The sequence below is a fragment of the Panthera onca genome, chromosome A1 (assembly GCF_046562875.1).
Source record: "Panthera onca isolate mPanOnc1 chromosome A1, mPanOnc1 haplotype 2, whole genome shotgun sequence".
In the NCBI taxonomy this organism is placed as follows: Eukaryota; Metazoa; Chordata; class Mammalia; order Carnivora; family Felidae; genus Panthera; species Panthera onca.
In genome coordinates, this window is record NC_138339.1 from 128,438,714 (window position 1) to 128,509,675 (window position 70,962).

A 70,962-nucleotide genomic window follows, 5' to 3' on the forward strand; every position below is an offset into this window, starting at 1 on the left:
ACAACCCGTGCGGGCTTTGCCGAGGTGGGGGTTCCGGGGATCAACTAGTCGAACCGGGCTAGGTCCTGGTCCGGCACCGCACGCCACATCATCTCTTGGGGGTGGGCCGTTGTCTCCCAGCCCCGAGAACCGGTTGGGGGCCCAGGATCCCGTGCGTCTTCCATTAGCGCAGGAGGCCCCGGGCCACGGCTAAGAGAACCGGAAGCCCCCACCCCCCCCCAACGCGGGCTTCAACCTGGCGCGTTTCCAGCCAAAACTGGCTCCCGTGGGCGGCTGGCACGCGTGTCCCCGCGCACGCACACATCTTGTACACGTCAGCCCCACGCCTCCCCGGTCCCGTGTCCGGGCGCACGCAGCACCCACGCGTGCCCGCACACGCCCGCGGGCACACGCGTCCGCGGTGGGCACTGAGGGCGCAGGAAGGTAAGGGTTCTGGCCAGGAGCTGGTTGGGGACCCGGGCCCAGGCCTGGGCGGTGTCCGGGGCGGGCCCAGGGGCGGAGCTCGCCAGGCCCGGCGCGCAGGGTCGGGGCGGGTCCGCGCCGCCGCCGTCCGCGCTGTCCCGCCCTCGGCCCCGCCGCTGCTCTCCGTTCCTCGCGCTGCAGCCCCCGCGGTAGCAGCCGCCGAGCCCGCCGCCACCGCCCCCGAGGTAGGCGCTGCGGACATGGGCCCGCGATCTGCCGGCCTCTGGGGTCGCGGGCCCTGCCCTGGGGAGCTGAGCAGGAGGTGGGGGGGGAGGAGCGGGCGTGGGCGAGGGGCTGAGGACCAGGCCCCAGGGGCCGAGCGGGAGCTCCCGGCGCAGAGCAGGCCGCACAGGCGGGCGGCAAGCGGGCCGGGGCGCGGGAGCGGGAGGCCGGACATCCGGGGGCGCCTGCGGCTGGGACTCGATCCTTCGGGGACCTGCGGGCGGAAGGGCACGGGCCGCCGCGTGAAGGCCAGGCCGGCTGCAGGTCTAGGTGACCTTTCCCGGCGGCGCCCTCTGGCCCTCGATCCCGCCAGCGCGGGTCAGGCGGGGAACCGCCTGCCCCCACACTCACCGGGCTGGGCGCACGGATCTGTGCGGGCCACGCTGTCGCCGCCGGCATGAGTTCCTGTGACGACCGCGGCCCCTAGCTCCCAGCCCCACACGCCCTGTCCGGCCTGTCTGGTCCACGCCCGGAGAAGCTGGCGCCCGGCGCTGTTCCGCGCGTGCCAGCTCCCTACCGGGCGGAACGAGAGGCTGAGAGTCGACTTAGGCCGCAGGAGCCTGTGCAGTAGGCTCGGCCTTGGGAAAGGACGCCCTGCGGGGAGCGGATGTGGCCTCCTTGGCCTTAGGAGAGATCCTGGTTCGGTTGCTCATTCATTCACCGAGTGCGTCTGTGCCTTCACGAAACTGGTTGGAGCCCTTGGATTTCAGGGCTGCAATCCTAGTGACTTGCCCAAGGTCACACAGCCGGGGCGATACGAAGCCTAAGTTTTCTCATCTGTACAATAGGAGCAATTGTAGCTCTCCTTGTAGCGGCCATTCATCTTTGGGAAGAATGATATGAGTTGATTAACGGCAAACCTTCAGTAGAAACCTTGACACTTGAGGCTTTTGGGGAGGATTTAGCCCATCCTCTGTAGACCATTCTACTCCACTTGGTGTTCTGGAAAACGTTTAATAAATATAGCCCCTGTTATTTTAAACGTTATTGCTAAACACTTGTGTGCCAGGCATTAACTTCCATGATCATTAATGAAAAATTCTTTTAAGTTTATGGACAAGGTCAGGTTGAAGCAGGAAGTGCGTGCAGACCTGAGGGAAGGTTTCACCTGAGGTCTCCATCACCCTGACCAGCCTTACCTCCGCAGAGGAGGTAGAGAATGGGCCCCTACTTTGCCTAATGTGCTGTTGGCAAGGCCAGGGCAGGCTGCCCAGGGCTTGCCTTGTTTCTCCACCCCAGCTCTGGAATGAGTTCTCCAGGGTTAGGCTTAAGCCCTTTGCAGCTTTGTTTTCATTGCCTGGGGTGGTGCCATTTGGCACACAGTAGGTACTTGAGAAGGGTCTGTGGGGGTAAATGTGCTCTTCCTTTTTATCCAAGAGTCACCTTACCCTTACTGATAGGAGGATAGTTGTGGTTTTTGTTTTTTTGTTTTTTGTTTTTTGTTTTTTTACCATTGCAGCATATGTCTTGTAGTAGTTGTTCATTAAGTATTTGTGAAGTTATTGAATGGGCATATGTAGTGGCTGCAGCCCCGGACCATATTCTCTTGATCTTGGACATCCTTTCTGAGGGACACACACATCTATCTCACTCACTTCCAGAAAATAGTCTTGCTTAGCCGAGGGTCACGCCTGTTTAAAGAGCTCCTGCGGAAAGTACAGCCCTAGAGCACTGAGACGCAAAACTGTTTCCCAATTTGACATAACTGCTTTAAACGTGCTATCTTCATTCTGTGACTTACCAGGTCCTGTGGGAAAGTTGTAGAACTGGTGTTTCTGGGCCTGCAGGGGAGGGCGACCAGGGTGAATGGGATTCTCCTAAGTGCTTTTCCCTTCTCTGATGGTGGGTGGTGGGTGGGTCGATAACTTCTGCTGGAGTTGTTTTGAATAAAATGCTTGACCTTGGGGAGGGGGGTACTGCTCTCAGTTGATTGCTTAGTTTTATTTCTGTATTTTTATTCTATTGGGTAGAGGCAAGGGCTGTCTGTAGACACAAACACAGGGGCTCCGGGAGACCATATAGTGAGGAGTTGCCTGTGGGCTGCCGATCCTGCTGGACCCTGGGCAGATGTGGACAGTAACCTTCAAGCTGGTGGTAATGAGGGACATTGACCCCCCCCCCCCCATCTTTACTGATGGGATGCTCCCAAGGCACTGAAGTTCACTTTGCCCTTGATGGAATTTTAATGGCCTGACATCGTTGGTGGTGGTGACTGGGGAAGATGTGTGTGTGTGTGTGTGTGTGTGTGTGTGTGTGTGTGTGTGTGAGAGAGAGAGAGAGAGCCAGCCCAAACCTGCAGGCAGCCCCCTCAGGGAACTCAGAGAGTCTGTGGCCTTGGGCTCCCCACAGACTCTTCTGGTATCCACTGAGGAAAAGTGAGCAATGGGGTCCTCTGCTGGGCCTGGGCACAATCCTCCATTTTACTGCTTGCTCTCAGGGAGGTGAGGGTGAGTGGGCTTCTAAGCCCTTTTTCCAGAACTGTCCTAGAAAGAGTCCTGGGGAGCAGATTGAGCTCACAACACAGCTCTGACAAGAGCCACAGGATTGAGTACAGGTCAACTCACTGTCTTGTTCCTCAGTGTCTCCTTTATAAAAGTGTGACCATCATCATCATCGTCACAGTCATTCTTTATTGAGGGCCTGCTCAGCACCCTTCTGCGGGGGCTTAACATATGTGTGACGTTGAATGTACCATCCTGCAAACCCTGGGAGAGAGGCACTCTTTTTCATGGGTCAGGAGGCTTGAGCCCAGAGTTGGGATTTGGGACCTGGTCTGGCTAGTTCTAGTGCTGGTAATTCCACACTGAAGTTGCCACGGCAAGGGGCCATTGCCACCAGCTAATAGATGTGGATGCATCTGAAAGGTCGAATTTGCTGTTCAGAGGGGAACTGTTCTCCTTTCACGCTGAGCAGAGTGAACGTGTGTATGGCTGTGTGTAGGCTGCCTGGCAGTGGATTGTAATCAGTGGAGTCACTCCTCTTTGTTGCAAGGACAGTGACACTGGGTGTCTATCAGGAGAAAGGTCAGTTTTTACTGGGATGAGGTAGGAGACATTCTTCCAGGACTTACCTGGACAATATTCAGCTCAAGAGTACCTCATGTGGTCAGGGAGGACTCTGGACCTTGTGGTTGAGGGTGGCCTTTTGATAACCTGCACAGCAGCGGTAATTATACTAAGAAATCTATAAAATGTAAACCTGTAATAAAATCCTCTCTCTGGTCGTTGTGTACTTACCACGTACCAGTCACTGTATTAAGTATTTCATATTAGCAGTCCTCACGGTGATGCTGAGACAGATACTCTTTCCCCATATTCGAGCTGAAGAAACGTGAAATGCATATACATTGTGACTTGCCCTGGGTCCCATATCTGGAGAGTCGTGGAGTGGTATTGGAACTCAGGGCTGCTTGACTCTCAAATCTACTTGCCCAAGCACTGTCTATTTAAACCCCACTGGGTCAAGCCAGGCAGCGAGGTTCCAGGAAATGTGAGGTGTCTGAGGTCAGACAGGAGCCCTGGGTGCACCTGGGACCCAGACCTTGCCATGCTGCCTGCCAGCCCAGGCTTTTCTTCCCTTGATGGGTGGGTGGGCCTGCAGGCTGCCCCCAAGTCAGTTACATTCCCTTGCGGCTTCTTATGGAAGGCTGTGCTGGTGGTGGCCTATCTCCCAGAGTGTTTTAAAATAGAAGCAATGCCTAGGAAGCCGGGCTCCCCGGTGTGAGCCTCTCGTGGAGTAGGAGGGGAGGGCAGCTGTACTGGGAGCACAGACTTGCTTCAGAGCACAGGTCACCGGCTTTGCCAGCATCCGGTAGACATAACCAGGGGCTGCCTTTTCCGTGAGATAGGGATAGGGGTGTGAGGAGGCTTCTGATGGTGTTGGCTTGATATATTGGCTTTCAGAGCTGGGCTAACCTCCTGCTGGGGAAGTTGCTTTTCCTGGTCCCTAGAGTTAGGGGGAGGTGCTTTTGTTCTAATCCCTGGCTGGTCTGGTGCTTCTCCTATGTGCTGGCCCAGTTCTGCTCAGACAAACCACCTTAAATGATGTTAGAGAAACAGCAGAACCAAAGGCTTTCCTACAATTTTCCCTTTCTAAGGGAAATCCAGGATGGTCATGGTGATGGTGGTGGAGGTGACTACCCTCTTGGTCAGGGGCCTTGCACGAATCAGTTGCACACTTACATGGGGTGATAAAAGAAAGCATAATGAAGGGGCCATTTGCAAAGGTGTGAGTAGAGTGTGGAGCTCCTTGGCAGGAGCTGTGGCCTTGGAAAGTAGTCACTGCCCACCTGAGGCCCAGCAGGGAGGGAGCTTGGGAAATGAGTACTCCAGCCTCTCTCTCCCATCTCCTGCTGGTGCCTCCTGTTGGCCAAAACCAACGATACATAGCCTTTGATAGCAATCCATAGTGATCAGCTCTTGGGTCACAGAGCAGGATGGAGGAGAAAAATGGATCTGAAGGGACAGAGAATATCCAGAATAATGGACTGTGATTAGTACTGCCATTTATGGAGCCCTCACCGTGTGCCAGATACTCCTACGTGCTCTGCCTACCTAACTTACTTAATCTTTGCAGTAGCTCTGGTAGAAAGGCACTAGTGTTAGCCCCATTTTATAGGTGAGCAAAATGAGACCCTGGGAGTGTAAGTTATCAGTGGCTTGTCCAAAGTTACACAGCTAGTAAAGGCTGGTGCTGGTAAATCCTCTGCCAGGCTCATAGCTCCTTCTCATAGTCACTGTGCCTTGCTGCCTGGGCACCCAGTTGTGCTGTGACAATCCGTGGCAGGGTGGCTCCTGGTGTTTGGGTCCTAGTGCTGTTGTACCCTTGCTCTTGAAGATGGTGTCTCTTAATCCATTAGGTGTTACCTTGCTCACAAGACTGAGTCTTGGGAACTTAAGGCCACTCTGCTCCCTGTGTCCCCCACCGCAGTGGTTGTTAGCTCTTTGAGGGTACCACGGCTCCTGTGCCAGGATTCTACCTCTGTCGACAGAAGTGCTGTCCTGCCTGTTTCTTAGGCTGCGAAAGGCTAAGAGGGAGGGAAGGAGGCTTTTGAACAAGTGCTTCAGGCCGTTCTCATGCACATTAAAGTTAGGGAGCCCTGCCCTACTCCTGCCTCCTGGGCAGGGTGGCCAGAGCCACAGGTGGTCATCTGGGGGTAGAATGTTCCCCCTGCAGGCCTTGCCTGTTAACCCTGCCATCTCAGTGTAGTTGGAATCTGTTCTTGGAACCCAGATAGATACTTCCCACGTGGCCTTTTCCTTCTGGCACCTCTACTGCAGCAGTCTTTTAGAATGTGGCTTATTGTGGCATCGTGAAGGCAGCGTAGCTCAGTTTCAGACACGTTGGTTGGGTTTTTAAATTTTATGTCCTTAAAAAAGTTATCAGTATGTACAAACAACTTTAATAAAGTGGAATAAGAAATGAAAATCCTATTTTAACTCTCCTCCTTTCCTAAACCCCCTTCATTTCCAGAAGCCGCTCCCAGTCAGCCACAATGTACAGATGGGCTTGTAGCCTTCCTACATGCTTTCCCATCATTCACAAATGTGTAAGCGCATAAACGTGTGTGTGAAAGGGTTTTCCTCTAATAATGCAGAATTATACATTTTCTGTGACTTGCTTTGTGCAATGAACTACAGTTGGCCCTTGAACACTGTGGGGGTTAGGGGTGTATACTCCTCATGCAGTTGAAAATCCTTCTCTAATTTTTGACTCCCTCCCAATTTAACTACTACTGTTCACCTCAAGTTTTATTGATATTATACAGTCAATTAACACATATTTTGTATGTTATGTATGCATATATATTATATATTGTATTACAATAGAGTAAGCTGGATAAAAATATTACTACTTTTGAAAAGAACTCTTAAAAAATTTTTTTTTAATGTTTATTTATTTTTGAGAGACAGAGAGAGAGCATGAGCAGGGGAGGGGCAGAAAGGAGAGAGACACAGAATCCGAAGCAGGCTCCAGGCTGCGAGCTGTCAGCACAGAGCTTGATGCGGGACTTGAACTCACAAACTGCGAGATATGACCTGAGCTGAACTTGGACGCTTAACTGACTGAGTCACCCAGGCGCCCCTAGAGAAAAAATACTATTAACGAAATCATAAGGAAGAGAAAATACATTTACAGTATTGTATTTATTGAAAAAGATCCAACATATAAGTAGACTTGCGAAGTTCAAATCTGTGTTTTTCAAGGGTCAGCCATGTGTCAAAGATAGCTTTCTATGGCACCTTGCATAAATCCACCTCGTACTTTTTGATTACCACATGGTGCTCTTTAGTTTTTGTAAGTACCTTAATTTTCATTCATTTCCCCATTGGTGGACATTTAGATTTCTTCTGGCTTGTGTTACAGAACTAATGCTGCAGTGAGCATCCTCGTGTGCACCTCTCTGGGGACCTTGGCTGGGTTCCTAGCAGTCGAATTGTCTCTAGGTTAATGCATGCCCACTTACGCATTGGCCAGTAGTTGTCTCCAAAGGGGCTGTCCTATACTGGCGTGAACAGGGGTGACCATTTTCCACACCAATAGTGGATGTTTTCATTTGCATTTTTGCTGATTTGTTTGTTGAGTGAGCCTTTCAAACACAGGTGTGTCACTCACTCTACAGTGGCTCCCTGAGGCCCTTAGAGTAAAGTCCACACCTTGTTCTGAGGTAGTAAGTGGCCCTGCTCCCTTCTGAAGCCTGGTGGTCTCATCAGCCTGAGGTGAGTTCTCCTTAGGCCAAGGCGGGTGGAGAGGGTACTAGTTGTGGCTGTCTCCACCCCCCATTCCTGGCGGTGCTACAGCCTCCCTGTAGAGGGCGCTCCTGCTGCTTGGTGACATCACCGTTTACTTAGACTCTTGTCAGATACTAAGTTTCTATTTTTTTCCTTCTACTATAAAAGTACTTTCATGCTCCTTGCACATTTTCTCATTAAACAGACCTTTGTATTGAATACCTGCTACTTGCCAGGGCTTGTCATCTTTGACACATAGCTTTTTACATATTTTGGATAAATTTATGCATGACAGGCTCTGGGCTGCTTTGAGTTCAAGGGTGTGAGTTGGGGGTAGGTGTGCACGTGTGGGTGTGGTGGGGGCGCTGGAAGCAGAGCAGCTGTCACTGACAGGCAACTGATGAGTCAAGGAAGATATGTCCCCCCAAGGTGGAGGTTATGTAAGTGTTATGCAGACTGTGCTGGGCAATATACTATCTCTCCCCTCTGAGTTTCCAGTATGGGCTGGATTTTCATTCCTCGGCTGGAGTGGAGCTTGCATAATCTGTTCAAGGTCAGCCAGCGAATGGTTGGGTAGGTAGGCGAACAGGCAGTGGAGGGAAACAAGGGACTCCTGTCTCCCACTGTGACTTACTGGTCCTTCTCAAAGTCATCAGTGACTGTGGGAAGGTCTGCTCAGTCCAGTCCTGTCTGTCCCTCATGTTCCACTTATCCTTGGGAACCATGCTCGCAGGCTCTGCATTGAAGCCTTCACCCAGGCCGGCTTCTGATTCCCATCTGTCCAGGGCTGGCTGCTTTCCTGTGTCAAAGTGCCCCGCCTCACGCTCGGACTCTAGAGGCTGGGCTTCTGAAGGCACATGGGGTGGATGCCACCAAGACAGATGGTGAGCGATTTGGAGCGATTTGGAGCTGATCTAGGCGGAGGTAGGGGCCAGGGGGTCAGGGTTCAACCTTAGAATCAGCACAGGCAGCGTGTTAAATGAGAAAGCAGGGTGCTGAGGTCTCTTTCACACCCCCCAGTCCCGGCCTGAGAAAACATGAATGGAAATCATTTCTACAAGATGATTTTTGCAGCGGGTGCTGAGAACTGTGTAAAAATGGGCATTTTCTAGGCGCTGTTGGCAGTTGTAAGAAAGCGGAGCTTTTCAGAGGCACACTGCCTCAGGCCTTGCCTCAGTCCTGTCAGATAAATGCAGGAGGTGACTGGGTGGGGAAAGTTGAAGACTGCAGCAAAAGCCTAGGGGAAGCTACAGTTGCACAGCAGGTGTGGGCCTGTGGTGAAGGGGAGCGTCTTGGCTTCTGGGTGGGTCTTTCCTCAGGTCCAGGAGTGGGTTTGGCTCCACTCAGCTGGGGGTTCCTGTGCATCTTCCCTGCCAGGTGCCGAGCTGGAGCCGCAAGGAGAACCTGGCCTCATCCAAGCTCCCTCTGACCTCCCAGCTCCCTTGTGTTTGGATGGTAATCTCCTTAGTGGCCATGTACTTTAGGGTGATGTTTGTCGGTGGTGGAGTGTTTTTTGACAGGTGGTTTTGCTGGTTCTTTTTTTGGGGGATTAGTGATGAGTGAGAGCATTTGGGGAACATTAAATGATGAGTGATCTGCTTTTCTCTGATGCGAAAGCTGTTCGTGCCTGGTGAGGTGGGTCCTAGAGCCACAGCAGAGGGTACTTTTTGGAACGCCCTGGCCCCTGAGGTACAGGGAGGTCTTGGCTGAGCCAGAGAGGTTGCCACTGTACTGCTCTTTCCTCACCCTGGGGCTGAGTTTGCAGTCCAGCTGGGGAAGGGCAGCGCTGAAGAGGGGTGCTCAGTCCACTGATACCTGTTGGCACTGGTGGCCGTAGAGAATGTTCTGGATCTTTTGCTGAGATGTTCTGCAAGTTTCCTTGGGGCTCCATCACCTCAGCCTTTGATGCAGGTTTGTTTCCTTGCTTCTGGGAGGGGCCAGGGCCATCTGTGGCTGAGACATATCCACGCCTTAGGCTGGGGGTATTCTGCATGACCTGGTGGATGGTTTCTTTGGCTGTCCCTGGGGTGGATGTGCCTGTGAGTGCTTGGGGTGGAAGGGGGACAGGTCGAGAGGGGGGGTCCCCAGACTTGAAACAGCCAATGGGGACAGCCTGAAATGGATCTTCCCCCATGCTCTTTGTGCCCTGATCCTAATGTGGACTGAGCTGTCCATGGTTCCAGCCTGATCACGTGCAAGAGATAACAAGAGCAACAAAGAGGATCGTAAACAGCTCACTGGGCTGCTCCACTCTGCTCTGACAAAAAAGTGAATGGAGGCGGAATTAGCAGAACCTCTGAAAAAAGTACCATAGGACCTGGACCACAATTTTATTACTTCAAGTGGTGTAAGTTTGTCGTTGTTTGTTTTATAGCATACTCATTGCTTCTGTGGGCTCCTTGCAGCATCTAGGATGTTAAAGCTTATGTCAGGAATGCAGCTTCCTGTGGTGATGCTGCTCCCCCTGGGACCGATTGAACTATTTTTCTTAACCGACGGAGCCATCCAGGCGTCCCGATTGAGACATTTTTCGTTGGGTTCCCACTTACCAGGAACATGCCGTGCAGGTGTTTGCTTGTGTGAGTGCATACGTCGGTGACTTCAGGTGGGATACATGCAGGCTCAGTTTGGAAATTTAGGTATACTATATTTTAAAAATTAATGGAACCATCCTTGGGTTAATTGGATTCCTGCTAATTAGGGCTGATGATTTGGGAAATGGAGAAGGTGCAGATCATGGTGCTTTCTCATGACTCCTTTCCTCCTGGATGGAGCACACTGTGTGTGTGTGTGTGTGTGTGTGTGTGTGCGTGTGCGTGTGTGCTCGCGCTGTCCTGGATTAGGATTTTAATTCTGTGTATGTAATGCGTCAGAATACAGCCTCTCAGGGACACAGTGTGGCCTTAGGGAAAGGACTCTGAATTACTTGCCTTCCTTGAACCCTGAGGTGTTTAATAAATGCTTGTTGACTTAGTGATATGCAACAATTTCAAGTAGTACTTTAAAAAATAAAGTCACATTGTAGCTCAATAGATGTTTGTTTGAATTGATTTTTTTTGGCGGGGCGAGGCGATGTGGTTATATCTCCTTCCATGTGAAGAGTTGCCTAATTGTTAGGTTTTACTGTATTCTCTGTGAGGAATCTGATACTCAAAAAAATGGGGTCCCCTGAAATACAAAGTTTTTTGAAAAGTTGCGTTTATTCTGGCACATAGTAGGTACTCTGTAAGTATTTTGTTGGAATGGATGAAATCAGAACCATATGGAAAATAGGATGGCCTGAAAAGCTCTGATTTCTATTCAGTACACTGAATGCCATAGCAGCCGACATTTTGTAAGAAGATATGTTTTATTGGCAAGAGTCCTGCGATTCAGTAAAGTAGCTGGCTCGTGGGAATTTGTCTTTGACAGTTAATTCATTCAGCAAATGTTTACCGACTGCTGCTATATTCTGCACTTGTGCTCAGTCTGGGGGTGCCAAGGAAGAAGAGGTCTAAAGGCAGGCTGGTCTGCTGTCGACAGAACTTACCTGGGTGTCTCCACCTCTCGACATGAGGAGGCACGAGAGAGCAAGGCTTCTCTGTGCACACCTGGGAGAATAAAGTGCCTGGGACTCTGTGCTGATGATTTTTATTGGTGGTTAATTATAGCTAATAATTTTTATTGATGGAAAACTAATTTCCCTAATTACTGATGTGTGTCTTCTGGTGATTCTTTTATTGTAGCAGAAGATGGCTGTACCTCCCACGTATGCTGATCTTGGCAAATGTGCCAGGGATGTCTTCACCAAGGGTTATGGTGAGTGTTTCAGAGCTAATGGGCTGGGTTGGCATGTTTGGGATTTTACCCCTCACAGTTCGGGAGGCCTGGGTGGGTCAACTCTCAGAACTTTGATGTCGGGGGAAAAAAAAGACAAGCTTACTATGCCTAATAAAGCAGTGTTGGTTTGTATACCTGGTAAGGGCAGGCTTACGAATCACTGCAGACAAGTGGACGCCCTGGTTTCCTCTCCCACAGGCGGGAGCAGCTCTGTGTGTGCCGTGGTCATGGAGTGCAATTTCTAAGTGTTGCCCATCCTTAGGCCTGTGCTCACACTGTCCCGTACCTTTCCCTGTCATTCTGCTGGGAGCGCACAGCCACTGTTCGGTAGCCAAAGTTCCACACGTAGGCAGGCAGCAGTGGAGACAGGCACCCTGCACACTCACGGCATCTTGAAACAGGAGAAGGGAGGCAGAGATGCTGCTCTTGAGCTGGTTATTTAGCCTATTAACAGTTCCCATGTTCTTTCTTTAGGATTTGGCTTAATCAAACTCGATTTGAAGACAAAATCTGAGAATGGACTGGTAAGTTGTCTGACCGACATGGAGCATGGGGGTTTATCGTAGATCAGTGGAGAGGATAACTACCATGTCCTGGGTGGCAGAGTCCAATGAAAGGACCTTTTTTTAAATTAAAAAAATTTTTTTTATTTTTTTGAGAGAGAGAGAGAGTGCGCACATAAGTCGGGAAGGGGCAGAGGGAGAGAGAAGGAGAGAATGTTAAACAGGCTCTGTGCTCAGCAAGGAGCCTGACATGGGGCTCAATGTCACAGCCGTGAGATCATGACCTGAGCTCAAATCAAGAGTTGGACGCTTAACTAACTGAGCCCCTCAGGTGCCCTGAAAGGACCTTTTTGATTGTGGCAGTTTGTGGTTGTCACATTCATCGCATCCTGTATGGGATGGGTGGTCCAGGGGCATGCTGCTGATAGGTCCCTAGTTTAGCAGCTGTTAATACTCACTGAGTTAATAAACTCTGTTTCATTTTTCCTTGTTTCTTTGTAAAATTGAGCTGTTTTCAATGCCACCTGATTATCAAAAAAAAAAAAAAAAAATTAGTAATCCCTTTTAGACTGTGTGTGTGAGGATTGTTGGAAGGAGGACGTTTAGGGGTTGATGTACTCCAGTGTCATCTTGAGCTCAGGGGTTTTGGTCTGTATTTGGCTGTAAGTATTGTGGAAGCGGGATTGTCTTCCTGTCGAGACTAATGTATTACCAGGGTGGAAGGAAGCTGTCTCCTGACAGAGAATTCCCCGTAAGAGTCTTTTAACTAACAGGGCTCTTTAATCCCATCTGTATTTAAATATTGAATTGAATTGTAGAAGTAGCCTTTGCCTCCACACATTCAGGTCTCACCTCTTGCATAAAGGAAAGTCCGTTCCATTTAGGATGCTTCAGTGGAGCCCTGGGGAACAGGCCGTGACTCTCTCTTTGCTTTACAGGAATTTACGAGCTCAGGTTCTGCCAACACTGAGACCACCAAAGTGACGGGCAGTCTGGAAACCAAGTACAGATGGACTGAATATGGTCTGACGTTTACGGAGAAATGGAACACTGACAACACATTAGGCACAGAGATTACTGTGGAGGATCAGGTAATGGTGGTCACTGCGAAGAGACACAGTTTTATTCTGCTGCCCTGCCTTTGACTAAACCTGGCATGTTTCTTTTCTGTTCAGCTTGCACGTGGACTGAAGCTGACCTTTGATTCATCCTTCTCACCAAACACAGGGTAAGAATCTCACGTGTTTTCTTAGCAAGGACGTTTAACAGTGTTTTATTTGTTTGTTTTTAAAAATTTTTTTTAATGTTTTATTTATTTTTGAGACAGGGAGAGACAGAGCATGAATGGGGCAGGGTCAGAGAGAGAGGGAGACACAGAATCTGAAACAGGCTCCAAGCTCTGAGCTGTCAGCACAGAGCCCGACGTGGGGCTCGAACCCACGGACCGAGAGATCATGACCTGAGCCGAAGTCGGATGCTCAACTGACTGAGCCACCCAGGCGCCCCTTAAATTTTTTTTTAATGTTTATTTTTGAGAGAGAGAGAGAGAGAGAGAGAGAGCGCACATGAGCATGGGAGGGGCAGAGAGAGAGAGGGAGACACAGAATCCAAATCAGGCTCCAGGCTCTGAGCAGCACAGAGCCTGACGTGGGGCTCAAACTCATGAACTGTGAGATCATGACCTGAGCCAAAGCTGGACGCTTAACCAACCGACTGAACCACCCAGGCACCCCTAACAGTGTTTTATAGTGAGATTCTGTGCTGCGTGTTGTGGCCATCCTGGCTTCATCTGTGGAGGGCTACAAGATTTGTGTGGTCTAGTAATGCTGTGTTTCATGTGAGTGAGGCTGCTGGGAATGATGTAAGCGGCCAAGGCTGTAGACAGCCGGCGATGTTGGGAAGCAGTGTCTGAGCGATCATTGTTGCCAGCCCCAGTTTTCAGGCTGGGAGGGCCCTTTCCCCAGTTTTCTACATAGGAGCACTGAGAGAAGATGGGTTTTAAGTGCAATGTGGCTCCTGAGGCTGCACTTTTTGCCCCATGTCCCCCAGCCACAAACCAATTATGCTTCACTGTTATTGGGCTCATCAGGAGGCAAGACCGTGTGTTGGTTGCCTCAGCCCCTGGTGCTTTTCAAAGTGACTAGATGGGACACATGTTGCACAAATAGCATGTCGGGTTCCCTTACATCGTACACCCAGCTTCTCCTAATGTTAACATCTTACATAACTATGATGTAATTATCAGAACCAGGAAATTTATATGGCTGTCATACAGTTAACTAATTTGTTGTCCTACTGATGTCTTAGTTCTGGTCCATGACCCATTTCAGGATACTAGATTGCATTTAGTCCTCAAATCTCTTTGGTCTCCTCTAATCTAGAACGTAGTCTTTCTTTGTCTTTCATGACCTGGACGCTGTTAAATAGGATTGATGAATTATTTTGTAGAATCCTTCAGTTTGGATTTGTCTGATGTTTCCTCATGGTCAAACTCAGGTTATGCATTTTTATTATATTATGTTATATTATTGTTATATTATTTATTTTATTATCTTATAACACTTCTGTTATACAGCCACAGAAGTGATGTTGGGTCTGTCTTGTGCGTGATATCAGGATGTGTATGTCAGTATTCTTTACTGGTGATACTAACTTTGATCACTTGATTAAAGTGGTGTTTGCCAGGTTTCTCTATGAAGTTACTTTTCTCTTTGTAAATGGGTATGTCGGGAGATACTGTGAGACTATGTAAATATTCTGTTTCTTACTTTTTGAAAAACAAAATTAGTATCCATAGTGATTCTTGCCTGCAAATAGTATGTTTGGTAAAGATTTTCTCTTCCCATCATGCCTTCTGCATTTATTAATTGGGATTCTACTCTAAGGAGGAGCTCTTCCTTCTCCATTTATTTATTGAATCATTTATTTATATTGATATGGATCCACAGACATTTATTCTGTGGGTTATAACCTATTACCACAATATATTTGATTCCTCATTTGTTTCAGATATGGCCATTGGGCGTGTCTCCAAGTGTGCTTTTGATAATCCCCTGTCACTTCTTTTGAGCTCTACTTCGGAAGATATAGCAGGCTCATCTTTTGCTCTAGTCCTGCCATCAGGCATTTCTGCAAGGAGCTTCAGTTCCTTTTATTGAAGAATGGCATATAGAAACCAAGATGGTGGGCACAGTGTATCCACATTGCTCCTGGGTATTTGAGGCAGGTTTTGATGGTTTATGGAGATTGGAAGTGAAAGCTGGCTTTCCAAACCTACTGAGGCGGATAGCCTGGGAAAGCATCGTGGCTTCTGAAGGAGCTGAGTGTAGACCACAAATGGATGAGGCTGCAAACTCCTCTAGGGACCAGCCCCCACATTGAGCACCTACCACAGAAAAACCAGATCGTTAACTGGATATCAGAGTCATGCCTCTCTCAGGTGCTTGTCAAGTTAGTGCTATTGTTTAAATAGCTTAAAAAAAAAAAAAAAAAAATCCCAGTAATACTTGAAAGAGGGAAAACTCCAAAGACGTGGAGTGTTGCATTAGAGCAGAAGCCTGGAGAGAAACCCGAGTCACTGCCCGAGCACTGCCTATTCTCTGAGGACTTTGTGCTCCTGGCCAGAATTCATTGAGACAGGGTAAGGAGGCACCATGTAAATGGTCTGGGATGGCTGGTCCACACCACTGGTCAGAGGCCCTGCCACAAGCAGCACACTTTGGTCAGCAGCAGCTTTTTACCCAGTGGTTATAAGATCCCTGATTTTTACAGTGCTGGTCTCCCTCCCTTCCTAAATGTCAGCCTCCAAGCAGCTGCCTTTCATCAATCACCCCACTAGCATGGTGCCAGTTGGATAAGCAAAAACCCAGGTTGCTTCCTCCAAAGGGTAGGCAGACCAGAAGAGGTTTATTTTATTTTGAGAGAAAGAGAGAGAGAGAGCACGCATGAGCAGAGGAGGGGCAGGGAGAGACAGGGAGAGAAAGAATCCCAAGCAGGCTCTGTACTGTCAGCTTGGAGCTCTACACAGGGCTTGATCTGACGAACCATGAGATCATGACACCAGGTGCCCCTATTTTGAGTTTTTCTTATTGACAGATAATTTGTTTGATTGTTATTCCTTTCCTTCAAAGCTTGTGAAAATGTACCAAAGCAACTTGAACAAAAGTTGTAAGCATCATTGTCACTTGTGAAGGGTGTTTGGCTTTATTTTCAACCATGACCTTGGAAATTCTCATCTCCTTGATGACTTGGAATGTTTAACCTTAAATTTTTTGTTATAGAAAATTTCAAACATACTAAAGACTGGTATATTAAACACTCATCAGGGGGGTGCCTGGGTGGCTCAGTTAAGCCTCCGACTTCAGTTCAGGTCATGATCTCGCGGTCCTTGGGTTCAAGCGCTGCCTTGAGCTCTGTGCTGACAGCTCAGAGCGCGGAGCCTGGTTTGAATTCTGTGTCTCCCTCTCTCTCTGCCTCTCCTCTGTTTGCTCTCTGTCTCTCTCTCAAAAATAAACATTAAAAAAAAAATAAACCTTCATCATGTTCCCATCACCCAGCTTTAATAATTATCAACCCATAGCTAATTATGTTTTATTTATGCACTCACAATCAGTCTCTTCCACCCTCAGATTATTTTGAATAACAGTTATTGCATAATTTCATCTGTAGATATTTTAATATGTATCTTTAAAAATTTTTTTTAAATGTTTATTTATTATTGAGAGACAGAGAGAGAGACAGAGCATGAGCATGGGAGGGGCAGAGACAGGAGAAGACACAGAATCCAAAGCAGGCTCCAGGCTCTGAGCTGTCAGCACAGAGCCCAACACGGGGCTCGAGCTCACAAACTGTGAGGTCATGACCTGAGCTGAAGTCGGACACTTAACTGACTGAGCCACCCAGGTGCCCCAATATGTATCTTTAAATGATGATTCTTTTTTTTTTTTTTTTTAGTTTATTCTGAGAGCACAAGTGGGGTAGGGGCAGAGAGAGAGGGAGAGAGAATTCTAAGCAGGCTCTGAGCCATCAGTGCAGAGCTTGACATGGGGCTTGAACCCATGAACTGTGAGATCATGCCCTGAGCCGAGATCAAGAGTCAGATGAACTGACTGAGCCACCCAGCTGCCACTTGTTTTTATTTTAATTCCAGTAGTTAACAGTCTTGTGTATTAGTTTCAGGTGTACAATATAGTGATTCAACAATTCCATACATTACCTGGTGCTGATCATGACAAGTGCACTCCTTAAGCCCATCACCTATTTCACCCAACCCCTGGCCCCCTCCCATCTGGTAACTGTCAGCTTGTTCTCTGTAGTTAAAGATTTGCAACGTTTCACGAATTTGTATGTCGCCCTTCTGCAGGGGCCATGTTAATCTTCCCTGTATCGTTTCAGTTTTAATACATGTGCTGCTGAGGCACACATTTTTTAAAAAAAGTTTAGTCACAAAATGATTACATTGTAAAAAATTAATCATCTTTCTTTAATATTGTTAAATCTCTAGTCCGATCAAATTTACATATTTTCATAAAAAAACTTTTTTTAATGTTTATTTATTTCTGAGAGAGAGAGAGAGAGAGAGAGCACAAGTGGAGGAGGGACAGGGAGAGAGGGAGACACAGAATCTGAAGTAGGCTCCAGGCTCCGAGCTATCAGCACAGAGCCTGATGTGGGGCTCAAACTCCTGAGCTGTGAGATCATGACCTGAGCCGAAGTCAGACACTTAACCGACAGAGTCACCCAGGTGCTCCTAAATGATTTCATTTTTAATTTATAGAATTAATATAGAAATTAATAGAAATTAATATAGAAAAAATTGTCTGTACAAAATTGTGAAAATTGGGTCGTTTGCCTCCTTAAATCTCTTTAATTTTTAGATTCTCCTCTGCCTTTTTCTCCCCCCCTTCTAACTTATTTGTTGAAAGTAGGTCATTTGTCTCATAAGATTACACATAGACTAAACTATGCTGTATGTATCTCTATGGTCATTAAAAAATTAAAAAAAAAAAATTTATATATATTTTTGAGACAGAGAGAGACAGAGCATCAGCAGGGAAGGGGCAGAAAGAGAGGGAGACACAGAATCCGAAGCAGGCTCCAGGCTCTGAGCTCTCAGCACAGAGCCCAGTGCGGGGCTCAAACTCACAGACTGTGAGATCATGACTTGAGCTGAAGTCAGACACTTAACCAACTGAGCCACCCAGGCGCCCCTCTCTATGGTCATTTAACTTGTTACCCTGTCCCTCATATTTACTGTGAATTGGTAAGTCTACAGGCTTCATTGCATTTAGATTCCATTGGGGAGGGGAGAGGGTAGAATAAAAGTGGTGACGTATGCTTCCATTGGATGTGCATAGAAGGCTGGGTTTTTTCTTTGTACGTTAGTGCTATTCACAGTTCACTCAGGGGTTACAGACTGGTGATAATTCCACTTTAATCATTTATTCTTCATTTATTAGGTAGACTATTTTGATAAAAAGAAACTTCTAAACTATTGGTTACTCTGAGATAGTGTATCAAAGGTAGTAAACGTTTGCTTCCTTTTTATTTACTGTTTCAAAGTAACACATTGGTTCTCTAGTCTCTAAAGATGCCCAATGTGTGTGTTTTAAGTGTCAGTATGAATGAGTTCATAGATTTAAACATATTTGATATGTTTCAATCCATTGCCAGTATTTTTTTTTCAAAATTTTAATGTTTATTCATTTTTGAGAGACAGAGACAGAATTCGAGCAGGGGCGGGGGCAGAGAGAGAGAGAGGGAGACGCAGAATCTGAAGCAGGCTCCAGGCTCTGAGGTTTCCCAGCCCCCATGACTACAGGGTCCCGGGTTCTACATCTGTACCCAGGTCTCAGAAATACATGCTCATTGGGATCTCATGAATACCGAGTTAAAAGCTATCTGTCATATTTACTTAGGAGGGATGTACCTAGTATTTGTTTCTTTATTTACTTACTAAGTGAACCACAAAGTAAGAAAGCAACCATCTCCTTAAAAGCTGCTGTTTAGGAGCGCTTGGGTGGCTCAGTTGGTTAAGCATCCGACTCTTGGTTTTGACTCAGGTCCTGATCTCAGGGTTTCGTGAGTTCAAGCCCCACATCGGGCTCCATGCTGACAGTGTGGAGCCTGCTTGGGATTTTCAGTCTCCCTCTCTCTCCGCCCCTCCCCCACTTATGCTCTCTCTGTATCTCTTGAAATAAAAGCTTGAAAAAAAAAGCTGTTTAGATAGATGCCTTCATGACAGATATAATGTGTCTTTTTCATAGACTTGGAGAATAGCAAAGATACATCTGTTTCATAATTACATGAGCGCTCTACCTAATAAATGCCTGTGTAGGCTCTTACATTAGGCATAGGGAGAGGTTAGTAAAGGAAAATTACTTAGTGCCCCCCTTGCCTATGTTCTCACTTGATTATTGTGGCATTTCTGCAGATGGGTTTGTGGTTGAAGAGAGGTTGTGTTCTTCCATTGGGGCACAGCAGCTGCTTAAGGGAGATCTGGGGTGTGCTGACTTTGCCCTCCATCCCTGTATATAACCTGAGCTTTAAAACTTTTTTTTTTTTTTTTTTTTTTTTTGCATTCTTTTGGTATCGTTGTCACAAGGTGAGTTAGCTTATGACTTTAATACAATTTCTTTTCCTTCAGGAAAAAAAATGCTAAAATCAAGACAGGGTATAAGCGGGAGCACATCAACCTGGGCTGTGATGTGGATTTCGACATCGCCGGCCCTTCGATCCGGGGCGCTCTGGTGCTGGGTTATGAGGGCTGGCTGGCTGGCTACCAGATGAATTTTGAGACTGCAAAGTCTCGAGTGACCCAGAGCAACTTTGCAGTTGGCTACAAGACTGACGAATTCCAGCTCCACACTAACGTGTAAGTACGTGAGTGTCATGTGTAAGTGTGTGCGGGAGGGGGATTGCTTTTCAAGCTCACATTTTAATCACTTTAAAGTGAGTGTTTTGACATCACATGAGCCACATGGCCTGCTGGTCTTTTTCTGTTTCCTACCTGTCCAATTCTGGAAGTGGTTTGGGCTCTTTGTGTTCTAGAGACGGTCGGAGCTGTCACTGGTACAGAATGACTGATCAGTTACAGCAAGGGCATGACGTCAGTCCAGTGGAGTGTCCCTTCCCTTTGTGGGCATTGGAACTCCTTTCATTGTTAGTAACAAAATAGTGGGGAAAGGTGTGGCTGCCCCTCTTTCTCTGTATGAAGCCTGAGGTCAGTTTGCCATGCTTAATGAAATATAGATCTGAGACACCAGGTTAGGGGATGATGATCTCAGTTCCATACAGTGTCTTCTCATGGCAGAGCATGCAAAAGTTGACTAACTACCAGATAGTACAGTGAAGGGAAGAGAAAAGTGCAGATTGACTTAGCCCCTTGTAGTTAAGCTTGGGAATTGGAGTGCAGTGGAGTGCTGATGTAGGTGAAGGGAAACGGATGTTTCATCTCTAAAATCCCGATGCCACAATTGGGGGACAACTTTTTCGGATTTCTTTCTTTCCACTAGAGGTCACTAAAGAAGTGACTTCTTAAAGTTAAGTGGTACATGTATAGTATTTAATAACATTTCCACTTACAAAGTTTTTTGAAAAATTTTTATACAGTAGTTCCCCCGTAACTGCCATTTCACTTTTTGCGATGTCACTTACCCATAGTCAACCACGGTCCAGAAGTGGATGATCCCCCTTCTGATGTATTTTTGGAAGGTCAGCGGTAGTCCGATGCTACGTCACAGGCCTGTGTCACTCACCTCACTTCATCCCATCATGTAGGCATTTTATCATCTCACATCATCATAACAAGGCCATACATAGTACAATAGGTATTTTGAGACAGAGAGCACATTCATGTAACTTATATTACAGTATGTTGTTATAATTGTTCTATTAAAATCATGAAAGTTATTGTTGCTGATCTCTTACTGCGTCTACTTTATAAATTTTGTCATAGGTATGGATGTATAGGAGAAAATGTAGCCTATATGTAGGGTTCGGTACTGTCTGTGGTTTCAGGCATCCCCTGGGGGTCTTGGAATGGATCCCCTACAGATAAGGAAGGGCTACTGTAATTAGTATAATTAACATAACAGAATTAATATAACAGATCTATTATTTTGAGTTTTGAGTTTATTTATATTTATTTATTTTAACATAACAGAATATAACAGATCTATTTTGAGTTTATTTATTTATGTTAACATAACAGAATTAATATGATATAACAGATCTATTATAATAAGTTTTGAGTTTATTTTTTCAATGTTTGTTTATTTTTGAGAGGGAGAGAAACAGCGTGAGTGGGGGAGGGGCAGAGAGAGAGGGAGACACAGAATCTGAAGCAGGCTCCAGGCTCTGAGCTGAGCCGTCAGCACAGAGCCCGATGCGGGGCTTGAACCCATGAACCGCAAGATCATGACCTGAGCCGAAGTCAGAAGCTTAACTGACTCAGCCGCCCAGGCACCCCTATTTATTTATTTATTTTTAAAGTTTATTTTTGAGAGGGGGGGAGGGGCAGAAAGATAGGGGGGGTGGGGACAGAGGATCCAAAGCAGGCTTAGCTGACAGCAGCGAGATCATGACCTGAGCCGAAGTTGAAAGCTGGACGCCCAACCAACTAAGCCACCCAGGCACCCCAGTTTTGAGTTTTTTGAAGCTAAAAAGTCACAGGAAAACCAGAGTGATGGACAGTCCAGTGGTTTCTGGAGTGGGAGTGGGGGAGAGTGTGACTGCCCAGGGGTGGTGTGAGGAGATTTGGGGGTGGTGGAGCTGTTCCTTATCCTGATTGTGGTGGTGGTCACACAAATCTTGTACACGTGTTAAAATTCATAGAAATGTACACCCCCCCCAAAAAAAAGTCAAAAAAGGTATATAAATTCAAAAAAGGCAACATGCAAAAATGTCACAGGAAAAAGGACACAAGCAATAGAAGTGTTTTTTAAGTTAGAGTTATGACTGAAATGGAAAGTCCTTCCTTGGTGTCGAATTGGAAATTGGCACCAATTCTAGGAATAGCAATGGCCCTTACTGTTTTCCCCACATACCTGAGCCTCACATACCTGATTTTATTAAGTGGACACGGTTTATTTTTAGCTGGCGTGGAAACTGCCGACACAGCCATCTGGGTTGTCCTAGGGCTTGCAGAGACCCAAGTGTCATAGTTGTGCTCTGTGCTTCATGTAGATGAATTTGAACAATGACTTCCCTCTGTTTATGGTTTTGAGAGCTCCCAACAGGAAGGCAGTGTTGCTGGTTTTAGAATATAATGAAAAATCTGACATTTTTTAGATACACATGTGAGCCCAAGAAAATTTCCCGATTTCAGTTATACTAAAGTTAATCAAAAACTTTAGTTTTGTCTGTGACAAGCTGCTGTTCTGTGGATTTTCTGGTTCCCTGCAAATCAGGGGGTGCCTGTCCTGGCCTTGTACTTTCTGGAAGTACAAGGTCTGTATCACTGAATTTCAGGGGAAAACTTGAGCATTTAGAATGTATTTAATGAGCATCTACTTTAGGGAGAGTATATTAGTGAGGAGCGGAGTTTGCAGTGAATCAGCAGTTTGTCCCTGGATTAGTGAGTTCTAAGCTCTTTGCTGAATTCCGGAGTACGTGGGCTCTGCCTTACTAGTTTCTGATGACATTTCTACTTGAAGCACCCAAAATGACGAGGCAGAACTTTGACATTGTTTTATGTTAAAAATGGAAAGGAGGGGAAAGGGATATTTCCAAATCACACTGTGGTGTGTTTGGAAGAGATGAAGGAGTTTGTCCAGTTCGGTTTCATTCCATTTTTGAAAGACGGAAACATTTTGTAATGCACCAAGTGTCTCCTTTTCATCCCATCAGAACTGTAGAGATTTTGCAGTTTGGGCCAAGAGTATTGCACAGGTGGAAAAGTCTGAATTGCAGGTCAAGTTCTTCTGTAATTGCTGCCCCTCCAGGGGGCTAGGTGGGTTTTGGCTGTGCCCGCTCAGCAGTGGCTGCAGCTGGTGGTGCTAAGGGCTGTAACCTTCTGAAGAACATGGGTGGCCCACACTTTCTTACCATTTCTGGTTGTGTTCTCTTCTCATTTGCTTCTACTCCCTTACCACTGTTATGATAGATGCATTGACAAAAGAGGTAACATAGCAGCAGCAGAAAAAAAAAAAAAAAAAAAAAAAATCACCCAGAATTCCATTTTCTTAGTTGCTGCTTCTATTTTAAAGAATATTTTGGAAGCAGATTTCAAATTCCATGCAGCCTCAGCTTCCTGCCTTTGGGTGTTCCCAATGGTGGTTGAAAACTAGCCTCTCCCTTCCTTTGAACCTTCCCAAAGCTGGTGTCTGTTCCATTCCTATCAGGCTTTTCCCTACTTTGGTACTCGTTTTGTGATCATTTTGGTCCATTTATAGCAGCCCTGCCCTCTGTCAGACTTGGACCACTGTGCCCAGCTCCAGCCTGCCTTCAGGGGTGGATGGGCACCTGTGCTCTGATTGTTTGCAGAAACGATGGGACAGAGTTTGGTGGCTCCATTTATCAGAAGGTGAACAAGAAGTTAGAGACCGCCGTTAATCTGGCCTGGACAGCAGGAAATAGTAACACTCGCTTTGGAATAGCGGCCAAGTATCAGATTGATCCTGACGCCTGCTTCTCGGTGAGTACCTGTGGAATCACGCATCACCCAGGCTCCACCTGAAGCTTAGGATGGAATCCTTCTGGATTGCTGGAGTTCCATGCTGGAGCTAGAGATTTTTTTTCTCTATGCAAAGAGTTTGAAATGAGGAAAGTGATGATAGTAATAGCTCTTACTGTAGATGCCAGCCACTGTGCGGAGCCCATTTATGTGTGGGTTACTGTCTTTAATTCTTACACAACCTATTTGAGGCAGGTGCCTTTAAAAAAAAAAGAAATATCATTCCAACCCTGTTTGCACAAATGAGGAACTGGAAATTCAGAGAGGCTGAGGGCAGATGGAGCACACATCTGGTAAGTGCTGGGGTGCTGGGCCTGGACTTGACCCACACTGGTTTGCTCTGGAGCCTGCTCTTATCAGCCCATGTTCCATGCTGCAGACTCTAAAGGGGGTCACCTTGAACCCTAAGGTTTTATTTTTTTATTTTTATTGTTTTAATGTTTATTTTCGAGAGATAGGGCAGTCAGGGGAGGGGCAGAGAGCGAGGGAGACAGAGAATCCGAAGCAGGCTCCGCGCTGACAGGGGAGAGCCTGGTGTAGGCTCAAACTCATGAACTGTGAGGTCATTACCTGTGCTAAAGTGGGCTGTTTAACTGACTGGCCACCAAGGCATCTCCCCCCCGGCTTAAAAAAATTATTACTATTATTATTTTTTTTGAGAGAGAGAGGACCCTCAGGATTCATGTTCATTTAATGCTTCTCATTTTTCATCCTCTTGCCAGCTCTTGTATTGGATATTAAGAAACCAGACCCTGGCACTTAGTAGTTGGCATCTAATCTTGCAGACTCGGTGGCATTGCTCGCGGTTGAGTTGCTGCACGATTTTTGCATTAAATCCTGTTGAACTCATCTCTGTTGTCACAGGGCACTGCTGGCTGCTTCCCTTTGGGGTGGAATGCGGAAGTCTCATGTTGCAGGATGGTTATTGTGTAATTTACAAACAGCCCATTTGAAATGGGAACTGAATTTGGCTCCCTTAAAGTTACGCAGTTAAAAACAAAGGAAGAGGGGCCTTATTAATTAGATGGTATAAGCAAAAAGGAACAGCCAGATGGGGCCCTTACTGCCAGGAAATCTTTCCCCCTGCTTTGTTCTTTCTTATGGAAGTTGTCAGGTCTGAAAACAGCATTCAAGCAGGAAAACATACCTTGGCAGCCTCAGCTTTTGCCAGGACTTGGTGTTCTCATGACATGAGCCTTCTCTGCTCCTGACCTCTCCTTGTTTCACTAGAGAGGGGGTCAGGGGGAGGCCCAGATTTTCCTACAACTCAGGCAGAGGAATGAGGGTAACATTGACTCAACTTCTTTATTGAACTTAATTATTAATTAGCATTCACAAAATGCTGAAATTTAAGTGACTGGCTAGGTCATTCTTTTGCTCCAGGATGCATTTTATTTTATTTTATTTTAATGTTTTATTTATTTTTGAGAGACAGAGTATGAGCGGGGAAGGGGCAGAGAGAGAGGGAGACACAGAATCTGAAGCAGGCTCTAGGCTCTGAGCTATCAGCACAGAGCCCGATGGAGAGCTTGAACCCATGAACTGTGAGATCATGACCTGAGCCGAAGTGAGACTCTTAACTGACTGAGCCATCCGGGCACCCCATAACTTTCCTTTAACTGACAGTTGTGTTGACTCTTTGAGTTTCTTTTCTGAGACTTTGCTCTCAAATTTGATATATTTCATGTTGAATTTAATGAATTTCATAATCAAAGTGGTCATGAAAAAAGAGAATTTGATTCTGAAGGTCTGAGTTGGTTGGTTCCAAAGCTCTTACTCATTTTGGAGATGAAAACATAAAGTACTTAACAATTTCACTCTGTCTTATCTTTTCCTTGACTAGGCTAAAGTGAACAACTCCAGCCTGATAGGTTTAGGATACACTCAGACCCTAAAGCCAGGTAAGCGTTGCTTTGAAAGTTAGTGAAATTGTTTCTTTGCCTTAAAGAAAAATTGTGGTGCTGGTTTGTTGCTTTATGTTACTGCTTATATAATGCCTGAATAGTACATTATAAACGAGTGGAGAGAAAGTTTTATAATTAAATGTTTATAAAAGTGTGCAGAATTGTTATAAAACATTTGGAGCATAGAAGTAGTAAGTAGGAGAGAAAAAGGCCAAGGCTAGAGTGTTACACTTTTGGTTATTTTCTTCCATCTGTTTTTCCATTGTGTACGTAGTGTCTGATACTTATTTCTAGCAGATTCTTAAAACTAGCCCATAAGTCATCCTCATTGTAAAACCGTTGTGCCGATTTCCTCTGCACAGGTGGCTAGTCTGGTCCATAGTATGTTAGAACTATGGGAGATAATACCACTTTGGGATTGGTTTGGTCAAGTTGGGTCTTTGAACTCTACAAATCTGAGATTACATGATGAAAGACTCAAACTTTCAAATACCAGTTAGTCGCATGCACGTGTGTGTGTTTGTGTCCATGCCGAGAGTGAGATCTCAGAGTCTGATTTATGGTTGGATTTCCTTTCAAGGCACTTTTGCTGAAGAAGCTTACTGCATGGTGCCACTAGAAGAGAGATGATTGTAGCAGGGGGCAATGAGAGGACAAAGTAAAGTGGACTCCCTAAAGTGGATTTGGAAAGCCTGTGGAATTAATCAGATGGGTGTTCAGTAACAGGGACTGATGGGCCGTGTGGTTTTTTTGCCTGCTGATCACACACAGCTGAAGCAGGTTTTGAATCTGGTGTTGTCTTGCCATTGTGCTTAGGTACTCCTCCTTGTGTTAACCTTTCTGCTCTGTGTTGACCTTTCTTTTTGTTTCTCTCCTCCCCTTTCCTTGTCCCTGGTTATTCCCCTTGCAGGTATCAAACTGACGCTCTCAGCTTTGCTGGATGGCAAGAATGTCAATGCTGGTGGCCACAAGCTTGGTCTAGGACTGGAATTTCAGGCATAAACAAATACTGTACAATCGTTTAATTTTAAACTATTTTGAGCATAGCTACCTTCAGAATTTAGTGTACCTTTTAATGTCGTATGTCTGGGATGCGAGTATTGCTAAATATCATGTTAGACCTCCAGGTTAAAGATGATTCAGCTTTAAGGTGTTACCCTTTCAGAGGTACAGAAGAAACCCAATTCCAAGAAAAGTCCTTTCAGCTGTAGACTTTGGGGGACCTTGGTGGCCCTCTAGAATTGTCAGGTTTCTTTTTTATCTAGAAATGGCTGCAAGTGGAAGCTGAGACTTCGTAGGCACTTTGTAAACTGGTATTGAGTAAATGGATGAAATTATGACTTCCTGAGAATTAACTTTGGTTTCCTATCCTAATGAAGGAGAGACTCACTGATGGTGTGTACAAAATCATCTGAAAGAGACTTTTTTAGACAGATTTTCATGACCTGTTTCCACCCCAGTCCATCACCTCTTTTACACCAAAAGTAGTCTGCAGGGCGTGGTAGCTGTTTCTTTTGTGCCATTTGGGGTGGAGAAGGTGGATGTGATGAAGCCAATAATTCAGGACTTAATTCCCTCTCATGTTGTGTTTTTTTTTGCCCTTGCACCAGAGTATGAAATAGCTTCTAAGAGTCCCAGCTGCAAGCTGGGAAGAGTCTCTGTGACTGTAATCACATGGTGACAACATTCGGAATCTAAATTGGACTTCTGTTATATTCTCGCCACTCAGTTTATTTTTTAGCAGTTTAATGGGTACATTTTAGAGTCTTCCATTTTGTGTGGAATTAGATCCTCCCCTTCAAATGCTGTAATTAACATCACTTAAAGTAAAACTTGAATAAAATATTGAAACCTCATCCTTCTGTTGTTTTTATTATATTAATAAAAGTGTGAATAAACAGGGCATTTGGCATTTGTGTTTGCACTGTATGTGTGTATGAGAGGGGGATTTTAGTTTTCTGTTGTTGCATAACAAATGACCCAAATACAGTTGCTTAGAACAACACTCAGTATTTATTTCACAGGTCTCTAGGTCAGAATTCCAGCATGGTATGGCTGGATTTTCTGTTAAAATTCTCATAATGCTGAAATTAGGATGTCTGCCAGACTGTGTTCCCGTCTGGAGCTTGAGGTCCCCTTCCTAGGTCACATGGTTGTGGCAGAATTCAGCTCCTTTCAGTTGTAGGATAATGGCCCCTATTTCCTTGCTGGCCATCAGCTAGGGGCTCCTCTCAGCAAATAGAGACCACCTGCCTTCCTTGCTGCATGGCCCCCTCCCATCTTCACAGCTGGAATGGAGTAATTCCATTACTGTCAGATCCCTCTCACAGTTGAAATCTCCTCCAGGAAGAGCCCCAGCTATACTTTTCCCCTTTTAAAAGTTTTAATTTTATTTACTGAGTTATAATTGACATAAAAAATTGTATTAGATGCCCAACATGGTTCAATATTTGTATATATTGTGAAACGATCACTACAATAAGGCTAGTTAGCATCCGTCACCACACAGTTACAATGTCTTTTTCCTTGTGATAAGAATTTTTTTTTGTTTTTTTATTTTTATTTTATTTTTTCTTTATTTTATTTTATTTTATTTTTTACAATATATGAAATTTATTGTCAAATTGGTTTCCATGTGATAAGAACTTTTTTTTTTTTAATTTTTTTTTTAACATTTATTTATTTTTGAGAGACAGAGCATGAGCAGGGGAGGGGGAGAGAGAGAGAGACACACACACAGAATCCGAAGCAGGCTCCAGGCTCTGAGCTGTTTGTTAGCACAGAGCCCTATGCGGGGCTTGAACTCACAAATTGAGAGATCATGACCTGAGCCGAAGTCGGACGTTCAACCGACTGAGCCACCCAGGCGCCCCGATAAGAACTTTTAAGATCTACTCTCTTAGCAGCTTTCAAATATACAATACACAGTATTATTAACTCTAGTTACCATGCTGTACATGACATCCTCACCACTTACTCATTTTATAAGTGTCCCAATCCTTTTAAGGACTCAACTGACGAGGTCAGGCCCTCTGACGAAAATCTCCCATTCTTGTTTTTTTTTTAATTTATTTTTTAATGTTTATTTATTTGACAGAGAGAGAGAGCGAGCGAGCAGGGGAGGGGGAGGGGGAGGGAGACACAGACTCAGAAGTAGGCTCTAGGCTCTGAGCTGTCGGCTCAGAGCCCGACACAGGGCTCAAACTCACAAATCTCAAGATTATGACCTGAGCCGAAGTTGGACGCTCAACCGACTGAGCTACCCAGGTGCCCTGAAAAAAATCTGTTCTTAAAGTCAACTGTGCCATTTAATAACGTAACCACAGCGGTGGCAGCCCATCATTTTTACAGGTTCCTCCCACACTCAAGGGCAGGGGATCATACAACAGCATGGATCATTGGGGTTTGTTCTAGAATTCTGCAATATGTTTAGTTTTTAAAAATGACAATGTGTCAATTTCAAACATTTACAAAGTAGAAGAGTAAACTCTGTTACATTATCAAGCTTCAATAAATGAACATTTTTCTATTCAATAATACACATTTTTTTAAATGTTTATTTTTGAGAGAGTGACTGGGGGAGGGGCAGAGAGAGAGAGAGAAGGGGAGACACAGAATCTGAAACAGGCTCCAGGTTCTGAACTGTCAGCACAGAGCCCAATGTGGGGCTTGAACTCGGGAACAGCGAGACCATGACCTGAGCTGAAGTTGGATCCCAAATGACTGAGCCACCCAGGTGCCCCAATAATATGTATGCTTTTAGGCAGAGTTCCTTTTTTTTTTTTTTCCTTTTTTTTTTTTTTTTTTTTTTTTAGGTAGGCTCTATGCCCAATGTGGGGCATGAATCTATGACTCCAAGATTAAGAGTCGCATGCTGTTCCGACTGAACCAGCCAGATGTCCCAAGGTAGAATTCCTTTTTATGTATGTTTGGAAGCGACCATGCCAAACAAGTATCACATTTACTTGAACATTTTGTGTAACTGATTACCCAAAACTTGCTTGCCTCAGCATTTGTCATACTGTCTTCATCAGGTTTATGAGGATCTGTATGTTTCAAAGTGAACTTTTGAATTTGTCCAGAGACTTTGGCACATAATGGTTGTTAGGTACATCCAGTCAGATGCCAGATACGTACTGCTATTTTGAAATGTACACAGGGCCCTCTGAATTTTGAGGGTATATTTCCCTCCTCACATATTATCTGCCTATGCAGCATGTCAGAATATTGTGCAACTGCCTTGTGTTCATGATATCTCACCAGTAAGAGGACTGAAACACTCTGGTGTGAGGACAAAGGAAGAAAGGGAACAAAGAAGAGAATTGAAGGTGTGTTTATTACAGAAAAAAGGCCTATGCCTGGATCTCCCAACAAGCAGAAGCTAGAATCGAGAGGCTTATTCATTAAACTGAGTGATGGTTTCTGTGCTCACAGAAGGGAAAGCTCCAAGGGAATTTGGGAAGACTTTGTATCCTGGATACCCTGTGAGGTTTGCAATAAGGGCACCATTCAGTCTCTCTGGGCTTGTGGTGGGCTTAGGGAAATGGACATGAATGACCTCTTAGTTTTCTTAACAACACAGAGTTTGTTGTGTTTCTGAGCTGTCACTGGGGCCAGATGAATGTTAAGGGAAATAAGATTCAGGAGAACAGGGGCCCTTCTCTCTTTAGGGGGGCAGCTCAGCTTTGTCTCTGGAAGATAGCAGCAATCTTCTGTGGGAATCATGGAGATCAGAGTGGTGAAACTGTGCGTACAACAAATATCTTGCTTCATGCCACAATGATTTTCCTGGAAATCAATCAAGTGGAAGGAACTTCCATGGTTTTAAGCCTACTGACATTTATTTAAGAAACATTTGCAGAACATACAGACCAAAGCATGTGCCAAGGCCATAAGGGAACTTCCTAAATCTGCATTTTCATATGCTGGGGGTTTTAAAGATTAAATTTAAAAAGTAACAAGCTTATTTTAGGAAATCTGGAAGCTGTTTGCACCCTACTTCCTACCCCGCTTTCCTGCTTTTTCTCCATAACACCACTCCCATTGTATAGTGTATATCTTACACTATCCTCTTCTTCACAAGAAAATAAACTCCACAAAGGTATGTGGTTTGTATTGTTAACAGCTGTACAATGAAATATGAAAGGGTGCTAAGTATTTGTTGAAGGAATAAATGGTTAGGAAAAAGATAAAAAGTAAAACATTACCTATAATTCCACCACCCAGATATGGCAAATGTGAACATCTGTGTTTCCATTGCCTTTGGGAGAGGGAAGGCGGTTACTTCCTCTTCCAGACCAGTCTATTACCCAGTTGGATCTTCCTTTTAACAATATTTTAGGGGCCTCTGATTGGCTCAGTGTGTAGACCACGCAACTCTTAATCTCAGGGTTGTGAGTTCGAGCCCCACTTTGGGTGTAGAGATTACTTAAAAATTAAAAATAAAAAAAAAAGTTTATTTTTGTGAGAGACGGGGTGGGGGTAGGGTGTGGCAGAGAGAAAAGCAGACAGAGGATCCAAAGTGGGCTCTGTGCTGACAGCAGACAGCCAGATGGAGGGCTGGAACTCACGACCTCTGAGATCATGACCCCCTTGGAAGTCGGAGGCTTAACCGACTGAGCCCCCCAAATAAAATCTCTAAACGAACAAACAAAACAAAAACCCTTCAATGTTTTAAAATACTTTCATGAGCTGTAATAGTATCCCATCACGTGGCAGGCAGAAAGAGGCTCACTCTGAACCTCTCTACATCTTTCACTTTACAACCTCGACCCGAAAGGGGCTGAGGCGAGACCTACCCCTCGCTGAAACTCCCACTACCCTTCCTCTTTAACCCGGTTTCCGGAGCGCCCCTCTGGGCTGCGACGTCATCACGTTGGGACGTACGTGCTGTGGTGCCTTACGCAGTGTCTGATGTCATGACGTAGAGCCTAGCAACAACGCAGGCTCCCGGCGGAGTCCGTTATGGCCGCTGCTGTCTTGAGGAGGATGAGGGGAACCGTGCAAGCGAAACTGCGGTACTCGCCCGGCCTCCAGGTCCCGGGAGGGTTGGCGCAGCCGCTCGTCCTGGCGCTCCTGCTTGCGTCCGCCACCTTGTCCAGTGGTAAAGTGGGCGCGGCGGCAGGGCGGGCGCGGGAGGGCCGCGCGGGCGGAGAGACAGGCCCGGCCAGGGAAAGGGCGCTTCCGAGTGTCCTGAGCAGATGGCGATGTCCAGATGGGGCAGGGTCTCTAGGCGCCGAGGAGGGAGGGTAGGCTGTCTGATGGAGTCTAAGGAGGTGGGGTTTCTGAGAGGCCCGAGATGCGGGGTTGAGAGATGTGGGAATCCGGGCGGCAGAGTATGGAGATGGGCGTGAGGGAGGAGTGGTGGTGTTATCCACAGAGTCTTGAAGAAGGCGTTGCACAGGGAGTGGCGGTGGTGGGGGGTCTCCAAAATTGCTTGGAAGGAGGAGTTATGAGGGGGCAGAGGGAACAGATGCTGAGGAGATGGCCGTGGTTAGGAGGTGTGGTGTCTAGACACGTTCCCTAGGTGGGGGGAGGTACCCAGCGGTCTGGCAGGGCCAGGGGAGTGTGGGGGTTTTCCAGAACGGGGCGGGTAAGTGGTAAAGATCGAGGTGGGCAGGGGCAGTGACCAGACTGAGCTGATGGAATATTTCGGAGAGCAAAAGTGAAGGGGAAAACGCTATCTTAAGGTACTGCTTCATCTCTCAGATCTGGGAGGTTCTGGTGCTTGGTAAAGAGCCAGAATACTGGGGCTTTGGGCTCCTGAGGGGTTTACGAGGAGGAGAGGGAGAATGCAACAAGGGAGATTCTTTGTAAACATGGTTCCCTGTGTCCTGGGTTAGCTGGGCAAGACTGCTTCATTTTTTTTTTTTTAAATTTTTTTAACGTTTATTTATTTTTGAGACAGAGAGAGACAGAGCATGAACAGGGGAGGGGCAGAGAGAGAGGGAGACACAGAATCTGAAACAGGCTCCAGGCTCTGAGCGGTCAGCACAGAGCCCGACGTGGGGCTCGAACTCACGGACTGTGAGATCATGACCTGAGCCGAAGTCGGACGCTTAACCGACCAAGCCACCCAGGCGCCCCAAGACTGCTTCATTTTTAATAGAGTTGTAGGATTTGATTATTTCATTTAAAACATTTAAAAACTTCTATTTAAAATTTAAAAAAAAGATTTAAAATTAAAATTTTTTTATTTGAAAGTTTTTATTTATTGAGGTATGATTGGCATATTACGTTATGTTAGTCCTAGGTGTACAGCATAATGATTCAATATTTTTTTTTATTAAAAAAAAATTTTTTTTTAACGTTTATTTATTTTTGAGACAGAGAGAGACAGAGCATGAACGGGGGAGGGTCAGAGAGAGGGAGACACAGAATCTGAAACAGGCTCCAGGCTCTGAGCCGTCAGCACAGAGCCCGACGAGGGGCTCGATCCCACGGACAGTGAGATCGTGACCTGAGCCAGTTTGGCCGACTGAGCCACCCAGTCGCCCCAATGATTCACTATTTGTATACACTGGGAACTGATCACCACCGCAGCTCTACCATTCACCATACAGAGTTACAGATTTTTTTTTCTTGTAATGAGAGCTGTTAAGATTTACTCTCTTAGCCACTTCCAAATATGCATTACTGTAGTATTGACTGTAGTCACCAAGCCTTATATTACATCGTCATGACTTACTTATTTTGTAACTGGAAGTTTGTACCTTTTGATGCTCTTCATCCATTTCGCCAACCTCCTATCTACTCCCTCTGGCAACCACCCAGTCTCTTCTCTATATCTATGAGTATGGCTTGTTTGTTTGCTTGTTTGTTTTGTTTTGATTTTTTTCTGGACTCCACATATAAGTGAAATCATATGATATTTGTCTTTCTCTGACTTATTTCACTTAGCATAATGCCTTCAAGGTCCATCCATGTTGTCACAAAATTTCATTTTGGGTGTGTGTGGCTGAGTAATATTCTCTTGTGTGTATATATATATATATATATATATATATATATACACACACACACACATATATATGTGATATATATATCACATATTCTTTATGTGTTCATCTATCCATGGGCATTTAGGTTGTTTCCATATCTTGGCTATGATTATTTTTAGAGAGAGAGAGAGAGAGCATGAGTGGGGCAGAGGGGAAGAGGGAGAGAGAGAATCTTAAGCTGGCTTCATGCTCAGTGTAGAGCTCGATGTGGGACTCTATCCCATGACCCTGGGATCATGACCTGAGTTGAAATCAAGGGTTGGATGCTCATCCGACTGACCCATCCAGGAGTCCCCATATCTTGGCTTTTGTAAATAATGCTGCATGATTAAATATTTCTTTTCTTAGAAATGTTACATTGTGAATGAAGATATTGAAGCCTTTATCAGGAAATAAATCTGTAAACTAGGGCTTGAGACTTCGGGGGAACAAATCTATTAATAAGAATTTGTAATGATTAAGCAATATTTTATTTAGTCATCTCTTTCTTCTTTCAGGCCAAGACACGGTCCTGCTTTTTTCCTTAAATCTTTTTTCAGTTTTCAGATGAAAAACATGGTGAATGGGATAGCAATTTTCTTATTTGCCAACAGGGGCTGTCTAGCTACACGTTTCTCTGCTATAGTGCTCTGGTTACTTCCTTAGGTTTCCTCAGCAGCACTGAGGGTGGGGCATCCACTGTCCCAGAAGCATTTGTAAGTCTCTGGGGAAGAACTGAGGTCCATTTTCCCAAAGCTCTTTAATAATGACTAAAATAGAACTAGGATTTCTCTGATCGATGCAGATATTCCTGTTCCTAAAGTACTTATGTAGCATAATTGTTTTGGTTATTTAATCATTTAAGAAAACAACTAACATTTAAACATTTATATTTCTTACTGAGATGCTAAAGACATACAGCCTGAGGGATATGTAGCTGGTAACTGTAGTTGCAGGAAGAACTTTTCCCTTTAAGAGATGGTTGGAAATCTTGTGGAGAGGGGCAAGTGAGGGGGTAGTTTGGAGTATTAAGGTGTCTTCTTGTCTTTGTTTTTACTTATTAGACCCTCATAAATATTGCTCCAACCATACTGGGACATTTTAGGTAATCTTTTTCTTTTTTATTAAGTGTTTATGTCAATTTAAAATTCATATTATTCCCTACTGAAAATAATTTAAATGTAAACTAACATATATGCTTCTAAGGGGGAAGCAGCTACATTTTAGTACAGCATAGCATTTGTAAAGGTTTGGGTAGTGTAAGTGTTTTTTTAAGCATGCCTTGGAGTAGTGTGATTTCAAAGTAATTACTCTTTTAATATGAAACTTATAGTCTAGATAGGAGATGTTGAGTCCCAAACTTCAAATAAGCATAGAAAGTTAGGAAGTTACTCCATTAGATGTATTTAAACTTGTTCCATATTAGGTTTCTTAAAATTTCAGTTCTCAGGTATATTCTTGGCAATCTGTAAGGATTTTAAAGTTCTACATTTTTATTTTGACAAAATCTAAAAAAATTAATATAAGCATTATTTTGGATCACTGGATGATCACCTTCTGATTAAGTCTTGCCAGGCCATTAAGACAGTTTTTTAAAGGGACCCATAGAAGAGAATTAAATGTAGAAAGTTATTTTTAAAATGTTGTTTTAATGAGGGAGGTAATATCAAATAGGAAAGGACAGAAATGGAACATTTAGAAGTCCAAAGTACTGTATATGATTGTAGAAGCTCAACAATTAAATCCATGAAGTCAGAGTTCTCACTTTGTTCTGCATACCCTTCATTTCTGACTAGATCATATTCTCTGATTTGAAGGAGTGGAGGTCTAGGAGGTTGATCTAATTTGCATCAAATGTTTCAGATGAATTTTTCATTTGTTTTCTGTGTATTACTTCCAAGTTTTTACTCTTTGAACAATACTTACTAATTCTGCTCCTACTTGGTGCTAGGTTTTGGAGTTACAACAACAAATGTGTTAACATTGACGATACCCTTAGAAGAATGAGTGGGTTTTTCCTGGCTGAAACTATGGGAAAGGCTTTTCAGAGGGTGTGATAGGTGCAAAGATCCTACTTGAGAAGTGGTGTAGGGTTTGTGGTGAGAATTGGGTCAAAAGCATATTCTATAAACATTGATTGCTATCCGTTAAGTAGGCAACAGGGATAGAGGAGTTTGGGAGATAAGTAAGAGATAAGATTGAGGCTCCAGATCCTGTAGGATCTTGTAGGCTATTACAAAGACTTGGAATTTCACTTTTGAGAGATGGAGAGCTCTCAGAGGGTTTTAAGCAGAGGAGCAACATCAAACTTAATCACATTGAACTTATATCACATTCTCAAATGTGATGATGACTTGAGCTGTTGTGTTGAGAGTGGACAGTAGGAGTTAGGGTAGAAGCAGGCAGATTAGTTAGAAGGCTACCGTAATACGCCAGGTAAGATGATAGTGGCTTGGACTAGGCAGTACCAGTTAAAAGGTGAACAGTCTTTAAATTTTAATACACTTTGAAGGTAGGGTAACAGATTTGTTGTGGGATATTAAGAACATAATGATTACAGGGTTTTTTCTTCAGTAACTAGAAAAAAGGAATTGCCACTAACTGAAATCTGGACTGGAGGTAGAGCAAGTTTTTTTTTTTTTTTCTTTTTGTGTGGGAAGTAAAATTCATTTCTTAAAACTTTTTATTTTGAAATAATTGTAGATTTACTTGCAATTGTAAGAAGTAATACAGATCCTGTATACCCTTTACTCATTTTCCCTAGTGGTTACATCTTAAGAAACTGTAGTACAGTATCATAGTCAGGACACTGACATTGCTAGTCAAGATAAAGAGCATTTCCATCAACCTCTCATGTTGCCCTTTTATAGTCACTCCCATGTCCTTCCTTTCCCTACTCCCTCCTGAAATCCTGGCAACCACTAATCTGTTATTTATTTCTTTAATTTTGTCATTTTGAGAATGTGATATAAGTGAAATCATATGGTATATAACTTTTTGGACTTGGCTTTTTTTACCTAGCATAATTCTCTGGAGATTCATCAAGTTGTTTCATGTGTCAATAGTTTTGTTTTTTTTTTTAATTGCTGAGTAATATTCCATTATCATGTAGCCACACTACACTTAGTTTAAACATTCATCCTTTGAAGGATGTCTAGGTTGTTTCCAGTTTTTGAGTGTTATGATTAATATGAAGTAAACATTCATGTCCAGATTTTTTGTGTGATCCTAAGATTTCATTTCTTTGGGATAAATGTTCAGGCATGCAATTGCTGGGTCATGTGGTAGTTAGATACTTAGTTTTTTAAGAAAATGTCAAACTGGGACACCTGGGTGGCTCAGTCGGTTGAGTGTCTGACTTCGGCTCAGGTCATGATCTCACAGCTCGTGAGTTCGAGCCCCACGTTGGGTTCTGTGCTGACAGCTCAGAGCCTGGAGCCTGCTTTGGATTTTGTGTTTCCCTCTCTCTCTGCCCCTCCCCTGCTCATGCTCTGTCTCTGTCTCAAAAATAAATAAAAACATTAAAAAAAAAAAAAGAAACTGCCAACGTGTTTTCTGGCATAGTTGTCCTATTTTGTGTTACCACCAGCAACATAGAAATGATCTAGCTTCCCTGCATCTTTGCCAATATTTGGTGTTGTCATTACTTTTTATTTTACTGTCATTCTGATAGTTGTGTAGTGATATCTTTATTGTGGTTTTAATTTGTGTTTCCTTAGTGGCTAATACCTTTTCACATGCTTATTTGCCATCTGTATATTCTCTTCAGTGAAATGTGCCTTTGTGTCTGTTGCCTGTTTTCTAATTGGATTGTTTCCATTTTCATTTTTGAGCTTTCAGATTTCTTTTTTTTTTAAATTTTTTAATGTTTATTTTTGAGAGAGAGGGAATGAGAGAGACAGAGTAGGAGCAAGGGAGGGGCAGAGAGAGAGGGAGACACAGAATCCGAAGCAAGCTCCAGGCTCTGAGCTGTCAGCACAGAGCCCGAGGCGGGGCTGGAACTCACGAACTGGGAGATTATGACCTGAGCTGAAGTCAGACACTTAACCAACTGACCCACCCAGGCACCTCGAGTTTTCAGATTTCTTTATGTGTTCTGGATACTCTTCCTTTGTTGGGTTGGGCCTTACAAATATTTCTCCCATTGTGTAGCTTATCTTTTCATCCTCCCATGAAAGTCTTTCCATGGAGCAAAAGTTTTTCATTTTGATAGAATCCAATTTATGGGTTTTTTTCTTTTATGTATTGTGTTTTTGGTGTCAGGTCTACAAATTTGTGCTTAGTCCTGGATTCCATAGATATTTTCCTTTGTCTTTTTCTACACATTTTATAGTTTTGCATTTTACATTTAAATTTGTGATCCACTTTTATTTTTATTTATTTAGTAATTATTACTATTATTATTTTTTAAGTAATCTGTACACCCACTGTGGGGCTTGAACATATGACCCCTACTTCAAGAGTCACATGCTTCATTGACTGAGCCACCAGGTTCCCCCATGTTCCATTTTTAGTTAAGTTTTGTAGAAGATATGAGACTTATATGAAGATTCATTAAGCTTAATATGGTGGATTGCATTGATTGATTTTTGAATATTGAATCACTTTTGCATTGCTGGAATAACCCTCACTGTTCATAGAATATCATTCTTTTTATGTATTACTGGTTTCTATTTGCTAATATTTTCCTAAGGACTTTTGCAGCTATTTTCATGAAAAATACCAGTCTGTAGTTTTCTTTTTCTGTAGGGTTTTTGGTTTTGGTATCAGGATAATAATACTAGCTTCATAAAATGAATTGAACAATGTTCCCTCCTATTCTCTGGAGGAGATTCTGTAGAATTGGTGAGAATTCTTCTTTAAGCATTTGGTAGGATTCGCAATGAAACCATCTGAGCCTGGAGATTAATTTTTTGGGAATTTTAAAATTAAGGATTCAGTTTCCTTAATGATAATAGGGGTATTCAAATGATGTATTTCATACTGAGTGAGTTGTAGTAGTTTGTATTTTCAAGACTCTGGTCTTATTTAAACTTTCTCTTTTGGTTAGCTTTTTATGACATAACTCTGGCAGGGGAGGAGGGAATTACTGCACATTATTGTCAGGTAGAGGTAGGAATCTGGAGTCTCCATTTGATCTCTGTTGTCACCCAAAGAGTGGTAGTTTTCTTGTTACTTCTAGACAAGAATGGGAGTTCTGTCTCCACTGATGGCCTGTACTTACATAGTGGTGGGAGTGGCCTCATTACTGTTGGGTGATGGTTAAAGTCTTGACTCTCCATTAGGCCTGTTCTGACAACATTATTGTGGAGGGGAAGAGGCACCTTATTACAGCCTGCTGAGGGTGGAAATCTAGGCTTTCTACTTGGCCTTTGTTGGTGTGGATGTGAGCAGAGCCACAGTTTTTTTTTGTTATTTGTTTTTTGTTTTTTTGTGGGTGTTTGCCTCGAGTAGAGCAGTCATTGTCTAGAAGTTTTCTTTCTTACGAGGCTGCGTCTCTCCTGATCTTTTAGAGAGAGAGCTTTTTGGGGGGAGGGGATGGCATGTTTTTGTCCATACTCCTTGCCGTTTCCAGGTTGCTATCTTCTTCAGGTACAAGTCTAGAATATATGAGGTAAAAAGAAAATCCAGGAAAGTCACTACTAGGTTGTTTCTCAAATCTTGAGGTCTCTAACCATTCTGCTGTATTCTCTCCACCTTTCAGTCTTCTTAAGCTATTTTACATATAATATGCAGAGTTAGTTTTTTCACTGGAGAAATAGGGAAAAGTTTTCTACTCCATCTTCCTAGAAGCCAAAGTAAGAATTCATTTTGAATATGTTAATTTGAATGTCAGACATCAAGAGGAGATGTCAAGTAGTAGTGGATTTATGAGTCTAGAGTTCTGGTAATTAATGGAAGTTCTCTTCTCATGGCTTCCTTTTTCTCTGAGAAGTTAGGAAGTGATGCCAGTGAAAATGAGGACAACAGAGAAGGTGTTGGGAGAACAGAGGAACTTGTGAATGGTCTCCTAAGGGAGCAAGAGGGTGAATGGACTAGAAAAATACAGTATAATTGCCAGTAGCATTACACATACACTTGAATTTTTGGCACTGAATTTAAAATGAAATAAAAATGGTGACATGGTTTTGTATTTATTTCCAGCCAAGTTCAGCCAGTTGGTGCAACAGGGAGTGGTCAGAGAGTTTGATTTTACTTGGGATGTAGCCTTGCCAAGTGAGTGGAACAAAGTGAGCAAGGGGATGGGGATTGGAGGTGTATGTAAGGGATGCATAGTGCTGACTATAAAATTGAATCTGGGTAAAGAGGGAGGGCAAAGATATTGGGCAAGGGTGGGATGGTGGCCATGAGGGACTGAAAAGATGGTAGAATCAGAACTGTAGGTCCTGATAGATTCAGGATACCAGGGAATGAATTAGAAGGATAGGTGGTTACGTCAGCAAGTAGGAGGATGCATGAAATTGAGATTATGGAAGAGTTGTGATGATAGTGACCATGGTGTGACAGGTTAAGGTAAGGGGGAGGGCTGGTCATCAGAAGAGGGGGCAAGGATTTGAAATCAAGACAGGAGCACCTGGGTAGCATGAACTCTAGAGCCAGAAGAATAGGAACTGTGACCGGGAGTTGGTGGACAAAGGTTAGTGGGTGATAGCTGATGATAGGAGAATCAAGGCTGGTGCATTTAGGGAGGGGAAAGGGAGAATAGTCTGGAAGGTTCCCCCGCCCCCACACACCCCATGCCCCACCCCAGAACAGTTTCCCCCCTTTTCCAAACTCAGTGGTGCAAGGATGTGGGTGAAAAAACAGCTGTTAATTAAAAGGGCTTCAGGGAAAGTGTATCTTTAAGGGAGAGCCAGGTTTCAGTTATCACAACAGAGTGAAGGATAAAGGAAGGGATTTGCTGATATTTGACTGAATTCTGGAGTGCACAGTGGATGGGTTTCTAGACGTGGAGATGGGTAGGAGGTGGGGAGAATTATAATCACTGCCACCCTTATCAGCTTGTGTCCTTTAGATATACATGATAATTCTATATTAGTATATGTGCTGCCGAAGCGAGCACTATACATGATTATTCTAAAAGTGATGTATAGAAAAACGATTTTTTAAAAAAAGTCAAGGTTAGTTAGTTCGCTCCCAACTTAAAAAAATTATATTTTAAATCATATTTTCACCAACTTTGGCAGGAAATTTAAATATACCAGAGAAATGATAATTTGTAAATGTCTGAATCATAACTTATTTGAAGTGACAAATGTAAAAATTATTTTAACAAATTCCTGTTAATAATTTTCTGAATAATGTACTCACCTATAGGCCCTGTTTCTTTCTTCTAATGGAAAGTTTCAAGGAATCAATTGTTGAAAATATTTAAGAGAGTGTTACTCATTTACTAATTTTTTTTTACCAATTTATTAAATTATTTTTTCTAAGAGATTCCATTCAGTCCAGTTGATACTAGCTATTTATTTTTTCTATACAAAATAGGTGTCATCTATGATACACAAACCAGAGTGTATTCATGTATTCAGGTATTACATGTTCGAACAGAGAGTGGTCTGTTAGATTCTTAATTTATGTGCATGCACATGTTTGTGAAAGCCCAGGAATTATTTGGTTTAATTTTACCCCTATAAAATATTTTACTATAATTTGATAGATGTTAAAATAGTATCTGTGTATTTTTAGATCTCACGTGACCATTCTTTTTTTTTTTTTTTTTTAATTTTTTAACATTTATTTTATTACTGAGAGATAGAGATAGAGTATGAGCATGGGAGGGGCAGAGACAGGAGGAGACACACAATCTGAAACAGGCTCCAGGCTCTGAGCTGTCAGAACAGAGCCTGATGCAGGGCTCGAATTCACAAACCACCAGACCGTGACCCGAGCTGAAGTTGTACACTTAACCGACTGAGCCACCCAGGCGCCCCCCTCCCCATTTTTTTCTTTTTTACAAGTATAATGGATATTCTTGAAGTTCTTCAACAGATATTACATTAGCTTATAAATTAGAGACACTGTTAAATTTCAGCAGGGATTCTTCTAAACTTTTGCTGTGTAGAGTTACTTCTCTAAATAATTTAAACTACTTAAGTAAACCACACTGAGTGGGTAGGAGTACAGGGAAATAAGAGCTTGTATGTATTTGGTGTTATTCCCATACCTGGATTGCCTTCCCCAATCGTGAAAAGTCTAGTTCACACTTAGTTTTCAAGTTTCCAATTTCCATTTCTTCCCTTTCAGGAGTTTTCCCTTAGTCCTTCCTAAGAATACTTAAAAAAAAAAAAAATTGGGAGAGGAAGTGTTCTGGTTCTAGTATCATTTAGAAATGCTACCTACAGCTTGCTTATAGCTTCTCTTAAATTTGTTGTATTGGAAATATTTAGGCTCACATTCCATATCTGGTTTGTGACCTACTTGAGCTAGGATCAGCCACCGATCTTTCTGTTCTGGGGATGAGGTGCAGTCTAGACAAGGATTACTGGAGTCCAACCTCTTTGTGAAATGAAAACAGGGGATGCATAACAACTTTGTGTGGATTTCACCATTGTGACCTAAAGTCATCCCTCTCTATTCTTTTTCTTTCTGTGACAGGCTGTGTAATGTAGTTGTTACTTTCTGGCTAAAGAGTTATTATCTGATGAATAATTGACTAAGAAGAAATGTGACTGATGGCTGGCTGTTGAGACTTATTAACAAATTCTCAAGAGAAAGAGGGATTTGGCAAAAAAATGCTTAGCAAAAAATTTAGGCAAATATGCTTCTAGCTTGATGGAGATAAAGTTGGAGATTTCCGTTTAATGTTTTTTATTCACCATTTTAGCTGTACCACAGACTGATTTGCTGAGCCAAACTGTACTCCAGCCAGATGTCTCTGCTCCAAATATGAGTGCTTTAACACATGAAAACCAAACCAAACTTTCTGTCTCCCAAATCAGCGCCACTCTCCGTCCCACAACTAGTACAGAGAAAGGTGGAGGGGCATCTGTGGCCCCTCATCCCTCACCTACTACTTCCCTGTCTCAAGAGGAGGCAGATAACAATGAAGATCCCAGCATAGAGGAGGAGGATCTTCTTACGCTCAATAGTTCTCCATCTACCGCCAAAGACACTCTGGACAATGGAGACTATGGAGAACCAGACTATGACTGGACCACCAGCCCCAGGGACGATGAGTCCAGTGAAGCTCTGGAAGAAAACAGGAACTACATGGAAATTGAACAGTCAGTGAGATCTTTTAAGACCCCATCCTCAAATATTGAAGAGGAAGATAGCCATTTCTTTTTTCATCTTATTATTTTTGCTTTTTGTATTGCTGTTGTTTACATTACATATCACAACAAAAGGAAGGTAAGTTTGGGGTTTTCATCCCCTCTATTTGTCCTTTATTATCTCCATTATATTTCTTATGAATATTTTTGATGATTCAGAATTTTTTTCTTTTTTAGTCAAGTTTAAATTGATGGTAAAATATCAAGATGTCTAATCAATATAAATCTCTGGTGTATTTTTACAAATTAGAATGCTTTACCTTGTATGCTTCTGAAAAAGAAGTCAAATTGTTTTTTAATGAACAAATCCAAAGCCCAGTGGTTTTTAAAAAAAAACCACTTAGGTCTTAAGTTAGCATTGCTACTTCAGTGGGAATACATGTGGAGAAAGATTGTTAATTTAATACTTTTAATTAAGCATTGAACTTAATGATATTTTAATAACTTTTTCCTTGTTATAAAGGTATTACACGTTTATTTTATTATTATCATTTTTAAAATATTTGTTTATTGTTGAGAGAGAGAGAGAGAGAGAGAGAGAGAGCGCAAGTGGGAGATGGGCAGAGAGTGAGGGAGACAGAATCCGAAGCAGGCTCCAGGCTCTGAGCTGTCAGCACAGAGCCCGATGTGGGGCTTGAACCCGTGAACTGTGAGATCATGACTTGAGCCAAAGTCAGAGGCTTAACTGACTGAGCCACCCAGGCACCCCTACATGTTTATTTTGAATGCCAGTGATACTCTAACCCAGTGTTGAATGTTGGGCCAACAAGTGGGCTCCTGGGCTCCACTGTGATCTACTAACTCATCTCTGCAGATAGAACCCAGGAATCAGTCTTCAGCAAGCACTCTACATAAAATTTGAGAAGCACTGTTTAACTTTGTTTACAAGATGAAAAATACAGTCCTTTTGTTGTTATTTTATTTTCCATATTTAGGAAACTAGGAGAGAGGGAGAGTGCACTTGTTATACATATTTTCAGTATATCCTCCACTTTGTTTTTTCCACATCTAATTTATTTTGTTCTTTTCCAGATTTTCCTTCTGGTTCAGAGTAGGAAATGGCGTGATGGTCTTTGTTCCAAAACAGTGGAATATCATCGTCTAGACCAGAATGTTAATGAGGCAATGCCTTCGCTGAAGATTACCAATGATTATATTTTTTAAAGCACTGTGATTTGAGTTTGCTTATTATGTAACTTTATTTGCTTGACTTTTTTATATAATATTGTGCAGATGTTTGCCATAGGCAGTTGGTACTTAAATGAGAGGTGGGTCTCTCTTTATTTTGCCTTGGTGCTTTCGAAATGAAATGTCACAAACAAGGAGTATATAATTTTTTATCTACACATTTAGAGGTAAATTCAATCAGGTGTCCAGAATGTGGAGCATTATATTAGTTTTGTTTTAGATTTCTTTATTGTTCTCCTTCTGGAAGTGTTAGTAATACTAGTTTTACAAGATCCCAACCTTGTAACTAAATCCTAACATATCTGGTACTGCTGGCTCCGATTCTCTTTCTGCCATCCAAATACTGTTTTATAAGCACACATTTTGTGATCCCAAACTGTTAATGTACAAGGATGCGTATAATAGCGCTTGGCATATAAGTAACATTTTTTCTTCCAGGAAAATCGCTTTGGATATTTTTGGATGATTTAAACATAACTTAAGATAATGATAATGCTCAATCTGACCACAGTTTTAGGTAACATATTAATAAATGTCTCTAGAAATTCTGGCAATAGAGAGACTCTGCAGTTTGCAGTGGATATAGATAAAATGTTACAGAGACACCATATTTTGGCTTAAATTACTGAATTAAATTTAGAGGTAGAAATTGTGGCAAAATATTAAATACACATACAGTTGCTTTTAGTCAGCAATTGATTGTAGCACGGGTTCCTCCAAGCTTCTAAGCAAGGAGCAGAGTTTAAAATTATATCAGATTTTTTCATGTTGTCTATTACTTTATAGTAAGTTTGAATAAATTTTAGGGGTCATTATCACTTAAGTAATTCTGTATCTAGGCCTTTCAAATTAAAATTATACCTGAATGAAATGGTTTGTATACATAGAGGGTATATGTGTGCACTGACTTTTTCTCCCCCTGTACTTGTTTTATTTTCTTCTGTTTTGTTTTTCACAGCAACTGGAAATTATTTACTGTATTTTGTTTTACCCTGTCTTTCTATAATAAAGAATTGATCAATATGTACATATGTGATTTGAACCATGGTTGACTTACAAGTGTCACTGCAACTTTGTAGAAAACATAACCCCTAATGTATGTTAAACACCCACTCAGAAAGTCCGGGTGAGCCAGTGGGCATGAGCTTTGTGTAAAGATGGAAGAAGCGGGGCAGTCCACCATTTCTTTCAGGTGGACAATTTACTGTCCTGATAAGGAAGGGCAGCACAATGGAAATATACCTGAACTGTTTTATGGCAGTAACTTTTCATATCTGAAATTGTATTATTTAATATTTTGAATAAGATTTTAAAAATAAATGGCAAAAATATAAATCTATGATTTTATAAGTGTGTTTCATTTTAGTGATGGCATGATGGAGCCCTTCATATGGGTGGTGACAGAGGGGTAGTGCTTTGTTTGGGAGGAAGCCAGCTTGGTTTTGTTCCTTTTCGTAGTAGTACTCTATGAATTCCCCTTAGATTTCTAAATCCTACTTTAGGCCCAATATTCTGCTGAGTAGTGAAGATTATTGAAAATGTGGTAAAGTAGGATTGCAAAGAAAAGTAAAGCAGCTAAATCAGTGTGTACTTTCTGGCATCCTGGCCTTCCTGTTTCCCTGTCGAAGGCTCCCCTATCAGGAGGCTCATCCTCTCTTAGTGGATCTAGCGTTCTTGTGCTCTTCCTCTTAGCACAGTCTCTGCGTTCTAAGCCCCAGTGTGCTGCAGTCAAGTAGTCTTTGATGTTTGGAGTGTCACATCATACATCGATTAAAAATGCTGCCAGTAGGATGCCTGGCGGGTTCAGCTGGTAGAGCACCCGACTCTTGATCTTAGGGTTGTGAATTTGAGTCCCACGTGAAGATTACTTTAAAAACATAAAAAATCTTAAAAAAGAAAATGCTGTCCAAGTCTTAGGCACCTGAGCTGCTGGGCTATAAATATATATATAATTCAGACATACAGGTGTATGTTACAACTTTTAAGTAAATTTGATCTCCTCTAGGGTTTTGTGTCTTGCTCGTTACCTAAAAAATCATGAACATCTTCCATATCATTAATATTCTTTAAAAACATCTAGTAGCTATATAATTTAGTTAGCTCTTTTCCTGTTTCGATGGTTTCCAATTTTTGATTCAGAAATAATGTGATGAACTTTTCTGTATTGGAATCAATTTGTTGGATTGTATGAGGCAAAGGAGGCACAAATAGAACTGGATGATGCAAACAAGACCCACATTTGAGTCTGAAAGCACCAGAATAGCCTACTTATGTGTGCTGTCTGCTCTCTTCTCTCCACGTCACAGTCTGGGCAGACTAGGTGCTCTGAGTCGAATGTTGGAAATAATAGCATAATAGGTTACCCTTTAGATTCTGTTTCTGTGTCTTACCTGAAAAGGAATGTTTTGAAATTTGTGAGACAGATGGAAACAGACCAGACATTTTGAATTTGTGCAGGCAGGCATGTTGTAACTGGGATTTTGATTTTTTAAAATTTTATCATTTTTTAAATATTTATTTTGAGAGAGAGAGCATGAGCTGGGGAAGGTCACAGGGAGGGAGGGAGAGAGAGAATCCCAAGCAGTCTCCACACTGTCGGTGCAGAGCCTGACATGGGGCCTGGTTCCACAAACCATGAGCTTGTGGCCTGAACTGAAATCAAGAGCTGGATGGATGCTTAACCAACTGAGCCACCCAAGGCACCCCGGGGATTTGATTTTAGATGTGATGTCACGTGGGTGAATGCAGTCTCTTGTAGAAAGTGTGCAGAGGTGGCTCTCTGTATAGTTTACCACAGAATGTAAGCTTGAAAACAGAGGACTGGCTGTTACTCATCTCTGGCTGCATATTCAGCACTGCCTGTCTCCTACTAGGCCCCTGGAAATTGTACAGTGATGTCTCTGTGAAATTAAATCAAGAGAAAATCCAGTCGAATCAGGCTCAGCTCTGGCGCACGTAGTTGGCATACGGGCTAATACTATTGACATCCGGGACCCAGAACTCCACGCAGTGGGGGAGAACCAAGATGTAGTGTGTCCACTTTGTTGGAACGGCCACATTTCTACTTGGAGCTCAAGTCCACATTAATTGTGTGAGATCTCAGCCCTCCCTGCAAATCCCACGTTCTGATCAGAGTAGCTGCTGCCCATGGAAGCAAAGGGGATGGAGAAGGTTACTGGGATAGTGCAGCTGCCCACAGTGTCCAGGTCTTTCTCTCTCTCTGGCTGACTTTGCCCTTTGCCCTCTCTCAACCTGGTCTGCTGGTGCAACAGTTTGCCTCCCTTCTGGGTCCAGCGGTGAGCAGTTCCATCCTTCCCAGCAGAAGTACAAGAGGTTGGAAGGATTCTGAGGGCTAGGTGTCTTCCAAGGGAATGGAAAAGGAGGCTGTCCTGAGGTGTGAAGTCCAGTCTGTGAACAGGATTCTGTTCACCTGTGGGTTTATAGTTACTTTTTTAAAATTTAAATTCAAGTTAGTTAACCAAGAGTGTAGTACTGGTTTCAGGAGTGGAACCCAGGGATTCATCACTTCCATGTACCACCCAGTGCTCATGGTCTCCTGGGTTTTTAATTTCGACGTGAGCAAGTTGCCGGGATAGATTCTGGAAATGGACCTGGGGTCATTTTTGACCTCCACCCCCCATCTCAGTAGCCCTGAGGTAATGACCTGCTGTCTGGATTATGTGCCTCAGGGAGCCTGATTCTGGAGTAGTAGGCAGCACTTCTACCCCGTAAGCTCCAAGCCCACCTTTCTTCCAGCTCCCTCCTAAAGAGCCCCAGACCCCTCTGCCACTATTGATGAAGCTCCAGGTTTAAAATTCCTGCTCCTTAGGTAGCATTTCTTCACCTGACACCCTAATATCTTTGCTTTAAAACCCTATGCTTCTTTTTCTCACAGCCCCCAAGCTGCTTCATTTCTCTGCTGGGTGATGACGGCATGTTCTGGGAATCCTTTACTTCCTGCATATTCTTCTCATAGGGTCCTTTGTGCTTTTGTGCCAGGCCGCCCTTTGGCATATGGGTTGGACAGCATTCCCATGTGGGACCCTTCTAAAGGCTCTATCCCTGGTGGGCCCTGGAATCAGACTGGTCTGGGTTGAATTAACAGTCTGGGCCTGACCTCTCTGCTGTGTCCTCCCTATTTTGTAGCCTCGAGGGAGACGCCAAACACGTTTCTTGATACATTTGGTTGTGAGAAACGGTGTGGGGTCTTGAGGGCTAAGTGGAATGCCCTAGGCTTTGCTGGGGCTAAGATGTCCTGGCCCATGTTGCACCTACCTGCCTTTCTAGGAAGACCTGGGGAGAAATGGAACAAGGGAAAGAGGAGTGTAGGATGAGGTCAAGTCTGGATGACCTTGGTCTAAGCTCTTTGTGTTTATATCAACCTCCTACCTTGTAAAATAGACAGGTGAGTAGCTCACAGGTTTGTCAGGAAGAGAAAATGGATTTATGTTTGAGAAAGGACTTTGTGTAGAGGGAGGAGTTTCCAATATGTCAACCCCAAAAGAGCCAGTTCAAGGCTTGGGCCCATCAAGGAACAAGAGCTTGATGGAGCTGCTCAGCAGTTGCCCACAGTCCTGGGACTGCCTTCCCAGCTCCCTTGAGGCATGCAGCTTATCAGAGCTGGGTATACCCCACATCATCCAGGCATGTTCAGTTTGTTAGGTGACATTTGGTGCTTCCTTGGAGTCTCCCAACCCCATTCTCTGTTCCCTATCCTCATCCTTTTCCTGAATCAAGGCCAAAGGGTCCTTCTCACCATGCTCTGGCTGTTCCCAAGAACTTTTGCTTAGAGGCAGTGGGACCCAGGACCCCGGAGAGAACTACTCTTAGGCCACTTAGTATGCCTGAGCTAAGGGGGCTTGATCCTCCCCCGGGGGAGCAAGGACAGAGGCAGGGCTTGGGTGCCAAGGTTTGCTGTCAGGTGTCCACATAATGCCATTACCAGAGCATTGTGTTAAAAGCAAAATACCTGGGCTCTTCTCACGGTGTCCCTGTGCTGCCCCCTGGGGATGACAGTAGGTCTAGACAGACACCGTCTCTGTACCCACGGTGCTCACTGTCAGAGAAGAGAAGAATTAAGAAATTGCAGTAAAGTATTACACACCAAAAACTGGATTTCACTTGTGTTTCTTCACTTTAGACTTAGCACTGTAATAGCAGCCTGGTGGGCCAGACACTCTTCGTTCTGTGTGTGCACACCAGCCCAATAAGGTACTTACTGTTGTTACCCCCATTTCACAGATAAGGAAACAGAAGCCTACAGAGTTAAGTGACTTGCCTGAGGTCCTGTAGCTGATAAGGGAGAGCTGGGATTTGAATTTAGATAAAGTCACACTCCAGACTCCTTGTTCTTTATCACTAATTTGCCTGTTGTTAGAGAAAAAGAGACAGCTACAGAGAAGTAAGAAGAAAAAGTATCCAGAGTTTCTGTCCCCTTAGGCCCTAAACATTTAGGTGTATTCTCTTTTTCTTTCATTTAAAATTGCTTTTATTATGAATATAACAGAATATACCACAGGAAAATGCATCAGGCAGATGTTCAGCTTAACCAATTATTACAAAGCAAATGCTTGTGTAGCTAATCGCCCAGACAGAGAAATAAACCTTTGCCAGCTCCCATGCTCCCCTTCCTCATAACTATCCTTTTCCTGTCCCCATAGGGAACTATTATTTTGACCTTTGTGGCAATCACTACCTTGCTTTTCTTTTTGGATTCATCACCTAAGTACATATGCCTTAACACCATAATTTAGGCAGTTTTGGATTTTTATATAATTGGAATCCCATAGCATACATTGTATATATTCTTTTGGACTGATTTCTTTCATTCTGTGTTCTGATGGTGAGATTGATCATGTTAGTTCATTCATTTTCATTGCTGCATGGTATTCTGTTGTGAAGTATACTGCAATATATTTTTCTAGTCTACTGTCGATGGATGGTTGAGTTATTTCCACTTTCAGACTGTTACAGATGACACCGTTAGCCATGTTCTTGCACATATATGTGTCTTTTGTTGCTTGCAGCAGTGTGTGCATTTCTGATGGGGATATACCTAGGAGTTGACTTGCTGGATGCACACTTTCAACGTGAACAGCAAATGCCAAACAATTTTCTCGAGTGATTGAACCAATTTGTACTCCTCCTAGCAGTGCGTGAGGCTTCCTGTTCCTCTACATCCTTGCTAGCACTTGGCGTTGTTAGTGTCCTTAATTTAAACTATTCTGTGGATATGTGTAGTGGTATCGCATTGTGGTTTGACTTTGGATTTTTCTAATGATTAGTCTTATTAATAATTTTTTCATGTGTTTATTTGAATGTTCTTTTTTTTTTTAAATGTTTATTTTTGAGAGCAGGCTCCAGGCTCCAAGCTGTCAGCACAGAGCCCGACGCGGGGCTCGAACTCACAAACGGTGAGATCATGACCTGAGCCGAAGTTGGACACTTAACCAACTGAGTCACTCAGGTGCCCCTGGAACGTTCTGTTTTATGAAGTGCTTATTCAAGTCTCTTCTTTTTCATTAAAAAAAATGTTTATTTATTTTGAAGGAGGGAGAGAGGGAGGGAGAGCTCGAGAGGGGGCAGTGGGACAGAGAGAAAGAGAGAGAGAGAGAAAGAGAAGTGCAAGCCGGCTCTGTACTGTCAGCGCAGAGCCTGACACGGGGCTTCATCTCAAGAACCATGAGATCAAGACCTGAGCCAAAATCAAGAGTCGGGCACCTAAGTGACTGAGCTACCCAGGCACCCCTCTTGCTTATTTTTCTATTGGAGTATCCGTCTTTTTTCCTGTTTTGTGGGAGTTCTCTATTCTGGATATGAGCCCTTAGTTGGTTATTCAAATCCATTTTCTTACTCTATGTCTGGCTTGCCTTGGCAGTCTCTTAAGAGTGTCTTTTGATGAACAGAAGTTCTTAAAGTTTTTTGAGGAAATTATAGCTGTTTTATTTGTATACTTTACATACATAAATTCACAGATTTTACATGTTCAGTTTAATCGTTTGGCGATTGTGTATATATGAGTAACTGCCACCTCAAATAACATATATGGTATTTCCATTACCCCAGAAAGTGCTCTAGTGCCTCTTTCCATACCCTTCTTTACGCATTTAATAGAGCTAACCACATTCTGATTTTGATCACCACAGAATGGTTCTGCTTGTTCTAGAATTTCATATAGGTGGAAAAGAAGTATGCATTGTCTTGTGTCTGACTTCTTTTGGGCAACATAATGCTTTTTTTGTATCTTGAGATCCACCCCTATTGTGGCATTATCAGCAGTCCATTGCTTTTTATTGCTGAGTAGTATTTGTTGAATGACTAGGTCACAATTTGTTCATTCATTCTCTTACTGATGGATATTTGTATTGTTTCTAGATATATACCCATATATCTGTATCTGGATTTAATATATATTCTACAGATATTAAATATATGAATGATGTATTTTAATAACTTACTGATACTTAATAATTAATATATTAAATATACAATGTAAATATATATAATGCTAAACTTTAAATTTTGAGATAATTGTAGATTAATATGCATGTAAGAAGTAATATAGAGATCCTGTGTTTCCTTTACCTAATTTCCCTTGATAACATTGTTTTTTTGAGAGAGAGAGAGAGAATGAGCATGAATGTGAGCCAAGCTCATATTCTGTGTATTCTTTACTCAATTTCCCTCGATAACATTTATTTATTTATTTATTTATTTATTTATTTATTTATTTATTGTTTTGAGAGAAAGCACAAGTATGAGCCAAGCACAGCATGGGGCCCAACACAGGGCTCAATTTCACGACCGTGGAATCATGACCTGAGCCTAAATCAAGAGTCAGGTGCTCAACTGACCGAGCCTCCCAGGCGCCCCTGTAGTAATATCTTATTATGGTTTTAATTAGTATTTACTTAATAGATAATAATGTTGAACACCTTTGCATGTACTTGTCATCTGTATATCCTTTTAGGTGAAATGCCTACATTCTATACAGTCTTTTGCCTATATTATAATTGGATTATTTACTTTTTGCTCTCATTTTTTTGACAAACTTTTTAACTATGGCAAAATAGAAAATTTATCATTTCAGCCATTAAGGATACAATTCAGTGGCATTAATTACATTCACACTGTCGTGCAACCATCACCACTAATTGTTTCCCAAACTTTTTCATCATCCCAACAGAAACTCTGCCATCATTAAGCGATAACTGCTCCCCACTACCCCTGATTATCTCTAATCTACTTTATGTCTCCATGAGTTTGCCTACTTAGATATTTCACACAAATGGAACCATACAATATTTATTCTTTCGTGTCTAGCTTATTTCACTTAGCATGATGTTTTCATGTTGTAGCATGTCTCAGAACTTCATTCTTATTTATAGATGAGTAATATTCCATTTATGTATATACCACGTTTTGTGTACCCATTCATTTGTTGGCTGACACTTAGCTTGATATCACCTTACAGCTCTTTTGAATATTGCTGCAATTAACATTGGCATACAAATATCTATTTGGGTCCTTGTTTTCAGTTCTTTTCGGTATATACCTAGGAGTGAAATTGCTGTGTCATATGGTAATGTTATATTTAGCATTTTGAAGAACTGCCAAACTACCATAACAGCTGCCCCATTTTTCCATAGCCAGTGTATGAGGGTTCCAACTCCACATCTTTGTGAACATTTGTTTTGTTGGTTTGTTTATTTATTTATTTTGGTGTTACATAGTTTTATTTTAAAATGATTTGTCCAGAGTTAAATTTGAAGCTTTTAAAAACATTGAATAAAAATTGTTAGTTCCCACCCCCCTCCTAGATTTAGGGGTAGAATGTGTATCAGAGAAATGAATTTTTGAATTTAATAATTTATTTTATTTTTCTGATAAGGATGATCTTAACAGAATAAAAGAGATTTAGCAGACATATTGACAATCATATCTATCTATCTAATTGTATTTATATTGTATACATATTGTGGGTGTCTTAATATATTTAGTTCAGCTAGTTTGTTCCTAATAAATACAAAGCCATGGGTTTGACTCAGGTAAACGTGTTACTTTTTGTTTGTGGTTATTTAGAAAGAGTATTTAAAAAAAAAAGACTCTGTTGTCACAATTAGGGAAAAAGAAAAAAATATACAAAAACCTCAAATGAGTCAAATAGCACGTTTTATAAATAGAGATGCTTGTTTTATTTATAGTAAAGCTATGGAGTGATAGAATATCCATTCAATTGATACCTGTCTATTAATGTATGATAGAAGCAACTTTTATGAATAAAAGAATAAAAAGTAATTTTGTCATGGCAAAGTAATAAGAGGAATTTCAGACCTTTACAGTTTAGTAAACAGAATAGGTATCAACCATCTGGGTATGGCGCATTCCACATACACGCATACTGCGTCCAGTGGTTACAAGGTCATCTCTGTGCCCACAATAAATGAGCCATTTTTGCCATTGAAACTTGGCATATGGTCTCAGAGGTGTTGATTATTCAAAATACCTGTTTGCCCCAAGTCTATTGAGCTTAAAAACTACATTTTAATAGTCGTAAGTAAGTAAGTAAGTAAGTAAGTAAATAAAGTTGCTTTAAATTTTTATTTAAATTCTAGTTAGTTAACATGTAGTGTAATCTGGGCTTCAGGAGTAGAATTTTGTGATTCATCACTTACATATAATACCCACTGCTCGTCATAATAAGTGTCCTCCTTAATACTCATCACCCTTTTAGCCCATCCCCAACCACCCTCCATCACCCCTCAGTTTGTTCTCTATAGTTAAGAGTCTTTTATGGTTTGCTTCCCTGTCTCTTTTTTCCTTCTGCTATGTTCATCTGTTTTGTTTCTTAAATTCCACATATGAGTGAAATCATATGGTATTTGTCTTTCTCTGACTGACTTATTTCACTTAGCATAGTGTACTCTAGCTCCATCCATGTCTTTGCAAATGGCAAGATTTCATTCTTTTTAATGGAAGAGTAATATTCCAGTGTGGATATATACCATATCTTCTTTATCCATTCATCAGTTGATGGACATTTAGGCTCTTTCCATAGTTTGGCTATTATTGATAGTGCTGCTATAAACATCGGGGTGCATGTACCCCTTTGAGTCTGTGTTTTTGTATGTAAATATCAAGTAGTACAATTACTAGGTAGTAGGGTAGTTCTATTTTTAACTTTTTTTTTTTTTTGAGAGAGAGAGGGCACAAATGAGCCAGGGGCAGAAAGAGAGAGGGAATCCCATGAGGGGCAGAGGGGTGGGAGGAGGGGAGTGGTGGGGGGAGAGAGAGAGAGAAAGAGAGAGAGAAATGGGGCTCACCTAAAGTGGGGCTTGTGTTCACCTGAAGTGGGGCTTATGCTCATCCAAAGCAGGGCTCAAGCTCACCCAATGCAGGACTCGAACTCACCAGCTGTGAGATCATGACCTGAGCTGAAGTCAGATGCTTAACCGACTGAGCCATCCAGGTGCTATTTTTAACTTTTTGAGAAACCTCCATACTGTTTTGCAGAGTGGCTGCACCAGTTTGTATTACCACCAAAAGTGCAAGAGAATTCCCCTTTCTCTGCATCTTCACCAACATCTGTTTTTTCCTGTATTGTTAATTTTAGCCATTCTGACAGGTATGAGGTGATATCCCATTGTGGTTTTGATTTGTATTTCCGTGATGATGAGTGATGTTGGGCATATTTTCATATGTCTGTTAGCCATCTGGATGTCTTCTTTGGAAAGATGTCTATTCATGTCTTCTGCCCATTTCTTTACTGGATGATTTTTTTTTTTTTTTTTTTTTTTGGTGTTTGATGAATTCTTTGTAAATTTTGGGTACTAACCCTTTATCAGATATGTCATCTGCAAATATCTTCTCCCAAACCATAAGCTGTGTTTTAATTTTTTTGATTATTTCCTTCACTGTGCAGAAGGTTTTTATCTTGATGAAGTCCCAGTAGTTGATTTTTGCTTTTGTTTCTCTTGCCTCCAGCAATGTGTGTAGTAAGAAGTCGCTCCTGCAGAGGCCAAAGAGGTTGATGCCTGTGTTCTCCTCTAGGATTTTGATGGTTTTCTGTCTCAAATTAAGTCTTTCATCCATTTGGAATTTATTTTTGTATATGGTATAAGAAAGTGGTCCAGTTTCATTCTTCATGTTGCCATCCAGTTTTCCCAGCACCATTTGTTGAAGAGACTGTCTTTTTCCATTGGATATTCTTTCCTGCTTTGTCGAAGATGAGTTGGCCATATAGTTGTGGGTCCATTTCTGGTTTTTTTCTATTCTGTTCCATTGATCTATGTGTCTTTTTTTGTGCCAGTACCATACTATCTTGATGACTATAGCTTTGCAATATAGCTTGAAGTCTGGAATCATGGTGCCTCCAGCTTTGCTTTTCTTTTTCAAGATTGCTTTGGCTATTTAGGGTCTTTTATTTGTTCAAGCTCTGTGAAGAATGCTGGTGGTGTTTTGAGAAGGATTGCATTAAATGTGTAGATTGCTTTGGGTAGTATAGACATTTTGACAATGTTTGTTCTTACAATCTATGAGCATGGAATGCTTTTCCATTTCTGTGTCCTCGTCAATTTCTTTCATAAGTGTTCTATAGTTTTCAGAGCACAGATCTTTTTTTAAAAAGTCTATTTATTTATTTTGAGAGAAACAGAGACAGCACAAGTAGGGGAGAGATTGAGAATCCCAAACAGAATCCAAGCTGCCAGCACAGAGGCGGATGCGGGGCTCAAAACCATGGGATCATGACCTGAGCCTAAACCAAGAGTCGGACACTTAACCGACTGAGCCATCTAGGCACCCCCAGAGTACAGATCTTTTATCTCATTGGTTGGGTTTATTCCTAGGTATCTTACTGGTTTTGGTGCAGTTGTACATGGGATTGATTCCTTGATTTCCTTTTCTGCTGCTTTGTTACTGGTATATAGAAATGCAACAGATTTCTGTACATTGATTTTATATCCTGAAACTGCTGAATTCATGTATTAGTTCTGGGAATTTTTTGGCGGAGTCTTTCAGGGCTTCTACATAGAGTATTATGTCATCTGTAAATAGTGAAAGTTTGACTTCTTCCTTGCCAATTTGAATGCCTTTGATTTCTTTTTGTTGTCTGATTGCTGAGGCTAAGACTTCCAGGACTATGTTAAATAACAATGGTGAGACTGGACATCCCTGTCTTGTTCCTGACCGTAGATGAAAATCTCTCAGTTTTTCCCCATTGAGGATGATATTTGCTGTGGGTCTTTCATATATGGCCTTTATGATGTTGAGGTCTGTTTCATTTATCCCGCTTTGTTGAGGGTTTTTTTTTTTTTTTTAAATCTAGAATGGCTGCTGTATTTTTCTGCCTCTGTTGAGAGGATCATCTGGTTCTTATCCTTTCTTCTATTAATATGGTGTATCACATTGATTTGTGAATATTGAACCACCCCTGCAGCCCAGCAATAAATCCCACTTGATTGTGTTGAAGGATTCTTTTAATATACTGCTGGATTCGATGTGTTAGTATCTTGTTGAGGATATTTGCATCCATGTTCATTAGGGATATTGGCCAGTAATTCTCCTTTATAGTGGGCTCTTTGTTTGGTTTTCGAATCAAGGTAATGTGGGCCTTGTAGAATGAGTTTGGGAGTTTTCCTTTGATTTCTATTTTTTGGAACAGTTTGAAAAGAATAGGTATTAACTCTTCTTTAAATGTCTGGTAGAATTCTCCCTGGAAGCCACCTGCCCTGGACTTTGGTTTGTTGGGAGATTTTTGATTACCAATTCAATTTCTTTCCTGGTTATGGGTCTGTTCAAATTTTCTATTTCTGCCGGCTTTAGTTATGGTAGTTTGTATGTTTCTAGAAATTTGTCCATTTCTTCCAGATTTCTCAGTTTGTTGGCATATGATTTTTCATAATATTCTCTTATAATTGTGTTTCTGTGGTGTTGGTTGTGATCTCTCCTCTTTCATTCATGATTTTATCTATTTGGGTCCTTTATCTTTTCTTTTTGATAAGTCTGGCTAGGGGTTTATCAATTTTGTTTATTCTTTCAAAGAACCAGCACTTAGTTTTGTTGATCTGTTCTATTGTTTTCTGTTTTGTTTTGTTTTCTTTGTTTGTTTCTATACTGCTTATTTCTGCTCCAGTCTTTATTATTTCCCTTCTTCGGCTGGCTTCGGCTTTATTTGCTGTTCCTTTTCTAGCGCCTTTAGGTGTAAGGTTAGGTTGTATATTTGAGACTTTTTTTGCTTCTTGAAGTAGCCCTGTGTTGCAATATACTTCCCTCTTAGGACTGCCTTTGCTGCATCCCATAAGTTTTGGACTTTCGTGTTTTCATTTTCATTTGTTTCTATGTATTTTTAAATTTCTTCTTTAATTTCCTGGCTAACCCATTCATTCTTTAATTGGTCGTTCTTTAACATCTATGTATTTGTGGTCTTTCCAGATTTTTTCTTGTGGTTGACCTCAAGTTTCATAGCATTGTGGTCTGAAAATATGTATGGTATGATCTCAATCTTTTTGTACTTGTTGAGGGCTGATTTGTGACCCAGTATGTGATGTCTTCTGGAGAGTGTTCCATGTGCACTCAAAAAGCATGTGTATTCTGCTGTTTTAGGATAAAATGTTCTGAATATATCTGTTAAGTCCCTCCAGTCCAGTGTGTCATTCAAAGCCTTTGTTTCCTTATTGATTTTCTGCTTAGATGATCTTTCCATTGTTGTAAGTGGGGTTTTAAAGTCCCCTCCTATTATTGTATTATTGTCAATGAGTTTCTTTATGTTTCTTATCAATTGATTTATATATTTGGGTTATTTCAAGTTGGGGGCATAAACATTTACAGTTGTTACATTTTTAAAAAATGTTTATTTGTTTGAGAGAGAAAGAGAGGCAGAGCGGGTAGGGAGAACAGGAGACACAGAATCCAAAGCAAGCTCCAGGCTCCGAGCTGTCAGCACAGAACCCAGTGTGGGGCTTGAATCCATGAATCATGAGATCATGACCTGAAGTTAGACTCTTCACTGACTGAGCCACCCAGTACCCCCTTCTTTGTTAGATCTTCTTGATAGATAGACCCATTAATTATGATATGGTGCCCTTCTTCATCTCTTATTACAGTCTTTGTTTTAAAATATAGGGGTGCCGGGGTGGCTCAATTGGTTGAGTGTCTGACTTTTGATTTTGGCTCAGGTCACGATCATTTGTGAGATCAAGCCTTGTGTTGGGCTCTGCGCTGACAGTGCAGAGCCTGCTTGGGATTATCTCTTTCCTTCTCTCTCTGCCACTTCCTTGCTTGAGTGCACTTTCTCCCTCAAAATAAATAAAGTTAAAAAAATCTAGTTTGTCTGACATAATTATGGCTACTCTGGCTTTCTTTTGATGTCCATTAACATGATAGATTGTTCTCTATCCCCTCAATCTGCAGGTGTCTCTAGGTCTAAAATCAGTCTCTTTTTAAAAAAAATTTTTTTTTAATGTTTATTTATTTTTGAGGCAGAGAGAGACAGAGCATGAATGGGGGAGGGTCAGAGAGAGGGAGACACAGAATCTGAAACAGGCTCCAGGCTCTGAGCTGTCAGCACAGAGCCCGACGCAGGGCTTGAACTCACGGATCATGAGATCATGACCTGAGCTGAAGTCAGCCACTCAACTGACTGAGCCACCCAGGCGCCCCTAAAATCAGTCTCTTGTAGGCAGCATACAGATGGGTCTTTTTTAAAAGTCCATTCTGATATTCTATGCCTTTTGATTGGACCATTTAGCCCATTTACATTCAGAGTTATTTGTTAGATATGAATTTAGCGCCATTGTTTTACCTGTAAAGTTGGTGTTTCTGGTGATATTCTCTGTTCCTTTCTACTCTTTGTTGCTTTTGGTCTTTTTTCCTCACTCAAAGAGTCCCCTTTAATATTTCTTGCAGGGATGGTTTAGTGGTCATGAACACCTTTGGTTTGTCTGAGAAGCTCTTTATCTCTCCTTCTATTCTAAATGACAGCCTTGCTGGATAAAGTATTCTTGGCTGCGTATTTTTCCCATTCAGCATGTTGATTATATCATGGCGCTCCCTTCTGTCCTGCCAAGTTTCTGTGGACAGATCTGCTGTGAACCTGTCTTCTCTTGTAGGTTTAGGACATTTTTCCCTTACTGCTTTCAGGATTCTTTCCTTGTCTGTGTATTTCATGAATTTGACTATGATATGTCTTGGTGATGGCTGGCTTTTGTTGAATTTAATGGGAGTTCTCTGTGCTTCGTGGATTTCAGTGTCTGTTTCATTGCCAGATTAGGGGAGTTTTCAGCTATCATTAGCTCAAATAGACCTTCTGCCCCATTTTCTCTCTCTTTTTCTTTTGGGACTGCTGATATGAATGTTACATGCTTTAAGGTATCACTGAGTTCCCTAAGTCTGTATTTGTGATCCATTACCTTTGTTTCCCTCTTCTTTTCAGCTTCATTATTTTCCATAATTTTATCTTCTGTATCACTGATTTTTTCCTCTGCTTTGTTCATCCTCATTGTCATGGCATCCAGTTGGGTTGCATCTTAGTTATAGCACTTTTAATTTCAGCCTGGCTAATTTTTAGTACTTTTTAACTCTGCAGTAAGGGATAAGGGATTCTCTAGTGCCTTTTGTGCTTTTCTCAAGCCCGGCTTGTATCCTTATAATTGTTGTTTTACATTCTGGTTCAGACATCTTACTTATATCTGTTTTTATTAAACCTCTGGCCGTGTCTTCTTCCTGTTCTTTCTTTTGGGATGAATTCCTTGGTCTTGTCATTTTGTCTAAGTCACTATTTTTTTAATGTTAATTTATTTTTGAGAGAGTGAGCAAGCAAGCAAATGGCAGAGAGAGAGGGAGGGACAGAAGATCTGAAGCAGGCTCTGTACTGACAGCAGACAGCCTGATATGGGGCTCTAACTCACTAACCAGGAGATCATGACCTGAGCCAAAGTGGACACTCAACCGACTGAGTCACCCAAGAGCCCCTAAGTCACTGTTTGTGTGTGTGTGTGTGTGTGTGTGTGTGTGTGTGTGTGTGTGTGTGATTTTTAGGGAAAGCCTGTTAATATTCCTTCTCCTGAGAGTAATGGCTATATTGACAAGAGGTCAAAGCAAAACAGTAACAAAAATAGGAAAAAAAAAGCTAGATCCTATTTCCTCTAGAGCTAAAGCTTTGTAGCACTCTATGATCAGTAGACTAGGTGTGTGTGAGAGGAGTTTATGCTGGTCTTCTGCGGGAGGGGCCTGGTGCTCTGGTTCTTGGGTGGGCTTGCCCTGTGGAGATGCATCTGCAGGGTGCAGGGGGATGGGGCTTGGTATAAGCACCTCAGGCATATACTGGGTGGTGCTATGATGCACACTGAAGTTGGTCAGTGCTGATAGGGGATCGCGGGGTGGGGGGAATGGTGTTGCCTGTTTTCTCCTCCTTGGAGTGGGGAATTTGCACCCTGCCACTCTTCAGGAAGCCTTCATAGAAGAGCAAACATTCATCCCTCTTGTGTCCTGGCTTCAGTCAGATCCCTGACTTCACCCTGTCTGTGTCTGAGCTGTCTGCCAGGAAGCACAGTGCTGTGTTTTATCTTGGGTGTCCAGCTGGGTTTCAAAACTCCAGACTCCAAGTTTTAAGGAACTGGCACATGCAGACCTATGCTGATCCTGTGGGAGAGGGTCTTACCATGTTGTGGCTGGTGCCAGTTTGCATGACTGTGCAGCAGTGGGAGTTTATGGTAAAGTGGAACAAAAAGCTGGCTCCAAGGTTTACTGCCCCCAGCAGATGTCGTTTTTTTTTTTAATTAAAAAAATTTTATTTGTTTATTTATTTTTGAGAGAGAGAGAGAGAGAGAGAGAGAGAGAGACAGAGACAGAGACAGAGACTAAGCAGGGGAGGGGCAGAGAGAAGAGGGAGACACAGAATCCAAAGCAGGCTCCAGGCTCCCAGCTGTCAGCACAGAGCCCGACGCGGGGCTCAAACCCACGAGCTGTGAGATCATGACTTGAGCCGAAGTCGGATGCTTAACTGACTGAGCCACCCAGGTGCCCCTGATGTCTCTGTTCTTAAGCTAATAAGTGGGGCCACAAGTTGGCACCTGTCAACTCTTGTCTCCTGAGAGGCCTTGCCACTTCTACCAAATCCACAAAGGGGAACTGTTTCTCCCTCTGAGACCCAGGGGATCCTCGAAGTATGCTGTCTGCTTCTGGGCCTCTGTCCTCCCTCCCCATAGGAGCACCACTTTGCCTGCCAGGCTCCACCCAGCAGTGGTGCAGACTTCAAAAACTTCAGACTATGGGCTCCAATGCTTGTAAACATTTGTAATCCTCAGCTGCCCTAGTCTTCCCAGTCAATGGTTTTAGGTAAGTGTTTCTCTGATGCAGTTCCCTGCATGCTGCCTTCTCTCTATCTCTCTCTGTCTCTGTCTCTCTCCTCTCTCCAAGATCAAGGCTCCCTCCCCTCTGCAGCACCCTTGATTCTTTTCTTCCTGGAATCACGACTCCCTACCTCCTACCTTTCCATGATGTAGCTTCTTTTCTCTCTCTAGTTCTGCAGTTTGTTCTCTCACCATTCAGATTGATCTCTTGGATGTTTGGAATGTTTTGATAGTTATCTGTGTTCTAGGGGTGAGGCAAGACTAGGGTCCCCCTACTACTCCACCATCTTAACTCCCCCTCCCTAATTTCTGATTTTAGTTATTTGTATCTTATCTCTTTTCTCTTTGTCAGTGTAGTTAAAGTTTTGTCAATTCTGTTATCTTTTCAAAGAATGGAATTTTAATTTCATTGATTCTATTATTTTTCTGTTCTTTACCTCTTTTAAAATCTTTATTTTCTTCCTTATGCTAGCTTTTTTTTTTCTTAAGCAATCTCTGCCCTCAGCATGGGGCTTGAACTCATGACCCTGGGATCGAGAGTCAGATGCTGTACTGACTAAGCCAGCCAGACACCCCCTTTGCTGGCTTTGGGTTTAATTTGCTTTCTTCCCCCTCCTCCTCCTCCTTCTTTTTCTTCTTCTCTTTCTTCTCTCCTCCTCCCCCTCCTCTTCCCCTTTCTCTTTCCCCTCCCCTTCTCCTTCTTCCTCTTCCTCCTTCTTTTCCTTCTTCTCCTTTTCCTTCTCCCCCTCCTCTTCCCCTTTCCCTTCTCCTTCCTCCTCCCCTCTTCCTCCTCCTCCCCTTCTCCTCCTTCTCCACCTTCTCTACCTTCTCTACCTCCTCTTCCTCCTCCTCTTCTTCTTCTTCTTCTTCTTCTTCTTCTTCTTCTTCTTCCTTTTGTTCTTCAAGGTATAAAGTTGAAATTTTTCTTCTTTTTTAATGCAAGCATTTACATCTATACTTTTCTCTCTGAACATGGCCTCCTCTGCATCCCATATGTTGTAGTATGTTGTTTGTCGTTTTCATTCATTTTTATGTCTTTTCTAATTTCTCTTGTACTTTCTTGTTTGACCCATTGGTGTTGTATATTTTAAAATCTCTCCATATTTGTGATTTTTTTCAGTTTCTTTTTTGAATTATTTATTTCTAGCTTAATTCCATTGTGGTTGGGAAAATAGTTTGTTTAAATTCAATTAAAAAGTTGATTGAGACTTGTTTTGTGACCTAATATTTGGTCTTTCCTGGATAATACTCCATATATACTTGAGAAGAATGTGTGTGCTGCTGATGGATAGAGTGTTCTATATATGTCTGTTAAATTTTATTGGTTTACAGTGTTGTTCAAGTCCTTATTGATCTTCTGTCTGACTATCCATTATTTTTATGTATGTATGTGTTTTTCGGTAATCTCTATGGTTGAGTGTGGGGCTTGAATTCATGACCTCAAGATCAGGAGTTGCATGCTCTACTGACTGAGCCAGGCAGGTGCCCCTCTATACATTACTGAAAGTGGTTGTTATTGAAGAGCTGTCAATTTCTCCTTTCAATTCTGTTGTTTGCTATATATGTTTTGAGGTTCTGTTGTTTGGTTTATATATGTTTATAATTGTTATATCTTCTTGCTGAACTGGCCCTTTTCTCAATATATAATACCTTTCTTTGTTTCTTTCAACAAATTTTAACTTGATGTATTTTGGATATCACTATAAGTATCCCAGCTCTCTTTTGGTTACTGTGTGCAAGGAATATCTTTTTCTGTCTTTTCACATTCAACATATTCATGTCTTTGGATCTAAAGTGAACCTCTTGTTTATACAGCATGTATTTGGATAAAGCTTTAAAATAAAACATCCATCCTACCAATCTCTGCCTTTTCACTTGGAAAGTTTGGTCCATTAACATTTAAAATAATTGCTGATAATGGGGCACCTGGGTGGCTCATTTGGTTGAGGATCCGACTGTAGGTTTTGGCTTGGATCATGGTCTTGTGATTTGTGAGATTGAGCCCCACATCAATCTGATAGTGCAGAGACTGCTTGGGATTTTCTTGCTCCCTTTCTCTCTGCCCCTCTTCTGTGTGTGTGCACACACACTCTCTCAATATAATTAAACTTAAAAAAAATTGCTGATTAGGAAGGACTTCTGTTATTTTGTATATTTTTTCTGTATGTCTTATATATTTTTTTGTCCTTCATTCTTCTATTTACTGCCTTCTTTTGTGTTTAGTTGATTTTTTTTGTGGTGACCTGCTTTGAATCTATTCTCATTGACTTTTGTATGTATCCTATATTTTCTTTGTGATTACAATGTGATTATATTTATGATCCTGAATTTGTAACAATCTATTTTAAAGCTCTGCCCTTATATAGCTCTGTCCTCCCTCCTTTATTTTGTTGTGTCACAAATACCATCTATATAAATTGTGTGCCCAGTTACATAGATTTATAATTATTTTTTATGTATTTGTCTTTTAAATCCTGTAGGAAATAACAAGTGGAGTTATACATGAAAAATATAATAGTAGCTTTTTATTTGTCTGTGTATTTATCTTACTAGGCATCTTTATTTCTTTATATAGATTCTTGTTACTGTCTAGTGTCCTGTCATTTCAATCTAAAGGAATCCTCTTGACATTCTTGTAGAGCATGTCTAATAGTACTGAGGTCTCTCAGCTTTTGTTAATATGGGAATGTTTTGGTTTCTCTCTTATTTTTGAAGGACAGTTTTGTTGGATGTAGAATTATTGGTTGAAAAATTTAAATTTCAACAGTTTAAATATGTCATCCCATTGTCTCTGGCTCCATTGGTCTCTGATAAGAAATTAACTGTTAATCTTATTGAAGGTCTCTTGTATGTGATGAGTTGCTTGTCTTTTGCTATTTACAAGATTCTGTCTTTGTCTTTCAGCAATTTGATTCTAATGTGTTTTCAGTGTGGATCTCTTTGAGTTTCTCCTACTTGGAGTTCCTTGAGCTTCTTGGATTTTTGGATTTGTTTTTCATCAAATTGGGGAAGTTTTTAGCTGTTTTTTCTTCAAATATTCTTTCTGCTTCATTCTCTCTCTTCTCCTTCTAGGATCCTCACAATGTTGCTGTGCTTGATGGTGTCTCACACGTCTCTTAGATGCTATTTATTTGTTTGTTTGTTTTTTTCCTGCTCTCTAGACTTGATAATTTCAGTGGTCCTATTTTTGAGTGAGAGAGACAGAGCACAAGTGGGGGAGGGGCAGAGTGAGAGGGAGACACAGAATTGGAAGCAGGCTCCAGGCTCTGAGCTGTCTGCACAGAACCTGATGTGGGGCTCAAACCCATGAATTGTGAAATCATAACCTGAGCCAAAGTCGGCTTAGCCGACTGAGCCACCCAGGTGCCTCTCAGTGGTCCTATCTTTAAGTTTGCTGATTTTTTTTCTGCCTACCCAAATCTGCTGTTGAACTCCCATAGTGAATTTCAGTTATTTTAGTTCATGAATATCTGGATGTCTCAGCAGACTTCCAGGAGTGTTAATATGGTATTAACATGTGTTAATGAGATTTTTTTTCACTTTGGCAGTGCCATAGCACCAATTTCCCTTAACACTTTTGCTCTCAACCCAGTAGCAGCTACTTTCTGGCAAGCCTCGGGCAGTCCTCTTCTACACATGTATAGCCTAGCCGTCAACCACAGATTTACAAGGAACCCCTCCATTGACCAACTGGGCTCCATATGTATACAGCTCTATTCTCTCCAAAGACCTAACTTTCAGATGATAGCTCCATTAGCTGCTCTAAACTATGATCTTTGCCTCCTCATCTTAGTGGTACTACCATGCTCTACTTAGACTTTAGCTCTTTGAAACATGATTGGGCAATTGGCCTCAGTCAGACAGCTGTATGGTTGAGTGATTGTGCAGCTGACCTTATGAGTTTTCCTTCTCTCAAGGATCAGTGTTTATTATTATTATTTTAATGTATATATATATTTTGAGAGAGAGAGCAAGAGACAGAGCATGAGTGGGGGAGGGGCAGAGAGAGAGGGAGACACAGAATCTGAAGCAGGCTTCAGGCTCCAAGCTGTCAGCACAGAGCCTGATGTGGGGCTCAAAATCACGAACCATGAGATCATGACCTGAGCCGAAGTAGGACACTTAACTGACTGAGCCACTCAGGTGTGCCTCTCAGGGATCAGTCTTAAACTTCCTGCTGTCCCTGCCTGAGTCATATATATTTATATATGTCCCTGCCTAGAATCATATATATATTCTAGGTTTATAGTTGTTTATGGTGGGAGGGATAGAGTGCCATTAGCTACTCCATCATAGTTACAGGCAGAAGTTTTCCTCTTTTTTTCTTGATGAAGTGGATCATGTGTTGGCAAAGATATTGAGACAGATGTCAGGCAGAGCCAGTCACTTTCTCTGACCCTTTGCCTTTTTCAGGTTCCTATGGACAATAGGGTGATCACTTGTTAGGCTCTTCAAGTACACAGATATATGTCTTACACCCCCAATATCCTTAGCATACTCCAAATGAAGAGACTTATACTACATAAGCACTGATGGCAAAATTCTCTTGGAACCTGGAAGCCATTCCCCTTATTGTTGTTGACAAATAATATGTTCATTTCTCATTAAAAACTTAGTTCTGCCTGTATTGCCCTTTTGCAGCAAGGAAGTTAAGGTTGCCCTGTTGCTTGGTTGAGGGTGGATGGGAGCATAACATTTTCATAACGGTCTCTTTGGCTTCTTTGCTGCTGTGATTAGCACATGGACCAGACCCCTGGCCTTGGGCCTGCAGGCAAAAAGCCATATAATAAACCATGTTCCAGCAGAGAAGGACACACAAGGGATGTCTTTCAGCCCATTAGAAAGGAGGCACAGCCAAGTCAAACACCAAAACAGAGAAGTTACTCTGAGACATGCTGTATCTACAGAGGAACATGAAGCTTGGCATCTCACCAAGCTCCAAGAGCCCACAGGCACCTCATTCATTGAAGAGACACTTAATGATTGCCTATACTGAGCCAGGCCCTGTATTGGGTTCTGTATGTACAGGATGAGGGGAAGATTCATCAAAGACATGATGCTGGAGTTGGCTTCTGGGGTCAAATCTTGGTTCCAAGGAAAACTGAGGAAAAACATTGCAACAAGCTCATCTTTCCCACGTTTCTACTTGAATAAAAGAACATACAAACTGAATGTATTTTCTAGAAAAGTACCCCAAGATTTCATTTTGGAGTGAAGCACTGTTTTGAGGTGGACCTCTAACCTTGTTTAACCTACCCATATACTCTTAGAACAGGCCCTCTCAAGAGCTCATGCCTGGTTATGTTTCCATGGCTAAAGACATGAGCATGATCTGGCCTTTATGGAGTGCTGAGGACTCTTTCTTTCTCCAAGAGGTAGATGTTTAAGGTTGAGATGCTCATCCCATGTTGTAAGGTCAGGTGTGGACCTTTGAACTCCTTCCCTGAGTTACTCGTCGGATGGGGCTGTCTCTTCTTGCCCTCCTTTCACCTTTGGTTTGTGGTTGGGTTTCTCATAGGCAGAAAAGGGAAATTTCTATTATAGATGCCATGAACCTCCCTCTAGAGTGGGGACACTGCTGGCCAGCATGAACATTGCAGATATAGAGGTCCTTTGGATAAGTGAACCCATCACCCTCAAGTAAAGTCTTGGTGTTTTCTCTGAAAACGCAGTTTCTTTTGAAGCAAAGTCTTTGCAGGACCTAATGGTCCTAATGGTCCCAAGACTCCAGAGAGTTCCTAGGTTTCCAAAGATGATTTCTGCACATAAAATTTTTTAAAAAAAATGTTTATTTATTTTTGAGAAAGATAAAGAGTGTGAGCACAAGCAGGGGAAGGGCAGAAAGAGAGAGAGAGAGAGAGAGAGAGAGAGAGAGAGAGACTCTAAAGCAGGCTCCAGGCTCTGAGCTGTCAGCACAGAGCCTGACATGGGACTCGAACCCACAAACCATGAGATCATGACCTGAGCTGAAGTTGGAGGCTTAACCCACTGAGTCAGCCAGGTGCCCATGGACATTTTAAAAAGTAGGTTTACAAATATATCTCTGACTTCTTTTCTCAGTCATGTTCCTGTGAGCCCTCTGGCTTGGGGGCCTGGAGTCATAGAATAAGGGAAGTCAGGCAGGGCTGTCTTGCCTGCTGGGTGTCATTTTTGTGTTCTCTTGGCCACATTGGTAGATGAAGCCTCCAGTTCTGGACCACATGCTTGTACAATGCCCTTGACCGTTCCTTGTCCTGGCTTTCCCATCCTCTCTCTCTGACCCTTCCCCCAGGTTCCATAGCTCTTTTTTACTTGTATCCACTGTCCCTGGCATGATGATGCTCACATATACAGTGCTCTTCCATGGGCAGGCACAGAGTTTTGAGGAAACACAGATTGTTTTTTGGGGGCTGAGGAAAATCCATTGTCATAGATTTTGTCTGACTGTCAGAATTAACTATGATGGAAATTTGTTGATTTAGAGATGAAATAGGGGTGCCTGGGAGGCTCAGTTGGTTGAGCGTCCCATTTCGGCTCAGGTCATGATCTCACGGTTCGTGAGTTTGAGCCCCATGTTGGGCTCTGTGCTGACAGCTCAGAGCCTGGAGCCTGCTTCAGATTCTGTGTCTCCCTCTCTCTCTGCCCCTCCCCTGCTCACACTCTCTCTGTCTCTCTCTTTCTCTCTCTCAAAAATAAAACATTAAAAAAATAATAAAACATTAAAAAAATTTTAAAGATGAAATATTTCAGTCTGGAAAAGATATCTTAGAAGAAGTTCTCTAAGTGGAAATATGTTGTCTGCGTGCTATGCTGTGTCTCGTAGTTGGAATGGGATTGTTGAATCAGGAGGCCAGAACCTGCCCTGAGAAGCAGAGGGAACTGAATCACCATCATTAAAGGTTGGCAGAAACATGAGCTGTGACATTCCCAAGTGCTGGTTACAAACCTCCTCTTGGGAGAGTGGGTGTGAATCCTTGTCACAAAAGGGATACTTCTATCAACCTGCTCTGTTGTACCAAACAAGTAAACCACTTGGTAATGCTAACCAAGGCTCATCAGGGAGTAATGAGCCCAGGCTTAGAAAACGTGCTTGGCAGGAGGCTGGGCGCCTGGGCAGCTCATTTAGTTAAGCATCAAGTCTTGATTTTAGCTCAGGTCATGATCTCATGGCTGGTAAGTTTGAGCCCCATGTTGGGCTCTGTGCTGACTGTGTAGAACCTTCTTGGGATTTTCTCTCTCTCTCTCTCTCTCAAAATAAATAAACTGAAAAGGAAAGAAAAGGAATGAAAAGGAAAGAAAAGGAATGAAAAGAAAAGGTGCTTTGGACTCTCCAGGAATGCCCCAGAAGGGGAGAGGGAGGGAGAGAAAGGGGGAATTTACAATCGCTTCTGACTCAAGTAAAAAACAACGTACCTCCCCCCAAAGAGTTGCACCCACCCCAATAAATAAATAAATAAATAAATAAGTAAGTAAGTAAGTAAATAAATAAATAAAAAAAATACTGAGATGTGAGCCAGTATTGGCCAAATGTATTCAAAGCATTCTGAAAGGCCAGACTTTGAGGAAAGGGTTTTCATGATGCATGAAGCACTCTAAGCCCTAATGAGTCTGATCCCTCCCTTCTGGCTCTCCTGGCACAGTGAGAGGAGGATTTTGTATAATTGGCCCTTGAAACATTATTACAGTCACTTTGTGGCCTCCTTCAGCTTATTTTTAATTACAAGGTCTATTGCATTGTTAAATTATTAACTCTGACAATTACTTATCTTGGCATTTTCTTATCTTGATGAAAATGAAAACAGCGAGGTCATGTTAGCTCACTTGAGGGTTTGGTCCGCTACAAGCTTAAATTAAGCTGGGACGACTCAGCAAATGTTTGCAGAGCAGGGATGAAGCGGGCTTGCACAGGGTCTGTTAGTGGAGTCTGGGCTGAGAGGTCTCAGCACCCAAAGGTGCTTGTTTTGGGGTGGTTGGGGCCAGACCTGAGGAAGGGGGAGGGGCTCTTGCACATGATGGGGGTTACCTGTGGCTTTTGCCCCTCCAGCCTTGAGGAAGGGGCCTGTGCACAGGACCACTTTGAGCAGCTGTGAGAGACAGCTGGGGGCAGTCAGGAAGTGCAGGGCTTATTTGTGCCTCTCCTGATGTGTCCCAGCTCTGCTCTGGCCATCATCCCCCTTCTGTTTCTCTAAGTCCCCCTCACGTGGGGTGTGTTAGATCTCTTCTTCCCTGACTCACACTGACCCCTGGTGCCTTGCCCACAGAGGCTCTTGGCACATGTCCACAAGTGCTGGCCATGGCACTTGTTGTCATGCTGCCTTCTGTCCAGCAGGGGGTAGTGTGACTACACTATAAAGGGGCTACCCTTTACCGATGTTGTCCGAAAAAGTCAAACTTCGGAGCTTCTGCAGGTCCTGAAAGAAGGCTTCCGACTCTAACAGGGGGGTCCGAGGCTCCCGCAGGCAACAGGGTGAAATGATTCACAGCTACATTCCCGCCTGTTCCCCAGGCTGGGGCACTTGGGGTCTGTCAGTAACAAAGTCACGTCATTCTGTGTTCAGTTCCCAGTTTCCTCTGATCCCATAGAGGCCAAAGGGCATGAGCTTGGAGAAAGAGCTTTGGCCTCTGTTGGCAATGCAGATTCTATGGCAAGCACTTGGTACCTTGCTTCCTTAGAGATACAGAGGTTCCCAAACCAGAGAGCCACTTAGTAGGAATTAGAGATTGGGGGTGCACCGATGCCCAGATGTGTTATATACGTCAGTGGAAGGCATACAGTTGGAAGATTGGTTGGCCATTTGGGATGATAGGTAAATCCCTAGGCTGTCTAGAGCTTCTTAGTCAGAGGCCTGTGAAAAAGTCCTGTTGTCCCCCCAGCCTGGGAGCCAATTGCAACCATGGTATCATTCCCAAAGGGGAAGGGATGAGACGACTATGCAACATGGTTGGGTCAGCTCTGACTTCTCTTGCCTGTGGAGGGCCAAGGTGAGAAGGTGAGGTGAGAGCTGGCTCTCACTCTGGGCAGTTTCTGTTGACCCAGCTGTCTCTGTGGTCTCTTGCTTTTGGGGAACAGGCAGGAGCGTCGCAGGAATGACTCCACAGACATTTCTTATAATACCAGGGCCGGCTCAGGACTCTGAAGGCTGACTTTCTACTTTGAGGAGGAATTTTCCGTGTCTGTGCCCAGCAAGGGTGGGGCTAGGAGACCTCCTGGATTAACTTCCATGAGGGTTCAGGTCCTGGGTGCCTCCATTCAGCCCACATTTGAGGCTCTAACTCCGATGGACTTGCAGATTGATGGGGCTGCCCAACCTCTGGGTTGTAGAAGTGCTTTGGGTTCAGATGTTCAAAGTGGCCCCAAATTATCTTTATAGCTTCTCCGAATTCCACTCCTATTTTCTAGGCCCCTGTGAAAAGGAAGTGCTAATCTATCGCAGAGTGCTAACTCCCCTCCCCTCTCCAGCTATTGGCCTACTGGTAGCCAGTAGGAAAAGAGCAATCAGAAAGTGTACCAACTGTCAAACGTCTGCATGGTCAAGGTGATGCCCACATTCTGGGCCTTTTGGTTCCTACCACCAGGCCTCACCTTGGACTGGCCTTCGCTGCACAAAGTTCTCGAATTTCAGGAAGCCATGTGTCTGTACACATGCTCAACCCAAGTCCTTTTTGAGAGATTTGCCATTCAGTGCCTGAGTAGCAGCTTAGGAGGACATATTCCCTGATTCCTGACCTGGTAGATGGGTTGGGACCTGGTTTAAAGTAATAAGAATAATGGCAATAATAATGATGATATTGATGTCTGGCAGTTTTGAGCACTTTAACACTACTTGCATCACATGGATTACCCACTTTAATTTTCACAGGAGCCCTAGGATGCACCT

At 42.8% G+C, this 70,962-nt stretch overlaps 2 protein-coding genes and 1 non-coding gene across 4 annotated transcripts; 2 read left to right on the plus strand and 1 right to left on the minus strand.

Annotated features, from left to right (window-relative positions):
• The first annotated feature begins 231 nt into the window (after positions 1-231).
• VDAC1 (voltage dependent anion channel 1) lies at positions 232-27,171 on the plus strand. Of its 2 annotated transcripts, none has more exons than XM_060636140.3 (9): positions 232-423; positions 11,141-11,213; positions 11,709-11,758; positions 12,676-12,828; positions 12,913-12,965; positions 19,383-19,610; positions 23,222-23,372; positions 25,255-25,312; positions 26,226-27,171. In XM_060636140.3, exons 2-9 carry the CDS (start codon positions 11,147-11,149, stop codon positions 26,315-26,317), a joined length of 852 nt encoding a protein of 283 aa, XP_060492123.1. In that variant the 5' UTR covers positions 232-423; positions 11,141-11,146; the 3' UTR covers positions 26,318-27,171. The 2 variants fall into 2 exon arrangements, with proteins under 2 accessions (XP_060492123.1, XP_060492124.1); XM_060636141.3 differs by lacking the exon at positions 232-423 and adding an exon at positions 516-647.
• On the minus strand, positions 17,055-17,157 carry LOC132682510 (U6 spliceosomal RNA). The gene has a single exon (XR_009611698.1). It is a non-coding gene; the product is annotated as a U6 spliceosomal RNA (small nuclear RNA).
• Positions 27,172-31,230: 4,059 nt separating the features above from the next.
• CA1H5orf15 (chromosome A1 C5orf15 homolog) lies at positions 31,231-45,096 on the plus strand. Its single transcript, XM_060636143.3, has 3 exons — positions 31,231-31,418; positions 42,122-42,648; positions 43,602-45,096. The coding sequence occupies exons 1-3, from the start codon at positions 31,280-31,282 to the stop codon at positions 43,731-43,733; spliced, it is 798 nt and encodes a 265-aa protein (XP_060492126.1). The 5' UTR covers positions 31,231-31,279; the 3' UTR covers positions 43,734-45,096.
• The last annotated feature ends 25,866 nt before the right edge of the window (positions 45,097-70,962 follow it).

Excerpts from the sequence above, each read along its gene's own strand:
- VDAC1 (XM_060636140.3), top strand. The coding sequence starts at position 11,147 with ATGGCTGTACCTCCCACGTATGCTGATCTTGGCAAATGTGCCAGGGAT. Across the intron at positions 11,214-11,708 it reads TGTCTTCACCAAGGGTTATG|GATTTGGCTTAATCAAACTC; the intron begins GTGAGTGTTTCA and ends TTCTTTCTTTAG. Across the intron at positions 11,759-12,675 it reads CAAAATCTGAGAATGGACTG|GAATTTACGAGCTCAGGTTC; the intron begins GTAAGTTGTCTG and ends TTTGCTTTACAG.
- CA1H5orf15 (XM_060636143.3), top strand. The coding sequence starts at position 31,280 with ATGGCCGCTGCTGTCTTGAGGAGGATGAGGGGAACCGTGCAAGCGAAA. Across the intron at positions 31,419-42,121 it reads GTCCGCCACCTTGTCCAGTG|CTGTACCACAGACTGATTTG; the intron begins GTAAAGTGGGCG and ends TCACCATTTTAG. Across the intron at positions 42,649-43,601 it reads CATATCACAACAAAAGGAAG|ATTTTCCTTCTGGTTCAGAG; the intron begins GTAAGTTTGGGG and ends GTTCTTTTCCAG.